The sequence below is a fragment of the Bidens hawaiensis genome, unplaced genomic scaffold, assembly GCF_021521415.1.
Source record: "Bidens hawaiensis isolate Kalapana, Puna unplaced genomic scaffold, B.hawaiensis_p1.1 tig00040610_1, whole genome shotgun sequence".
Classification (NCBI taxonomy): domain Eukaryota; kingdom Viridiplantae; phylum Streptophyta; class Magnoliopsida; order Asterales; family Asteraceae; genus Bidens; species Bidens hawaiensis.
Genome location: NW_027497173.1, coordinates 302 through 72,390, shown reverse-complemented (window position 1 = coordinate 72,390; position 72,089 = coordinate 302). Strand labels below are relative to the sequence as shown.

At 36.8% G+C, this 72,089-nt stretch overlaps 3 pseudogenes across 1 annotated transcript; all 3 read left to right on the top strand.

Moving 5' to 3' along the window:
• Window positions 1-9,145: 9,145 nt before the first annotated feature.
• Window positions 9,146-11,826, top strand: LOC143592217 (organic cation/carnitine transporter 4-like; annotated as a pseudogene). Its single transcript, XR_013145877.1, has 2 exons — window positions 9,146-9,761; window positions 10,655-11,826. The product of XR_013145877.1 is annotated as an organic cation/carnitine transporter 4-like (transcript).
• A 29,463-nt stretch (window positions 11,827-41,289) lies between these two features.
• LOC143592216 (organic cation/carnitine transporter 4-like) lies at window positions 41,290-44,719 on the top strand (annotated as a pseudogene).
• Window positions 44,720-48,751: 4,032 nt separating this feature from the next.
• Window positions 48,752-69,516, top strand: LOC143592219 (organic cation/carnitine transporter 4-like; annotated as a pseudogene).
• The last annotated feature ends 2,573 nt before the right edge of the window (window positions 69,517-72,089 follow it).

Here is a 72,089-nt window from a genome sequence, read left to right as displayed (position 1 = left end):
TAACGCACGTCACCGAAACCGATCGAATTTACATCGATTTAGTGGTTCAACGTTTGGGACCTGCAACGTTTAGGTTTTACCATTGTCTGATTTTACCAACCTGCCCAGCGCATTGCGCTGGGTAAAAATCTCGTTTGATATATTGTGTGTTTCCAATTTAATGCGCTGGGTAAAAATCTCGTTTGATATATTGTGTGTTTCCAATTCAATCGATGGAATCAAATTTCCATAAGATTCTTACATCATACACATACACATTTAAATAAAAATTAAAAACTAAGTTAATATAAATTAATATGTAACTCCCCATGAATTATTACATGCCATATATAAAACAAGGGTTGAGTTATAATAAGAATATTAGTTTTCCTAAGAAGGATATGAAATAATCTTGTCCATTCATTTTAAAATTGAATGGTTGAGATTAGATTAGAGAGATCATAAAGTGTAAAACAAGAGTAATGACATAATAGGGATAACACATTTGTTGACTTTCTCTCTCCACATGCAAGACACATGTCAAATACCCCCATCATTTTAAAATGCCCATAACTTTTTTATACGACATTTTTTTCAAAACAATTTCACCATAATAACGAGTGTTTTTTTTATCGTTTATATGAGTACCATATTGTTATATAAAAATAAAAAAAAAATTCGTGGGTTTTTTACATAATGTGTTTTACCAAAATTGTGTTTTACAAAATTGTGTTATATAAGTGTGTTTTATTTTTTCATAGTGTTTTTTGCATTGTATTTTTTACATTGTGTAATTTAATTGTGTTTTTGTCATTGTGTTTTTATTTTCATAGTGTTTATTCCATTGTGTCTTTTTCATTGTGTTTTATTTTCCGACGAAATTTTCGAAGACTTTTCCGGCAAGGTGGTGGCGGTGGGCGGTGGTGGTTGTAGGAGATAAGTGAAAATTTAAGTGGGTTTTAATTAAGTGGGTTTTTGAAATTAAATTATGTGGGGTTTCAATATAAAAGTATTAGACAAAAATACTCTCCTTCCTAGCCTTCTTAGGATAATCAAACTTCTTATTTGATTCTTTCTTTATAAAACAAATCATTTTTACTTGTATACCCTTATCTATATATAAACCAAAAATCAAAAGAAAATTTGTGATTGGTCCAATTGACTTCTCGCACTTCTCGCAATAAGAAACTATTCTGAAATGAACCAAATCCTATATATATATATATGTATATAGAAAAGGGTTAAAATAAAAAGACATAGTTTTATTATAACCCACTCATATATATATATATATATATATATATATGGGTGGGTTATAATAAAAAGAAATAGTTTTTTTGAAAGAGTAAGAATAAATCTAAGCCATTAGATCTATGATCTAGTGGTTGAGATTGATAGTTTTTAAAATACCAAATAGTTTTCTAGGATCAATGATTTAGCCTAAATAGTTTCCTAACTCTAAATTTAATGTTATTCATACTCTTTGTACAAAACTATGTCTTTTTATTTTAACGTTTTTCTATATATATATATATGCATATGTATGTATTTGTGTGTGAGAAATGGAGAGAGAGATAGAGGACCCACAAAAATTACCAAAGGCACCCGGCATTCTGACGATCCTTCATCACCACGCGCACTCCCCAACTGCGCCCCTTGGCGGTGTTCAGCGCCCTTGACGCCCCAAAAAAACCCTACACCGCGCCCATAGCATTGAGTCTAAGGGTGTATAATCCGCATTTCCACCCAAAAAAACCCAAAAGATTTTGTTATTATCCACATTTCCAAAAAAAAAAATATCCTTCTCTTCGCTTCGAGTTTGTCTGTAATCTTTACCGAATTACCAGCGCTTTATATAAAGAAAAGACATAAGTTTGTCTGTAACACTAGACCCCCAACTCAAAAACTTAATTGAATTACCATTACCAATTTTACTCTTTATTGAATTGCCACTATTAATGTTGGGCGTTTCTCCATATTTTCAATTAATTATTAAGTTCCAACTACCCGCGATACGTTTCGCATATGTGGTGGAATGGGCCATGATCTAACAGAATCTTTAGTAGTGTTTTGCTCATTTTTAATCTCGTCATCATTTTGTTCAAAGAACAATACTTGCATGAGACCACCAGCATTTTGTTATTATCAGCGTTTCCACTCAAAAAATCCCCAAAATATTTTGTTATTATCCACATTTTCAAAAAAAAAACTCTCTTTGCTTCTAGTTTGTCTGTAATCTTTACTGGCGCCAATGGCAAAGTATAGTTGGGGCCCGGGGTGGCCCCGGCCCCCCTGTTTTTTTACGCAGTAGTGAAAATTTACCCGTTTTCGGCTGAAAATTTTTAAACGTAGTGTAAGTTTAGTCTTTTTCAGCCGAAAATTTGAGCTCGCCCCCACCCCCCCCCCCCTCGTTTGTGAAATTTTGTATACATTTTGAGCCCGCCCCCGGTGCTTCAGTCCAAGCTTCGCCACTGACTGACTGACGCTTTATATAAAGAAAAGACATAAGTTGGTAAAGTTTCTAAAACTGACTTCAAAAGGGAAGATGACCCCTTGTTGATAAGGTAGACGACTTTCACACCGATACATGAGGGAAACGGATGATCAATTCAAAACCGACTCATGTTTGTATCCAGTCACCGTAAGACTAAGATAAGAAAAAAAAAGGGAATTTACGTACGTGCTTTGCACTCTAATTGTAAATTTATTGCCTCATATTTAAGATAATTGTAAACTTTTTACTGAATTTTGAAATAATGGACGAGATTTAACCGCGTGAAAGAATTATTAAACTTGAATGATGTGGAGAAGTCTGTGACTCTGATCCATCATATTTCCACGTGAGTTATGAGTTCCATAAGGATCAGCATGGGAAGCTCTAAATCATAAAAATAAATGGCAGAACAAGAACATTTTAGTCGGGGTCATAATAGAAATGTTTACATTTTCATTAAAGTAGATCAATCACTTTTTTACCAATCAATTTAGAAACAGATAACTGTAATCTGCGATGCCCCATAGTTTGAAACCGTTGTAAAACAGCTTTATTTTCAACACTTGAAAAACATCTTCTCAACATAACACAACAAACTGAAAAGGGAAAAAATCTTTCCAAATATATCACAACATCTTTCCCAAATTACAAAAAATTATAATCTATATGATAATCTAATTGAGTGTTGGATATACAATCGTAATCAAATCAAAACTAATATCATAATCAACTTGACAAAAAAAATTAAAATAAAATCTTTCCAGATATATCACATATTTCGCAAATTACATAAAATAACAATCTATATTATAATCTATAGTTGAGTGTTGGGTATATAATCGTAATCAAACTAATATCATAATATTTGTTTATTAATTAAAACAATAACTACTAGACCAGTAAAGGACAAAGGAAATTACTAAGTTTAGGTTGTGTTTGTTATGAATGAATGGAAGGGGGGAATAGAATGAATGATTTCAAAAGAAAAAAAAAACATGTTTGGTTAATATGGAGTAATGAAATGCTCTATTCCCTAAGACTAAAGGGTATGGAACACGATTTGCTATTGGAGGAGTACATGTGGTAAAATAGTGACAATTTCCTTGATATTGTGAAAGAGAGTAGAGTAGAATATGGTATGATGTGTCGCTGACGTTGCGTTGTAAAGCGGAGAGCAAAATGGCTTGATAGTCTAAGGAATGTAATCCTTTTCATTTTTAGGATTTTCATTCTTCGACTAAGAGCATTCACAACCTATTCTCCAAATTACGTGAGAGGGTTCTCTATTTTTTAAAGATGGTTAAAAGTGGTTGTGAGAGAATGAGAGAGAAAATTTTGCAGTTCATGGTTAAATTTGAAAAAATACAATGTTCACCTCTATAATATTTTAATATTTTGAAAGTGGTTGTGAGTGAAGGATAGAGAAAATGTAATGATAAAAGAATAAAAAAGTAATAGTATTTAATTGAAAATGATAAAGAAAAGATGATGTTTTTAATGTAATTAGATAGATGAAAAATAGAGAATAAAGGTTTTTTTTTCATTCCTTCGTATAATGGAAAAAAGTCAATGATAATATTAATATAATAAGGTTATAATTTTCAATATATTATGATTATTATTATATAGAGTACGTTCAGATTATTATTATATTATTATTAATAATATTATAACTATTTCATAACCACTATTATTATTTTTTTATAGTATAATTATCTTTAGATTATAAATATTAATATCATTAAAAATTGGAGTTAACACTTCACAACGTATACACATGATTCAACGTTTTTACGATTACTTTTATTCGGTTGAACAATCTCGCCACAACGTGGGAATTCTAAAACTAGTTAATAATAATAATAATAATAATAAATCATTCATTCCAAGGTAACCAAACATCACAATGAAATGAAATAGATCATTATCACTTCATTGTGATGTTTGGTTACCTCATTCATTCAAAATCTTTCTCATTCAAGTATCTCATACTAAACAGACTCTCTTATGGTCACAGTTGTGAAATTGACTCATCGAGAAACTTGTTGACTTTTGTTAAGGTTTTGGTAGAGACTTTTTCAAAAACGTGTCAGAGAGTTTTTTAAAAGTATTAAACGCGGCCCATTAAAATGTAGGTTTTTATATTAGAAAACTCTTTTTTATTATTGGGTCCTACTATAACAACTCCTTATATGCTATAGATCCGTTGCATATTAGGGAGTGATTTCTAAAAACAATGTAAGTAAACAATATATATAATAAACACACACAACCAATACAACGAGTTTGTACAAATACGAAAAAATGTAAAAATTGATTTAATTGACAATGTCATCGGCATTGTCGTCGCTGCTATCAAGCATGCGTCTAAAGCCTAGTGTTCTCGGCTCGTGGTCTGAACGTGGTGGTTTTTGGTGTTTTTATGGGTGCTGCTAAACGTACTTCCCTCCTATATATTTTTACTAAGCATACCCCTCCTTCAAGTTTTACATTAATACGATTTAGACATTTTTGTTGTTTCTTTTGTTATTTTATTATCTTTTATTGTCATTATTATTTTTATAAAAGCATTTATTTTCTATTTTTATTTAACATTTTTTTTCTATTTATATGTATATTTAAAGACCTTTAAAAAACATATTTGTTATTACTTAGAAAAGCGTTATTTTTTTCTTATCTAAAAAACGTTGTTTTTCTTGTTTTAAAAATATGTTTGTTTTTTCTATGCTTGTTTTAATCTTTTTGGAGAGTGTTCTTTTTTTTAAATTAAGAAATAGTTTACATTCCTTTTATAAAAAATCATATTATTTTTTTATAACTAAAAGGGTTAAATTACATATGTATAGCTTGATAAACAAATTTGGCTCTTTTCTCATAAAACTGTAATCTCATGTATCCAAACCTAAAAAAAAAAATCAAATAGTTTTTAATACATTCGATACAAAAAAAGAAAAACTAGCTAGAGAAAACATACAAAACTTTTTAATACATGTAAAAAAATTAACAAACTTATAATAAGATCTTAAAGAAATAAAATAATAAAATCAATAACAAAAATATATTAAAAAAACTGTCAAATAAAAATAAAAACTTCATAGTTTTTTATTTGATATTTTGAGAGAATTATAAAATAAAATAAGAGGGACTAACATCTCAATTACAAACGTTAAGAGGAAATGAAAGTTCAAGGGGGGGGGGGGGGTATGGTTAGTAGGGAGGGGGTACGTTTAGCCTAACCCGTTTTTATTGTGTTTTTTTATTGTTACGTAAATCCTAAGATTTAATCATTGTTTGTTAATACGCTGGTAACGCTGCCTTTTATATAGATTTCTACATTTTGTTATTATTTGTACAAACTTGGTGTAATGGTTGTGTGTGTGTGTGTGTATATATATATAGGGTTTGGATCAAATACAAATTAAATTAACATGCTAATGTGCAAATCAAGTAGTGTAATTATATATAAAACATAATGTAATTATAGTATAGTGTAATTGCATCATGTTTTAGTTACACTACGATGTAATTACAAAATTACATTACGATATAATTACATTACTTATATATGTATTTACATTGTTTCATTATAATTTTTAAATCGGGATGGTTGTTGATAACTTAGATCAATAAAAAAAATCTTTTCTTAATAAAATAACAAAGTAAAAACAATAATCAAATTAAATTAAATTAAATTAAAACTTAAATACTAAAAAAAGTCGTTTTTAGAAAACACATCCCTATATATCACGGATAGAGTTATCCGTGGCACATAGGGGTGTTTCCTAAACCTCCATCCGTGTATAGAAAAGCCCTTATTTTAACACACTAAGCCACTAAATATTAATTTATAACTGTTATACTCTCTGTCTTCTCCATTTTACACTACAGCTTCCTAAACCTCCATGTGCCGTCACTAGCCAACGCGAAAACCTTTCATCTATTTATTGCTTTTTAACTTCAATGTTTTTTGAGGAAAATCAATAAGGTCAGTTATATAAAATCTTTTTGGTAGTGTACTCCGGTAATCTTGGAATTTGGTCGGCCAGGGACGAACCTAGTTCACAACTAGGATTAACCTCCACATCATCCGCCAACTTTTCGTCGTCAGTGCAAAAAATTTTAGTTTTAGTCGGTTTACAAATTTCGCTACCGTTGAAAAAACATTACGTTACCTCTACTTGTTTAAAGCCAAAGAAAATAAAACCCATTAACTCTTTTTTTTTTTTTTTTACTTTTGTTTGTGAACGAGAAACATCAAACAGAAAAAGGCTTCACAATTGCTTTAGCAATATGTTCAAATGAAAGAGAAAAGAAAAATGATGATATCAATCCAACAACAAGTTCAAATATTCCAACTACAAGTTCAAATATTGTTGATGATATGCAAGAAAATAAAGATACCGGTTCACGTTCAAATATTGAGAATGATATGCAAGAAAATGATAATATTGGTATAAATATTCCTTCGGCTTCAAGCCCTTCAATACGAAATACAATCGATTTAAATAATCTTCTTTCAGATCACTTTGATAGACCATATATTGCTAGTTATCATCCTAATCAAATAGATGACATATGAAGAGTGTATCATGTTAAAAAAGCTTTTCAACCACGAGGTTATGCATTTAAATATACAAACTATTCTAGTTGCCAGATGCGTTTTAATGTAAAACAAGTTTTTTAACCCCGCACATTGCTGCGCGTGGTAACAATCACCGAGTAAAATTTCTATCATAACTCATAAGCTGTTTGAATAAAAAGCGAAATTGGTACACAAAAACAATTGATTGAAAAAAAGATTTTTGGTGCATACGAACATGCTAACACGTATCCTCATAAATCCAAATATTTCCAAACTGCACTTCATATAAGAGCAATTTTGGGATTGAGTTTGAAAAATAATTATTGGCGTTTTTAAAAAACCATTTTGAATTGTCAGGATTTAGGTAATTTGGAAAATTACTTCTTAACCCTTTCAAAAAGCCAAAATAAAAAAGATTTATATTAGCGCCAAACACGTTTTAACTTATAGACTTTTTAAAAACACCAATAAGCCAATAATCATCTTTCAAAATCAATCCCAAACAAATTTGCAAATTTCTTTTCTAACCGGCAATATAATTGTATCCATATAGCTTTGAATCTACGATTAAGTTGACTTTGCGAACATCCTTTTCAGTTTGACCTTTATACACTTTTGTTGTAAGTATCCGTCTCATAACTCGGTATATTCAACCTAAATGAATTTATTTACTTTTAGATTGTTACAATGTTAGTCCTTGACAAACTGCAATTGCCTATAAAAATTTAGAGTTCTAGAATTTGATCATAAAATCTTCACTTGATTTGTTTATATAAGTCTGCACTTTTTGAATACAATTTTTGTTCTTTCCAGCAAAGTTTCTAAAAACGTGAATAAACAATAGGGTTCATGTTTTTCCTATCCGGCCACACTGATAATAGTATTTGCGTTTTTGGGTTAAACGGGTTTTGTAATTTTGAGTGTGTTCGAGTTAGAGTCATGATTTTTGAATAAATATGTAGATAATGTTTGGGATTACCGATTGTCAGGTTGACAGGATTACCACCCCCAGTTTTTAGATCCCTCTCGTTCTATATTAAGACACATATTTATTCGAGATCAAGATCGACTTGTTAAAAGCTCGAATTAAGACGGGTATAATCGAGCTCGAACCCAAACTCAAGGCTAAAACGAGCTTGTTTATTATAATAGCCTGAGCCGGAGTTTCACTTATCGAGCTCGAGCAGGCTAACGAGATTAAGCAACCCGTTGTTTAACGTAATCGATACTGTCGTAATGCTCGGTTTTTTTACAAACATTCGGGTTTTACTCACTGAATAAGTACGTTAATTAATTAATTTATTTATTATTGTAATATGCTATACATGTGACATTACTTAATTTTCTTTAATTGGTTTTTTAATTTAAATATGTTAATATGATGTATCATTTTGTTAGGTTTAGTTTCGGTACCGTTACGCACGCCGTAAATACTAACTAAATTTGCGTTGATTAGCCACCACAATGCCCGGTTTTACTGCAATTTCACCGCACAACACGCTTGTAAATCACAAGTTCAATTTCTAACAGTGAACATGTTTAATAATGTCACTTTTTAAATCTGCCTTTTGATTTGAAAAAGCATTTTTGAAGAAACGCCTATCTAATAACCAACAGTTCATACAAGGATAGGCTAAACCTGCAAAACAGAAGCTCCGGCCTTTAGCCACGTTACTTAGGAATGGAGGCTTTTTGTAACCACCATTCGGTATGAGACTCATATGATAAGTTATAAAAGTTGTGAGTTATTAAGGCTTGGGGAAAAGGATGCATGATACCCAAGGAGGAGTTTTCCTTATATTTATAACCAAGCATGACAATGGATTGACGATTGGATGTGTGCCATGTGGAACATTTCTTCGGTCTTCACTCTCATGCAAACCATACGTTGTTATATGCATTCTCATGCCTGATATAACCGTTTATATGTTGTGGGCCCTCAAGTCTATTAATACATTTATAAATAGTTGATATAAAAGTTAACATTGTGTAAAAAATATATATTATGAAAAAAAGTAAAAATTCACTATAACAGTAAGTATTAAAATGTAGAATTGTTATTTGGGACCAAAGTTAAATGTGAACAAATATTAAATTACAAAAGTAGGGTATTGGGTGCTGGCTGGACACAAAACCTGTTCTCATTTACATTATTAAAGATGTGAACAAAATTTCTCTCTCTTTGTTTTTAAATAGGCCCCTTACCTGTCCTTTCGCCTATATAACTAACATAGCATTGAGTATTTTGCACCAACTCATTCTACACCAACTTCACAATGTCATCCGATAAAAACAATTCTGATGATCTCCAGTCACCTCTCCTCGCTCGTGTGGAAACACACACCACGACGGTTCATGGGAAGGTACCACTTGAGCTGCTCTCTGTCGACCAAATGTTAACTACATATTGGGGTGAGTTTGGGTTTTGGCAATTCTAGCATTTTGTTCTCACGTGTATGGCATGGGCACTTGATTCCATAAACACAATGGTTACGATTTTTGCTGATCGTGAACCTTGTTGGACATGTGAACCTGGTTCTGGATGTGTATGGGATTCGAACAAGGGCGTTTGTGGGCTTCAGCCAGGTTCCTGGCAATGGGACGATAGCGAAGGGTGGTCTACCGTGGCTGAGTGGGGACTGGTGTGTGGACAAAAGTACAAGGTTGGATTGGTTCAAGCTTTGTTCTTTTGTGGTGCCATGATAGGTAACAACCCTCGATCTATATCTTTAAGTTATGTTATTTTGTGGTTGCATGCAAAAGTTATAGACTTATGGTAATGTTAAAAGTTAAAACTTAGAGAGCTGGAGACTGGCCAACACTTACTCTGGCTCAATCTTAATAATACAAGTTGAGTCGAGTCAAGCCAGCTTGACTTTGTATTTAAGATAAAATATTATACAAGTTGAATTGAGGTGGAGAAGATTGAGTTCATATTGGACTCGTCAATTACTCGAGTTGAGGATCGATCGATCGAGTTGAGGTTTTAGTTTTTTTTAAAGCATAAAATATTACTCATTTGTTGGCAAATACATGGTTCGGCAAGTTGATTAAATTATTCTACTTAATTAAACCGTTCACTTTAATTTTTAATAACAAAGATTCATAACTACTATTTATAGATATATAGCGCATTTCACATGCTTTGGTAAATTTACTTTATTATTATTCTTCTTAATTAATTATTTCAATTTAGTTTTCAACAGGTAATTAGCTTCGTAACTTATCTTCAATTTATGATTTAATATATTATTTTGATATTTCAACTCAATACTTAGTTATTGTTTCATGATTATAACTTACTTCAAAACTTTTATACACTGAGTTTCAACTTGATATCTCAGTTGAGTTATTTTAATTCAAAACTTGTAATCAGGGCTTAATAGTTTGGAGCTTCACTTGCATTCAAGTAGGAACATCATTAGTTTGTCACTAGGTGTATATTTGGTATGAGAGCGAGGTTACCAATATTGTCATATTGTCATCCCTAACCAGGGTTGAGTTTTTATTACCTTAAACTATTATATTTATCTAATATCTTATTCAACATGCTCTTAAACATACGCTTATTGATTTAAATGTGTATTCTTATTTTGTAGGTAGCGGCATATTTGGTTACCTCTCTGATACCAAATTGGGAAGAAAAAGATCACTCACACTTGTATGCATCATGAGCATCAGTTTTTCTTTATTGACATCCATCTCTCCTAACTATTGGATATATGCTATCCCCAGTCTACTCACTGGCTTCTGCTCCGGTGGGTTTGGTGTTTGCGCCTTTGTCCTTGCCGTTGAACCCATAGGTCCCACCAAGCGTGGCTTGGCCGGCATGTCCACCTTCTATTTTTATTCAACTGGGATAGCTCTTCTCTCTGGAATAGCTTATATGTTTCAATCATGGCGTTTTTTGTATATTGCTTCTTCCATACCCTCCATCATCTTTCTTGTTTTCGTGCTCCCTTTCATCTCCGAATCCCCTCGTTGGTACCTCGTTCGAGGAAAACCCTATGAAGCCATGAAGATCATGCACAAGATTGCTAAAACCAATAGAAAAAATCTTCCTGAAAATGTGTACCTTGTCCTAGACAAGGAAGCCAAGAGTTGTGATCACAAGAGTATAGAAAATGAAGGAACCAAAGAAGTTGTCACTAGTTCAGTAATAGACGTGATCAAGTCACCATTAACAAGAAATCGTTTACTTCTTCTTATGGGAATCTACTTTGTAAGTGCGAGCGTGTACTACGGACTAAATTTAAATGCCACAAACCTAGAAACCAATACCTACATTAGTGTGCTGCTTAACTCCGCTTCAGAGATGCCAGCATATCTTCTGACCGGAATATTAATAAATAAGTTTGGAAGGAAGCCATTAGGAGTTGGAACACAGTGGTTCAGTGGGATATTTTGCCTTATAGGCAGCTTTATGGGAAGCCAAGGAAATTGGAAGATAATGAGAACAATGTGTGGAGTGTTGGGAATATTTGGAATGTCCGGGAGTTTTAACTTGTTATTTGTATACACGATGGAGTTGTTTCCGACAGTAGTGAGAACCGTGGCGCTTGGATCTGCAAGGCAAGTGGGACAAATAGGAGCCATTCTAATACCTTTCGTGGTAGTTATGGATGCTAGTATTTCGTTTATGGTGTTTGGGGCATGTGGAATTGTGGGTGGTATTCTTATATTTTTCTTGCCAGAAACATTAAACCAACCATTATATGACACAATGTATGGAGTGGAGGATGAAACAAACAAGTTGACAATGCTTGCATAAACAACATTGAAATGAAATACAACTATTGATTGATTATATACAGAAAGTTGTAGAATGAAAATTGAGTGTTCTATTTCATGGATAAAGAAGTAAAAGTTATATATATTGTGATCTTGATTACTACAAGCTTTGATTTTTCGTGTATAACCTTTTCATATTTTAACTTGTTGATATTTTATTTATCGTCATTGTCACTACTATGAAACGCAACACTAGTACAATTGAGATCAACATGTATCAACTTTAGCTCTTCAATCTTTTATATGTTAACCCAAAAAATCTTCTAAATGTTTGCACTTAAGCTATTTATTACCATTGACTTCACACAACTTCCTTCTCTGTTTTCTTCATTCTAGTTGAAGAGGTAGGTCCTAGCAGAGCCCAGTTATACCCGCAAGACTCACCTTGAAGAGGGACGTCTGCGCAAAGACCAACTGGTTCCGCAGGACCCACCATGCTCAGAGAGATGAAGACCTTACGCGCATACGCCAGCTGTTCCAGCAGGAAAAAGCCTCCCAATGGTGAAGTACCCCGCATGTTCCCGCAGCTGCGGATACAAGCCATCAGCGGAGGCTACCCGCACTAATAGTAAGGCTACACGCACAAGGCACTAACTCTCAATAATTCAGTAATGTCACCTGAAGAAGGAATGAGCAAGGCGGGAATACTCCCGCCCAAATGAGCCAGTCCGTACGCTTCTGGAGGATCTTTTGTACTATACCTGCCAATGTATGGACAAAATAGACAAGATCTGACCAAAGCAGCCCATGAACCAATCACAGGGTGACAGCTCACTGACAACAGTACGACGAGCAGCACGCTCTAGTACTTAATATCACTATCAGCCGCTGCCTACTCACCAACCCTTGTCGTGGCACGTACATAGCCTGCAGTTGGTGGAAAAGGAATAGTACACAGCCGGCCATGTCACTATCAGCCGCTGCCTACCCACCAACCACCAGCATGGCACGTGCGTAGCCCACAGTTGGTAGAAAAGGAATATTATACAGCTGGCTGTACCTGCTTGGAAACCTACCTTCGGCTATAAATACTCCAACACCTTGGAACGGTATGGATATCACATCTTATCATATACTATCTTATACCATCACATATCTTATCTGCTCTAGCTATTTCTCTTAATATACATTTATATTCAGAGCAATCTAGTCTGATTCTCACGCCGGAGGGTGGTCACAAGGAGGTACCCCCCCTTCTCAGTGACGAGCTCACGGTGTCTGTTTTGCAGGTCATCAGAAGAATAACCATCTTTTCCGGACCTAACCCTCGTGGGAAACATCTACTTGACCCTAAGATTATCCGTAATCTGCCGGGGTCACTTAGTGTTTCTTCATTGGCGCCATCCGTGCATAAAAGCTATAACTAATTCTTTTTCAGTTTTTTCCAAAACCTCTGGAAAGATGGTTAAGGTTACTCCGGTGCCAAAGCCAGCGAGTGACCAAGAAACCCCGGTAGCACATCCCCAGCTACTGGGGGGAACACCGGCGAGTACACAATTTTTACGAACACTACCCCGGTTACCCAAGCCGGGGCAAGTGCAGTAAACAATCCTTCACTGGGATTCACCGATACCCAGTTGGAGAGACAACAGACGAGGCTCCCCCGCCAAACACTTGATCAAGTTAAAGCGTGGGCGGAAGCAGGTCTGAAAGAGTTCCAAGCTGAGTTGGATGAACGTTTACGTTCACTCCAACAGGCTAATGACGAGTTCGGAAACACTCGACAACAGCTCAACATAAGCCATGAGTGCGAGTACTTGAATGATGATTGGGAGGAGTCCGACAGTGACGCAAACCCTCGCCATAGGGCGAAAGGGAAGCGCAAGGAAACGGACTTCCAACCAAGAAGGAATTTTGGAGAAATCTTCAAACAAAGGATCGCGGGGGGAAACCCACGTGACTTCTCCAAAACCTTTAGACCAACTGTTGCAAATGCGGGAACGTCCAAGTTTGCAAGGGACATTGCGGAAGCAATCTCCCCTAAGAGTGCCAAACAGATGTCCAACATCGGCACTTATGATGGTATATCCGACCCAGATGATCACTTGAACAGATTCATAGCGGGGGCAACCGTCAGCAACTGGACGGAACCCACGTGGTGTTATATGTTCCAGATGACGCTGGTTGGAGCGGCCAGGGCGTGGTTTGATCGTTTACCGGTCCACTACATCTATGATTGGGCGGACTTCCAACACAAGTTCAGCCAGCACTTCAGCCAACAGAGGAAATATACTGAAGAGCAGTGAACGATCCTCAACTGCGTTAGAGAAGAGGATGAATCTTTACTAGACTTCATCACTCGCTTCAACTCGAAAAAGCTGAGTCTGGGCACCATAAGCGAAGATCTTGTTCGCGCCGCTTTCATCCAGGGCGCCGAATACTCAGAGCCTATCCGCACGTTGACGGGTAAAGATGGCATGCCATCCACATGGGATGCCATCATGACGGCGGCCAAGTGCTTTGCCGAAACGGAGAAGCAACTGGGTAGGGATCTTCCCCAGAGTACAAACCTCTACACGCAGAGGACTAGAGAAAACAACGTCCGGACCGCCCGGCAAAACAAAAAGAGGAAGCTAGGTATTTGGCAGTCAAGGGTAAACTTTGACACCTCATCCAGCTCGCAGTAGGCGGAAGGGATAACACGCACCCATCAAGCCGAAACCCCTGGTGGACGCCACTCACCAAAAGCGTCACGGAGATATTTGCCACCGAAAAACTCCCATGGCCAAAAGCTCCAATGGTCCGGCAGCGACATAACGCGGATCAGAGCAAATCCTGTGACTTCCACGGGACAAAGGGTCACACCACTGAGGAGTGTATATCCTTGAGGGATATTGTTGAAACATTCGTCAAGGATGGAAAACTTACACACCTTGTGGCATCAATCAAGAATGGAGGGAAGAATGATAACCGATACAAAAGCAACGGACGAAAGCCCGTTGACATCAGCATCCACATGGTTCATAGTAACGTCAGAGGAAGAAAAAGACGAACGACGGAACCATGCGAGTGGAAGGAAGCTGAGGTGCGCTTCCCGCGAGTGCCAGGAGGACCCAGCAAAGAAGGCCCTATCGTCATCAAAAGCCAGCTGGGGCACTACATCACTTCCCGCACTCTTGCTGACAACGGCGCCTTGTCAACGGTTATGTACAGGCAGTTCTTCGACAAGCTAGACGACGAAGACAAGGAACGCCTGGAAACGGTCTACGCCTCGATGGAAGGGTTCGATGGCAGCACAAACACCCCCTGGGTATCCTATCTTTCCCCGTCATTCTCACAGACGGGAAACACTCCCGCACAGAAGACGTGGACTTTGTCGTAATAAGGAAGCCACACCACACATACGACATTCTCTTCGGGAGAGATGGGATGGCAAGATTCAATGCCGTGGTATCTTCAGTCCACGGCATGATGGGATGGCCAACAGCTGAGGGTGTAGCGATGATCACCGGTATTCCCCAGGTATACATCGCATCTGTCTCATCAAAACCCAAACCAAAGATGGCTAAACCAACCATCACCGAACTAGAAGAATGGGCCTTCAATGGCAAATACCCTGACCAGGCTGTTACCATTGGCCCAACAGTCACTGATCCTACGCGCACCTTACTCAAACGCTTACTATAGAAAAACGCTGACATCTTCGCCTGGACACCAGCTGACATGACTGATGTACCTCGAAGTAAGGCAAAGCATAAGCTCAAGTGTGACCCGACTTTTACGCCAGTCATACAAAAGTGCAGAGTATGGGGGCGGAACAAGCTAACGCGTGTAGAACCCAAGTCAAGGAACTCCTTGACGTGGGCATCGTACGCGTTAGCAGATATCAAACATGGGTTGCAAATCCCGTCATGGTACAGAAGTCTAACAAACAATGGCGCATGTGCATAGATTTCAAAGACTTAAACAAAGCATGCCCCAAAGATTGTTACCCGTTACCCGAAATTGATCTTAAGGTAGATTCGTTAGCACCGTTTCGCCTTAAATGCTTCCTTGATGCGTATAAGGGGTACCATCAAATCCACATGGCCGTTGAAGATCAGGACAAAACCGCATTTCGGACGCCCGATGGCACATTTTGTTATCAAATGATGCCATTCGGACTTAAGAATGCCGGGTCCACATACCAACGCCTGATGGACAAAGAGTTTCATGCCCAAATTGGGAGGAACTTGGAAGTCTACATGGATGACTTGGTCATCAAAAGCACTGACCCAGAAACGATGTTGAAAGACATCGAAGAAACTTTCAACACGCTCAGAAAGATAAACATGAAGCTCAACCCGAGCAAGTGTTCCTTTGGGATGGAAGAAGGGAAGTTCTTAGGAGTCATTGTTACTAAAGATGGCTTCAGAGCAAACCCTGAAAAGGTCGAAGCCATTATCAAAATGGAATCACCTACTACCATCAAGCAAGCTCAGACACTGAATGGACGCCTAGTCGCACTTAACCGCTTTTTGGCAAACCATGCGGATAGGTCGTTCCCATTCGTGTCCACATTGAGAAACTGTTTAAAGAAAACGCACTTCCGCTGGACACCAGAAGCGGAAGCAGCTTTTCAGGAAATTCGGTCACGCTTGATCGAACTCCCAACGCTCACAGCACCAGAAGCGGGGGAGGAATTAATCCTATACCTTTCCGCCACAGATAGAGCAACCGGGGCCGTCCTGCTACTAGAGCGAAAAGGCATCTAGATGCCAATCTACTATGTTAGCCTTGTCCTAACAGATGTAGAAACCCGGTACTCTACCCTGGAAAAATTAGTCTTAGCACTTGTACAGGCTTCACGCAGGCTAAGACGATATTTCCAAGGTCACCCAATCACCATTCTCACCAACTTCAAACTCGCAAACGTTCTAGGCAAACCCGAATTGTCAGGACGCCTAGCCAAATGGGCAATAGAATTGGGAGAATACGCGATAAAGTACAAGCCGAGGCCAGCCATAAAAGGCCAGGTCTTGGACGACTTTATTGCAGAAGTCCCCGCTTCGCGGGAGAAAGAGTGCCAGGAAGAGGCTCAACCCTCTCCAGCACAGGACATCGATGATGTCTGGCGACTCTACACTGATGGAGCAGCCAGCAACGAGGGCTCAAGTGCAGGGTTGAAACTAACCAACCCAGCAGGCCAAGAATACACTTACGTTATTCGACTGGATTTTCCAAGTACAAATAACGAAGCGGAGTATAAAGCATTCTTGGCCGGGCTGAGAATTGCGCGTAAGATGGGAGTAAAAAACTTGGAAGCCCACGTGGATTCCATGTTAGTAGCCAACCAAATAAACGGGACGTACACGGCGGTGAACGACACAATGGCCCTGTACCTCGCACAAGCAAAAACCCTTATGCGCGACTTTAACGATTGTAAGGTCATACACGTCAAGCGTAGCGAAAACAAATCTGCGGATGCGTTAAGCAAGCTTGCATCATTAGCCTTCACCCACTTGGGAAAGGACATCCGCATTGAACTCCTTGGAGCACCATCAGTCCCGCACAAGGAAATCTGTGTCATCCAAACCGGCACAGAAACGTGGATGACACCAATAATAAATTACCTTGCGACGGGTATACTACCAGAGTCAAACACACAGGCAAGAAAAATACGCTGTAAAGCACTGAACTATCAACTCATCGATGACATCCTTTACAGGCGTAATTTTCTTGGCCCACTCCTAAGATGCGTGGACAACCAAGATGCTGGCTACCTCCTAAGGGAAGTGCACGAGGGCATCTGTGGAGTACACGCAGGTCCACGCGCTGTCGTAGCTAAGCTAAATAACGCGGGATACTTTTGGCCGGGGATGCATACGGATGCACTGGCATACATCAGAAAGTGTAGGTCTTGCCAACTCTACGCACCCAACACGCATCGCCCAAAGAATGAACTTGTTCCAGTCACCTCTTCATGGCCATTTCAGAAGTGGGCCATCGATGTGACAGGCCCATTTCCCACAGCAGCAGGGAACGTTCAGTTTCTAGTGGTAGCCATCGACTACTTCACCAAGTGGATAGAAGCAAAACCCTTTGCCCAAACAACCGCAAAACATATCAAAAAATTTATTTGGGAATTTATTATTTGTCGTTTTGGACTTCCCCAGAATCTGGTGAGCGATAACGGCACCAACTTTGCTGACAAGAAGCTACAAAAGTGGCTGGAAGAACTTCAAATCACCCACACCTTTACCTCAGTGGCGCACCCGCAGGGTAATGGTGAGGTGGAAAGAGCAAATAAGAGCATCGTCGACGGCATAAAGAAAAGACTCTTGGAACACAGATCCGGCTGGGTGGACGAAGTTCCACACGTCCTTTGGGCAAACAGAACGCTGAAAAAGGCCAGTACGGGAGAAACCCCGTTCAGCCTCACTTATGGCACTGAAGCCATGGTCCCGGTCGAAATTGGTTTACCCTCACCAAGGGTCTTGATTCAGCCAGAAGACAATGATGCGGAAAGACGGTTAGACCTTATGCTAACCGAGGAACGCAGAGACTTAGCCGCAACGCGTGAAGAGAACTACAAGCGACAAATGCAAAAGTACTACAACACGCGGGTAAAACTCTGCAACTTCAATGTCGGAGACTACATACTGCGTAACAACGAGACTTCGAACCAAGAACGCCCAGGAAAGCTGGCCCCGGTCTGGGAAGGGCCATACATTATCAAAGAAGTTTTGGGAAAGGGCGCATACCGGCTCGAAAGGCTCGATAGCACCCCCATCCCAAGAACATGGAAGGGAGCTCAATTATGCAAATGTTACATGTAGATCAATTCCAAACTTATAAAGAAAAGGCCTAGAGCCACTTCTAATGGAAATGATTCTCCTTTATCACATTGTGTTGATAGTCTTACCTTTATACTTATTCAAAACACTGATATGCCGGTATTCACCGCATAAATAAGTGGGGAAGTAAGTCGTTGCGTGTGGACGGCGGCAAAACCCGCATAAACACAAGAAACGGCAAAAATTTCTAAGGAAAACATGAGGAAAACCTTCACGCAGGTCAGTTATAGGTGAAGTTTGGTCATCCCACTAAATGAAAGTGACGGTCCTACCCGCACAATCATGATAGAGGAAACTGAACATTAACCTATTGACAACCGCGCGTCGAAAGGTTTAACTTATTCAAAACACTTGGAAAATTGCTAAGTTAAACTAAAGTATGCATGAGCGAATCATATATTGTTTATGAGGCAAAACAAGTGCCAAATTAAACTATAATATGCATGAGCAAGTCATAACATTTATAAAGCAAATCAAAAAGATTCAAAAAGATTCAAAGATTCAAAAATAAGAGGGAATATACCCCCTTACCTTGGTAACCAAGAAACCGTAAGACAAGTGCGGGTACAGTGTCAAGGCGAAACCCTTCACATACTTAGCACTTGCAGGGAATTGAAGCCAATAATACCTTGGTAACCAAGAAACCGTAAGACAAGTGCGGGTACAGTGTCAAGGCAAAACCTTTCACATACTTAGCACCTGCAGGGAATTGAATCCAAGAATACCTTGGAAGTCAAGTAACTATAAGACGAGTGCGGGTACAGTGTCCAGGCGAAACCCTTCACATACTTAGTACTTGCAGGGAATTAAAACCAAGAAGGATCTTCTGGGCCATGCTTGTGGAAAGGGAAATAACATCCCCGCATAGCAGGAACGTTGAGAACTAGATTGTTTGAAGCTCCAAGATGGAATTGGTTGTTTAACATAATTGATCACTATGTCAAACTACCAAAACCTCGTGGAGAATCTACACAAGTGAAACTCAACGCTCCTGACTTACGAGGAAGTTACACACCTACCCGCATCATACCCAAATATCAAGCAGAAAAGTCGGGAATTTCTGCACGTGACATTAGGGAAACCGCGGGAAGAATCCCCACGGACAACCTTAAAACTAAAAACCCTTTTCAAAACCCCTTGCTTAAGTCCAAAAGTTCACCTCACTTATTAACAATTCATGAGAAGAACATTGGACTGGGGGACTTGAAGAGGTAGGTCCCAGCAGAGCCCAGTTGGACCCGCAAGACTCACCTTGAAGAGGGACGTCTGCGCAAAGACCAACTGGTTCCGCAGGACCCACCATGCTCAGAGAGATGAAGACCTTACGCGCATACGCCAGCTGTTCCCTCAGGAAAAGCCTCCCAATGGTGAAGTACCCCGCCTGTTCCCGCAGCTGCAGATACAAGCCATCAGCGGAGGCTACCCGCACTAATAGTAAGGCTACACGCACAAGGCACTAACTCTCAATAATTCAGTAATGTCACCTGAAGAAGGAATGAGCAAGGCGGGAATACTCCCGCCCAAATGAGCCAGTCCGTACGCTTCTGGAGGATCTTTTGTACTATACCTGCCAAGGTATGGACAAAGTAGACAAGATCTGACCAAAGCAGCCCATGAACCAATCACAGGGTGACAGCTCACTGACAACAGTACGACGAGCAGCACGCTCTAGTACTTAATGTCACTATCAGCCGCTGCCTACTCACCAACCCTTGTCGTGGCACGTACATAGCCTGCAGTTGGTGGAAAAGGAATAGTACACAGCCGGCCATGTCACTATCAGCCGCTGCCTACCCACCAACCACCAGCATGGCACGTGCGTAGCCCACAGTTGGTAGAAAAAGAATATTATACAGCTGGCTGTACCTGCTTGGAAACCTACCTTCGGCTATAAATACTTCAACACCTTGGAACGGTATGGATATCACATCTTATCATATACTATCTTATACCATCACATATCTTATCTGCTTTAGCTATTTCTCTTAATATACATTTATATTCAGAGCAATCTAGTCTGATTCTCACGCCGGAGGGTGGTCACAAGGAGGTACCCCCCCTTCTCAGTGACGAGCTCACGGAGTCTGTTTTGCAGGTCATCAGAAGAATAACCATCTTTGTCGGACCTAACCCTCGTGGGAAACATCTACTTGACCCTAAGATTATCCGTAATCTGCCGGGGTCACTTAGTGTTTCTTCACTAGTCGAATAAATATTTAAGCATCTTCTTGTACGGGTCTAAGTCCTTCCTCAAAAGTGAAAACGACTATTTTAATTATGTGTATATAAGTATTTTAAAAATAATTAATGTAAGGCCCAGTTACCGGTAGCCCTACTTTGGTGTTGGATTTACTCATAAACGCAGTTCTAAATATCAGAGTTAATTAAAACATTCGCGGAATATAAAAGCTTTCATAAAACATTTCATAACAAAACACATCTTGTCTTAAAACAACATATTGTCTTTCAAAATAAACAAAACATTAAACTTAAACGTCTTGAGTCTTCCGATGCCAGCCTCTTATTCAGTGCCACGTGTCTCCTCAAGCGAGCTGCCTCATCCTACTCACCTGCGTGCATACTAAAAGTCAGCTACGCTGAGTGAGTTCTAGTTAATCATACATTATACAATACACACAAACTTATATTCTTTCTTTCATACTTTCTTTTATACTAACTTACTTTCATATCTTACATTATAAAGAACATTACGCCCTACATTCCTCGAGTATTATTAGGGCTCGGTACCCTCCTTCCTCGAGTATTATTAGGGCTCGGTACCCTCCTTCCTCGAGTATTATTAGGGCTCGGTACCCTCTTTCCTCGACTATTAGTAGGCTTCGGTTCCCTAGTTCTCGAATATTAGTAGGGTTCGATTCCCTCTTCTTTACCATACGACCATACATCATACCTCGAGTATTATTAGGGCTCGGTACCCTTTTCGTAACCATACAACCATACAACCATACCTTTCATTCTTTTATTAACTTTATCACGTTCATGCACATAAGCATACATATCATACTTACCTTATATATAGCATTACAACCTGACAGTACGTGCAATATCCGAAGATCGTTCACGTACCATCAAGCAATCATTCATACATTTCACATCATTCACATAAGGCATACACTTATCTCTTAGGATAAGCGTATTAACAAAAATATTGAGTATGCACACAACCCCGAAAACATAACACGTAAATGTGGCTAGAACTCACCTGGATCCTGTTGCGTTCACCGTTAATCGTTATCCCTGAGCTGTGCACGACTAACTGTATAACAATTACATTTATTAATTAACTATCACTACCCATATCGTGTTTCTAGTCTATTGTAATCCCACTACGAACAAGGGTCCGGGGGCAGCGCCCCTGGCAGCGGGGTTCTAGGGGCGACAGCCCCTAGCAGGGTCCAAGGGGCAGAGCCCCTGGCTGGGGTCAGCTTGAAAAAATTTTATTTACATTAACTGTCTTAACACATTTTTCACTAGGATTTTAATTTATTTCTCAGCGAACTTAACTTTTTGCGAACTTAATATTAAGCGGATTTAACATTAACGAACTTGACGTCCAGCGAACTTAGCTCAGGCGAAGTTAGCATTGAACGAACTTATCACCAGGCGAAGTTATATCTTGGCGAACTTGCTCGGCGAAACATGGCTTAGCGAACTTGGCTTGGCGAACTTGGCTTGGCGAACTTGTACAACGGGCTTAGCTGCAGGCGAAGTTGCCCTGTCACAACCACTGTTCACTCTAATTCCGCCAATAATCATCTCCGTTTAACGCGTAATCCATAGATATGGTATTTAACTAACCCGCGATCATCCCTATGGTCGTTTTTGAATAATATTCGGCCCGAAAACGCGTAAAGGTTGGACCTTTAGATTAAAACGTTCAATACTAGGTTTAAGGGTTTATTTTTAAACGAGCCATAGCAGCCGTAAGTTCGTTAAGTTTGTCTCTAACATCAAGTTTACAACTTTACGTTCCATTTACACCCGATCTAATCTCGTTCTAAGTTTCAAGGTTAAACGTTAATAAAAACGTAAACTTTAAGGTAAAAGACATACCTTTAGAGCTCGTTTGGATCTCGTTTAACTTGGTGTAGTGTATGTGTGTGTTTTTGAGTGTGTAGGGATTAGGATGGAATGAAAGGAGGATTTAGGGTTTTAGGATGGTTTAGGGGATATTTATATCCCTTAAAGCCCATGGAACTAAGGCCCATTCCCCTTAATCCATCTTAATTAGTCCAAGTCCATGATCTTTTCTTTATCAGATGCTAGTTAACATTATTTAACACACGACAATTTAACACAACTTTCTTTATTTATTATTAGAATATTTCGGATGTTACAATTAAAATTTCCATAAAAAAATTAATAATACTCCTCTTAGTTTTCACTTTTCTCCCTAAAATTCAGATTTCCCTACCCAGTCAAATGCATCCTCACCAGATTGTAGATTTTTCCCACAAACCCCAAACAAATCCGCCAACTTCTCAAAACCTAAATTTACCTCACCTTGGTAAAGTTGGTCTTGTGGTAGAACATGTGGAAATGTTAAGACTTGGAATCTTAAGGTCTTAAGTTCAAAATATGACTGAAGGGGATTTTATCACATTGGTGGTTTTCCTCATTGATGATGTTTTAGGTGAGTCAGATCTGGAGGGTTAAAATTAGTATGAACGGTTCACATCCTGTTTAAGGAAGGCGCACTCGGGTATTGATGGTGGTTAATTCCAAACGCAATTAAAAAAGGGAAGTTGGATTTTAATGATCACACATTTGTGTGGTTGGCTAGTATTGATCACACCTGAGAATATTCCTACTAAAAGTCCCACCTATTAAACATTTTTGTTAAATTGGATCTCTGTTAAATAAAACCTTAATGACGTTAAGTTTTATCCGAATTTCTAACTTATGTTTTAGAGCCTTTGATTGGAATGAGTATACTAGTCGATTGATTTAAAATTTATCATGAAACGGTGCTCCAAACGACGAAACGATGCTTCAATTCTATTGTTTAAACTTCCAATTAGCATAAATCAAACCGTCTGTAGCACCGTTTTGAGATACGTTTTATATTATAGAATTCGTATGCTCCTTCTGATCAAAATCTCTGAACATCAGTTTGAAATTCGGATATAACTCAACAATATTAAGGGGTTTTTATCTTTAATAATTGTCCAATGAGACAAAAATGTTTAAAATTTGTGACTATCGGTAGGAATATTATCATAAATTCTTCTATGACAAGACACCTTCTATGGTCTTAACGAGGGTGCGAAGAACCCGACGCGAACACACACGGGCTTGGGTTAAATGCGATAGTCGCAATGTGGCGCTGATGACGCATTTTGCACTTCGCACACTCGCATCATCGCGAGCCGCTTGAGAGCCGCCTTATTATTTTTGGTGGTCGTGCTACGTGATGGATACATATAAAGCTCGTTGCGATGCGTGAAACCTTGTAATTATCATAAAATATATGTGGTCAGCGCGCTACACGACGGGTTTTTAGTTAAACCATCGCGATACAAGACATGCAGGTTGCGCAGCCATGACAAGTTGGTCAGGTCGCATGGCATAGCTAGTGCTGACTCGTCAAGCCTACGGGGCCATAGCACTACGTGACGACCCTTCTTTTAGGCTGTCACAATACGTGACAAACTTCACAATCAGTTATAAAATGGGAGTGATCAAGGCATTCATTCCTCGTTCAAAATCTTTCGTTCTCTCTCACTTTCTTATATATTAGAGTATTGGTATTATACCTTGAGTAGCCGCAACCTATCTAATTGATTGAGAATTTTGTACATGAATCCAAATCCCGGCCTGAAGAATGTGAGATTTTTTGTCATCGTGTAAATATTTCAGTCTCGTGACTATCGTCAAAGCCTTTCAGTTTATACTAATGCATACTGTATTGTATTAAATTAGGTTCTTAATACAGGGAGGCATGTAAATTGTAAACTTTCAAGGTTAGACATTCAAGTTTTTGTATAACTCACATTTGTGTGAGTTCAACACTATTATGTAACATCCGAATTTCGAAAATAATAAATAAAGAAAACTTTTATTATTTAATTGTGTGTTATTATTTATTCACGATTAAATAAAATAATAATAAATGAGTGTCGAGTTTTGTGTAAAGATGAACTTGGAGTTTATTTTGGACTTGGGGCACATGTATGGGCCTAAGGTCCATGGGCTTGGAGTATTTAAATTCCTCAAATCTACCTAAAACCATAAACCCCTCATTCCCAATTTGCCTCCACACATTCTAAACACACACAAACACTCCTCCTTTATTTTGGATTCAGATATGAACCGAAACCATACTCTTTTAGGGTTCGATTACCTCAAAAAAGCAATAAACATTGCAAGATCAAGCACCGATTCAAATCCGAATAAGAATTAGTTCGTTTAATTAATGTTTCTAGTTAGAAGGTTATGTAGTTGATTTCGGTTCTCTTTAGGAATTGGTAGGATAAATCGGACCCTAACAAGTAGTAAAAACTCAAACTTTGCTATAAATGAGTGTTCAGGTGTAAACGAGATTAACCGGGTAACATTCAAACTCGAGAAAGATGTGTATACGAAGTTCGTTTGACACGAAAGTTGATAGATCATGAATAGGGTTACCAGGAATCGAAGGATATTAAAAAGGGTTGAAAGAAACGATTGAAAAGGAGAAACGAGCCCAATTCAAGTCGCATAGGCTTGAATGTGATTGCGATTCTTGAGATGCGATTGTGATTCTGGTATAAGATGCGATTGCGACTCATCTAATATGTGATTGAGATTCAGTTGTAATTGTGATTGAGATTAAGTCGTAATTGTGATTGCGATTCCATGCGATTGCGAATCTGGACTTTCATGTGATTGCGATTATGAACTTCCATGCGATTGAGATTGTAGACTTCCATGAGATTACGATTCCATGCGGTTGCAATTCTACATTTCCATGTGATTGCGGTTGGGTTAAACTTGCAATTGTAATTAAGAAAACAATAACCCCCATTTAATAAGTTAGATTGGTTCACTAAGTTGGGTAGTGAGGCTAAAATAGAAAGGAAGTTAGTTAATACTTATGCTTGTTAAATAGTTAATCGTGCCCAGCTGAAGAGAGGTGTTACTATTGGCTCAGAGAGAAACGTGATTCAAGTGAGTTTCTAACCCCTTTTTCTCTCTTGTATGGTTTTGTGGTTATGAAGAGTGGCGGGCCCTTATAATATCTGTGAAAGTAGCGTGGCAGACCCAAATAATATTTGTGAAAGCAAGGTGGCAGACGTTAATAATATATGTGAAAGTATGGTGGTAGGCCCTAATAATATTTGAGAAAGTAGGGTAAAAGACGCTAATAATATATGTGAACGTAGGATGAAAGACCCTGATAATATCTATGAAAGTAGGGTAGTAGACCCTAATAATATTTATGAGGTTATATGGAGAAAGGATCTTTAAAACATGGAATGATTATGTATGTATTACGTAAGGTAAGTAAAGATAAGAATGTATGAAAGTAAAAAAGTATGTATGTACAGAAGGAATGTAAAAAGGTTAAGTAACGTATCTCCGGATACGTATGTGTAAGTATTTAAATGTATGGAATATTACCTATTAAAGTAGAACTCACTCAACGTAGCTGACTTTTCGTTTGCACGCTGGCATAGGACGAGGCAGCTGGCTTGAGGGAGACACACGACATGGGTTGAAGAGGCTGGCATCTATGATGGAAAATTTATGATGTTTTATGACGTTTGAACATAATGACATGTTAGAATGTTTGTTCAAACTTGATATTATGCAATATATGGTTGATGTTTAAGTATTCCGTGGAATGTTTAATTCACTATGATTTTATAATTGTGTTTATGAATAAATCCAATGTTAATGTAAGGCATTCGGGACCGGGGCCTTACAAATTGGTTTCATAGCATAAGTTCGAGAGAAATAAGAATCCTACATGCTTAGACTCAAATAGAGAATGGGACTAAGTGAAAGAAAGGATGGAAGATGTCAGTTCAAGAAAGCCACATGTCGCTCAAGCAAGCTCATTAATGGAAAAGTGTGTACTTGATGCATAATGTAGGCATGTGTAAGAAACTTATCTTAATTGCTAGAGATAGGAATATGTGATTATATATGTGATTATGTAAAGTTGAGATTGATTGCCTAACTGTTTAAAAGTAGAACCAAGCACAAATGAAGTCATAAATGGAAGTGTATAGGACACGAAGAGTAACATGATTGGTTAATCATAGCTGGCCACTGTTATTAACTATTTGCCTTACTATTCTTGTACAAAATGGTTCCTAGAGTGATGAAGTTTGTATTTTCTTATAGAATGCGAATGGCTGTTGTGAGAAAAGATTTTGGTTAGGGAGGTCACACGAGACGTAGTGGTAGGCAGCGTTTTAACCCGATACCCTCTAAAGAACCAAATACTAAAAAATGAGAGGAAGATGATGTGTCTGCGCGAGGCCCGAGTAACAATGAAGGGTATCACTCGGCCGTTCTATTCAATCTGCCATTGCTCGATCTGTGGCTAATACAGTGAAAGAAATACAACTTGAAAGGTCTGTTGGAATTAAGATTAAGAGTACAAAGAGTTCAAGCGAAGGTAACACCAAAGCTACCAATCAAAATGGGGAAGATACAGAGGAGGAAGATGAGAATGAAAAAACCGTCTCAAGTGAAGTCAAGTCTATGAAAGCTAGCAAGGGTAAAGGGGCAGCGGTGGGTGTACCTATAAGTTTTTCAAAGGTTGTGATCCACCAAAGATGACTAGCATAGGAGACCCCTAGCTACTCTCCAATGGAAAACTGTTATAGGCAAGGTTATTCGAATCAATGAATTTCGTCCTAATTAAAAAGTGGAGTTTGCTACTTAGTCTTTTGCTGATGAAGCTTTCTTCTGGTGGGAAACGGTAGAGCAGAGGAAGACCTCAAGGGAGATTAAGGCTATGAGGTGGGATGATTTGAAGGGGTTGGTGATTAAATGCTTCTGTGCTGATGCAGAGGTTGAAAATGCAAAACTGAAACACCTAAACCTTAAGGCAGGGAAGAAAACTCATTATGAGTACATAACGGAGTTCAGTTGTATGTCTTGGTTGGTGCCCAACATGGTAAATATTGAGGTAAAGAGAATCAAGTGTTACATAAGAGGGTTACCACAGAATATCCACACGTTGGTTAGGGCTAATAGACCAACAACCTTTGAATCATCCGTGGAACTAGCTGAGATGGTTTATGATGACATTGCCACTGAGGATGTTTATGTGGAGGAAAAGAAAGAGAAGAAATGGGTCACTCATGGTTAACGATCCGGTACTCAGTTGTGGAATTCTAAGGATAAGAAGCAAAAGAAGAAGTCCTGTAAGACATGTGGTAAGATGCACAGTGGTGAGTTCAAGTGGGGCATTGGTACAAATGCTTGTCACAAGTGTGGGAAGGTTCATGGTGGGAAATGCAGGCTTGGGTCTAATGTTTGTTATAAGTGTGGGAAGATGGGGCATTATGCTCATGAGTGTTATGCAAAACCCGTGTGTTATAAATGTGGGAAGACGTGTCATATGGCGAGGAAATGTACCAAAGTAGAAGATGGGGGAAGTGAGAAGAAGGATCTTGAAAAGCCTAGACCGAAGACCAGAGCCTATATGATGACTCAAGAACAATCCATGCAAATTTCTAAGATTTTGTCAGGGTCGTTTCTAGTTAATGGTGGTTCTGCTTCTGTGTTATTTAATTCGAGTGCGAATAGAAGTTTTATGGCAATGCCATTTTGTAAGATAGCAAAAATGAAATGGTGTAGTGTGCTTGAAACTTTTATGGTAGAAACCGCAAGTGAAACCTCTATTAAAATAATGAGAATGGTTAAGAATGCTAAGATAGAACTAGAAGGGTGTGAGTTCCCTGTTACCATATATATTATGACATTAGGAGGATTTGATATAGTTTTGGGAACGGATTGGTTGTCTGAGTTTGAGGCTCAGATAGTGTGTATGAGTAAGTTGATAAGGTTGAGATCAGTGGATGATGGTACAGTGCCGGTTTATGGTGATAAAGAAAGTTCATGGCTTAACGCCATTTTGATGATAAAAGAAGAAGGTTTGTTAAGGCGAGGTTGCAGTGCCTACCTGGCGTATGTTGTCAAAGCTACGGCTGAGACGAAAGAAGTGAAAGATGTTACTGTAGTGTATGACTATCTTGAAGTGTTCCCAGAGGACCTTCCGGGGTTACCACCAGAACGTGAGGTAGAATACTAGATAATTTAATACTAGGAACACAGCCCGTTGCAAAAGCACCTAATCTCCTGGCATCGTCGGAGATGAAAGAATTGATGTCCCAGCTGCAAGAACTCCTCCATAAAGGTTTTATATGGCCGAGTGTTTCCCCGTGGGGTGCGCCGATGTTGTTTGTCAAGAAGAAAGACATAAGTATAAGAATGTGTATAGACTACCACGAGTTGAATAAGCATATGATGAATAATCGATATTCGTTACCACGGATTGATGACTTGTTCTGTTAACTACAAGGTGCTATTGGTTCTCGCATATTTACCTCATATCGGGTTATCATCGGTTGAAGGTGAAAGAGGTGGACATTCCTAAGATAACATTCCGAACGCGCTATGGATACTACGAGTTTCTCATGATATCGTTTAGTTTGATAAATGCTCCGACAGCTTTTATGGATACGATCAATAGGGTATGTTTGTCGACTCTAGACAAATACTTTATCGTTTCATTGACGATATATGAATCTATTCGACGAGGGAGTCTGATCATGTTGAGCATTTAAGGATAGTGTTAGAGATTTTAAGAAAGAGAAACTGTATGCTATGTTTTCAAAGTTTGCATTTTGGTTGCGTGAGGTACAGTTTATAGGTCTCATAATCAATTCCGAAGGGATCACCGTGGATCCGCTAATATTGAAGCAATAATGATTTCGAAGACTCCGCAAAACCCAACTGAGATACACAGTTTCTTAGGGTTGGCTGGTTATTATAGGAGATTCATCCAAGACTTCTCTAAGGTAGCCACACCATTGACTGATATGACCCAAAAGGCTGTAGTATTCAATTGGGGTAAATATTAAGAAGATGATTTTTAAGAATTGAAGAAAAGACTCACACAAGCTCCAATCCTTGTTTTACCTTATGGTAATGACGATTTGGTGGTTTGTACTGATGCTTCGCATCGAGGGTTAGGTTGCGTGTTAATGCAACGAGGTAAGGTGATAGCTTATGCATCAAGACAGTTGAAAGTTCATGAAAGTACGTACCCAATGCATGACTTGGAGCTAGTAGTGGTAGTGCATGCTTTCAAGATTTGGAGAAATTACTTGTACGGTACTAAGTGTACCATCTATACAGATCATATGTGTTTGAAGTACTTCTTCGTGCATAAAGAGCTAAATATGAGACAGAGAAGGTGGTTAGAGCTAATAAAAGACTATGATTATGATATAAAGTATTATCTTTGTAAGGCGAATGTGGTCGCTGACGAACTAAGCCGCTAGACGAAGAAGTTATTGCAACGGTAAAGTCTTATAAGTTGATTATTAATTCAGATTTCTTTGGATAAATCAGTAAGGTGCATTCAGAAGTTCTTAAGGATGGAAGATTAATAAGGAAAGAAAGAATCTTCGGGCAACAAAATGAGTTGGCAGATAACACTCACGGTGTAAAGACTAGGTTTGGTAGTACGTGGATTCCACACCAGAGAGAACGTATGGGCCAAATCCTAGATGACGCTCATAAGTCTAGATACTCAATTCATCTGCAAACCACCAAGATGTATCAGGAGCTGAAACGGGACTACTGGTGGCCGGGTATGAAGAATGAGGTAGTGGAATATGATACAATCTCAGTGATTGTAGACCGTTTAACAAAAAGTGCTTACTTTATTCCTATATGAGAAGCAATCTCGTCAGAAATGTTTGCCAAGGTATTCATAAGTGAGGTTGGGCAAAGCATGGAGTACCATTGTCGATTGTGTCTGATAGAGATACTCTTTTTACTTCAAGATTTTGGAAGAAATTTCATGAAACAATGGGAACAAGACTGAACATAAGTACGACACATCATCCTCAAATAGACGAGAAGTCTGAAAGGACTATCCATACACTTGAGGTTATGCTACGTGCTTGTGTGCTAGATTTTGGAGGAAGTTGGGATGATCACTTATATTTAGCAGAATTTTCTTACTACAATAGCTACCATTCGAGCATTGGAATGCTTCCATTTGAGATTTTGTACGATAGTCAATGCAGAACCCCTGTATGTTGGGAAGAAATTCGAACCTGGAAGTTTAGAAGTTATGCTAGAAACCTTGTCAAGGTTTGATCAGATCAAGTCAAAAATGAACGTTGCTCAAGATCGTCAATAGTATTATGCTGTGGCGATGACCAATTGAGTTTAACATTAGTGATAGCATGATGCTTAAAGTCTCACCTTGGAAATGAATTATCCGCTTTAGAAAAAGAGGGAAGTTGAGTCCGAGGTACATTGGACTGTTTAAGATCATAGATCGTGTGGGTGAAGTGGCTTATAAGCTAGATTTACCTGCTGAATTGGAAGGAATTCACTCAATTTTTCCGTGTCTCTCATCTAAGAAAGTGTCTAACTGATGACACATCTCTCGTGTCATTAGAAGACATCAAAGTTGATGAGTAGCTGAACTACATCGCGTAACAAGGTTATTCCCTTAATTAAAGTGGCATGGAAGCATCGTAAGGGATCGGATGCCACATGGTAAGTCGTAGAGGAATTTCACTAGTTTTACCGAATTTGTTTAGTGATAGTTAGGTTTCGGGGACGAAACCTCTTTTATTATTTAAGTTATGTTTCTAGTTAAAAGGTTGTCAGTTGATGTCAATTCTCTTTAAAAATTGGTAGGATGATAAATCGGCTAATAAGTAGTAAAAACGCAAACTTTGCTATTAATGAGCGTTTGGGTGTAAATGATATTAACCGGGTAACGTTTGGACTCGAGAAAGATGTTTAAACGAAGTCGGTTTGGCACGAAACTTGATAGAATAACGAATCAAGTTACAAGGAACCAAAGGATAATAAATAGGTTGGAAGAAACGACTGAAACGGAGAAACAAGCCTAGTTCAAATCGCGTATGCTTGAATGCGATTGAGATTCGGTCATAAATTGTGATTGCGATTCCATGCGATTGCGACCGCATGTGATTGCGGTTTTAGACTTCCATGCGATTGCGATTCCATGCGGTTGCGATTCTAGATTTCCATGTGATTTCTGTTGGGTCAGACTTGTGAATGCGATTAGGAAAACAAGTATCCACCATTGACTAAGTCAAATTAGTTCACTAACTTAGGTATTGTGGTTTAAATAGAAAGGAATTTAAGTACTAATTATACTTGTTAAACAGTTAGTCATGCCCACCTGAAGATAGGTGCTACTATTAGCTTAGAGAAAAACAAGATCTAGGTGAGTTTCTAGCCCGTTTTCTCGGTTTATGTATTTGGGGACGTGTGTATACTCCTGTGTGATAAGACAATACACCTATCTTAAGTAGCAGGCCTCGTCAAATGATGCAGGAACGGGATGAATTCTACCAACAACAAACCCCTTTAGCCTTGGTACCCATTTCGGTGGTGCTGTTTTTTACCATACAAGTTGTGTGAAAAAAAAACAGCACCACCGAAATGGGTACCAAGGCTAAAAGGATTTGCTATTGGTAGAATTCATGACGTTCCTGCATCATTTGACGAGACCTACTACTTAAGAATACTTTTAAAAAAGGTTAAAGGACCAAAATGTTTCAAAGATATTCGAACAGTAGATGGTGTTGTTTGTGATTCTTTTAGAGATGCATGGTATAGAAGAGGTCTTTTAGATGATGATATGGAGTACATAGAAGCAATAGAGGAAGCAAGTCATACCGCAAACGGATATTATCTATGTAATTTGTTTGCAACTATGCTTATAACATTCTCCTCATCAAGACCATATTACGTTTGGGATAATACATGGCATTTCTTAGTCGACGGGATTCTTTATTATCAACAAAAGAAACATATGAATCAAGGTTAGTTTTGTATATATGTGAACTTGTGTTTTTGTAGTTTAGTTGAAGTTAAATGAATTATTTATTTTCAGGTTTGTCTCTTAGTGACGAGCAACTAAAGAACTTGGCATTACTTGAGATTGAAGAGTTTTGGGTATCAAACAATTCATCTCTACGTAGGTATTCACACATGCCGTTTAAAGATCAGGAATCTATATCTACCTCACTGAATCCTCTTATGATGGAAGAACTATCTTATGATACCGATGCTTCGACAAATGATTTTAAGCATTTGTACATATGTCTAACTTCTGAACAAAAAGGCGTTTACAACAAAATATTTAACTCATGGAAACATAAAAAGGTGGTGTTTTTTCGTTTATGGTTATGGCGGTACTGGCAAAACATATTTATGGAATACTTTATCGGCCTCAATTCGGTCCAAGAGAGAAATTGTTCTTAATGTTGCTTCAAGTGGAATAACATGTTTATTATTAGAAGGCGGTAGAACTGCTCATTCAAGATTCCTCATTCCAATCAATCTGACCGAGGACTCCCAATGTCAGGTAACTATTATAAAATTCATTAGGTAGTGATTATTTCACAGTTAAATTTAGGTTTTTTAATTATATTATTTAATATAATGTTTACATATTCAACATTTTCAGGTTAAGGGAAATACCGATATTTCTGACTTATTGAAGAAAACATCATTAATAATTTGGGATTAAGCTCCCATGATTCATAAACATGCATTTGAAGCGTTGGACTAAACCCTAGAAGATGTTATGAAAGGTGATTCGACCAACACTTCTGAATCATTGTTTGGAGGTAAGGTAGTTGTTCTTGGTGGTGATTTCAGACAGATTTTACCTGTTGTACAGAATGGAACAAGAAACGAGTGTGTGAATGCCACAATTAGTTCTTCTTACATATGGTCAAAGTGTAAGGTTTTGAAACTAACTAAGAACATGAGGTTGACTGTTGGTTCTCAAATGACAAACACTTTAGAGATTAAGCAATTCGCTGATTGGTTGTTGGATATTGATGAAGGTAATCTTGGTGGTCCGAATGATGGTGACGCAACTATCTCAATTCCAGATGATCTTCTAATAAAACATTACCTTGATCCTATGTCTGATTTAATAGACTTTGTTTATCTTTCTATGCTAGAAAGGTTTAACGATCTTACTTACTTTCAAGAACGGGCGTTGGTTGCTCCCTTAAATGAGGTGGTTCAAGAGATTAATGATTGTATGTTAGCATATTTTCCGGGTCAAGAAATGGAATACTTAAAGTTCATATAGTATCGACAAGGTTGAAAGTGTCTCAGAGGATTTTGATCCCACGTTGTACTCTCCTGATTTCATTAATGGTATAAAGATGTCTAGAATGCCAAACCATCGTTTGTTACTTAAGGTGGGATTTCCTATTATGTTACTAAAGAATATTAATCAGAAAAAAGGTTTGTTCAATGGAACTCGACTACAAGTTGTTAGTTTGGGTAAACGCGTCATTGAAGCTTATATCGGATTCCGTACTTTAATTAATATCGGATTTCGTACTTTAATTAGCCGAATAAGTCTTACACCGTCTGATAAGAAGCTTCCATTCAAGTTAAAGAGGAGACAGTTTCCTATATCTGTTTGTTTTGAAATGACTATAAATAAAAGTCAAGGACAATCGTTAGCGCGTGTTGAATTATATTTAAAAGACCCGGTTTTTACACATGGCTAGCTTTATGTTGCTCTGTCTAGAGTTAAGACTCTAGAAGGTATTAATATTGTTTTGTTAGATAAGTAATCCAAGCTGATTAACGAAACAAAAAACGTTGTGTATTAGGAAATATTTGGAAACCTTCTATGAGTTTTTTACATTTCATTTTCGTGTCTGTCTGAATGTTTAATTTACCTTTTAACTTTTTTTAATAAAAGGATTGTATTATTTTATTTTGTCTAACTATAGGTATATATTTGTATATTAATTATCCATTAATTAGTGTTTTTTTATGTTTCGTTTATATCTTGTATCTTTTACAAATTTAAATTTCAAAACATTTATTTATAGCAGAAATTATTATACTTTATGTCTATAGCCTAATATATTTGATATACATTATATAACTTATCAATGTACCAGATTTAAAAAAATATAAACAAAAATAGGTATAATGTTCAAAAACAATATGAAATTATAGGGTTAATAATGAGTTTTCTTGATTCAATAAATTATCATTACTAATTTAGATTAATTTATACAGTTTGGAAGATGAACATACACACCATAACTTCTTCAATCAAATACAATTATTTTTTCATTTTCTTCCAACATGGCCACCATTGTTAACAGGAAATTTTCCACCGATTACAAGATATGAGTTTGTTTTTAGCGATCTCTCGGTAATCCACAAGGATAACATCCAGTTTGTTATGTCTTTTAGTATTATGAACAAGTACCAAATACACATTGTCAGGAATCGCAAAGAAGTTGTAACCGATGAAGAGAAGGCACTGATGAATGTTATACATGAAAATATTGAACAACATGATCAAGAAGTTCTTCTGGTTGTCAATGTTAGTGAGTGGTTTTCTTATCCTTTCCAGAATAATGTGGTTATAAAGTATGTGAATGGGCAACAGAAGACTGTTAAGCCTAAATCAATATTGCAATCTAATGATCTTTATCTTTTAAGAGTAATGGGCGACAGAAGACTGTTAAGCCTAAATCAATATTGCAATCCAATGATCTTTATCTTTTAAGAGATTTGGATGAGTTGAAGCTTTCGAATGTGAAAAAAGAAAGGGCACATTTTGATTTGGAGAAGAAGGTTGGTGAGAAGGTTAAATGGTTGTTAGATTGTCAAAACTATGAATCTGATTTTGATGATCTTGAAAGCTCTTTGGTTCTGATGCTGAAGTTTAAGGAACAGTTACTCAATAAGTTATTTATTTAATTACTTGATAAGTCTACATTTTTAGTTTATTGTTTGCTTCGTTTTGTTTTTTTATGTAATTAGATTAATTTATAAATACAAACTTTCAAAAATGTACAATAAACTGGTAAAATCGTTTATTTTGTTTGTCAAGTTGTGATGGCAGTTAGGTTTTTTGGTGGATTGCGGATGAATGTGATTGTTGGTAAATTTACTTCCACATGTTTACATTTTCTTTTGGAATCTCCATTTTATGTTAGTATTAAGCTTCTATTAAACGAATCTGAATTTTTAATTTTTTGTTTTAGAGGTTATGTTTAATATGTTTGTTTCAATAATATAATAGTTTTAATATTCTTTGATTTTTTATAACCGGTTTTATGCATTTGTGTTCTTTCTGGCTATAAAGTTGTGTTACATTTTCACATTTTGTGTTTATTTCAACAAAAGTATTTAGATATTTATGTTCACATAAAGTCATTTTGATATACGTTAACATTTTTGTTTAATAGTTAATTGAGTTCCATGGTTTGTTTGTTTTTTTCAGGCTTTAAGGCCGGATGATTTTGTTTGAGGACAGAAATTTTGAAGATCATGTTGGTATAAGACTGTTAATATCTAATATTTTCATGACTTTTGTTATAAACTTATGTTTGTGTAATTTTGAACCGAATTTTCATCTAGATTAACAGCATGTCAAACAAAAAAAAACAAAAAAATAAAAAACTTCAAACAAATATAAAACAATAATTTTTATAGGTATAAAACATAACCGGAAAAATTACCGGCAAAACTTACCGGAAAAACGTAAATACGTCGAAATAATATAGACATCGCAGTTTTTGATTTACAACCTAAACTGATTTTAATAAAATCAGTTAACAATGAAAATAAACATAAAAAGATTAGAGGAAACAATTACCGGAATAACATATAATGTTGCCGGAAATACATATATCAACAATCGGAAGTTTAATATATAATAGAAACTTACCGAAAAACAATTAATAAATATCTAGATTTGGATTAGCCGGAATATGGTAGTGGATGAAAGGAAATACGGCTAATAGAGAATAATAGAGAAAGAGAGAAAAAATATTTAGTGTAAAAAATGGTGAAATGTTAAGGTTTAAATATAGAATAGTTGATGAGTTGGCATTAGTATGAAAGGCAATTGGTGACATGGCATTGACGTGGCATTGATGTGGAGGGGCTCGAATGTTGACATGTGGAAACTCCATCTTGCTTTAATAGAATGTATAGATAATAATGTAGGTTCCCGAACGTGTAATTCGAGTTTACGGTTTATTATGTTTAACGCTACTTCGCTTTAAGGTAAGGATTCCGTGTCCGCCTTCTTTTAGCATAATATTGTTTTTATTGATCTCATAGTGTACGGATTTTGGATCCGTCACTCGTGGCGAAATTTTTATGTGTTTATTGGTTAATTATGACATCGTGGTCGTCTTATTCGTACTTGATTTATTGGTCATCAACATCCCGTGAAATATTTTTACAAGTATCGTATTCAGTCACTGTTACGCATGTGATAGGCTAATTCTTTATGCTTATTATCGCATGTTCATATGATTGTCATTGATCAAGTATAGTTTATTTTTATTGTTGGCGTATTGCCGATTATATAATTAAGTATATTGTTTCATTGACCTCAATACCCAATCACATCCCCCTATGGGGATATAGGGCGTCAATTAAGGCACCATTGGCGTGCTCTATCTGTGGCGGGAGAGATTTGCCCACTGCGTCTCTATATTCTTATTGTGTGCTATAGTGGCACTTATTGGATATTGATTATTGTTATAGAGGCCTATGGATCGATCCTAGGAACATTGTTATTGCATTGTTATTGGTGTGAGTGCCCACATCACCTCTACATATTGGCGCATTAGTCTGCAGCTATTGTACACATTGTTATTAGATTATTGTTATTGGCTCAAATGGGTATTTCCAAATTTAAAAACGTTATTGTACAGTTTAATCATTGTCGTTCAGTGTATGTATTGTTTTATTGTTACATAGTTAGTGCATGGTACTGTCCTATCGTCAGTTAGTGATTCGTTATTGATCGTTCAACGTATGGTGTCGCGGTATCAATCACAGTTATTGATTCGGCATTGGTCGTTCACTGTATGGTATCGTCTTATCGTTAGTTAGTTACTGATTATTCAGCGTATGAAATCGTTCTTATTGTTATATTGTTGATGTCGTTATTGTTATTGTTCTTCCGTTATTGAGCAAATTTTTTGGCTCACCCGTATTTCTTTTTAGTGTTTTTTCTTATTGTTTTAAGCAAGGTACTCATGGGAACCGGGGAAAATGTGTGATGGGAGATAATAAAAGTTTAGATTATGGAGAACATGGAGTAAAAGTCATTTGAGAATTAAATATTTTTAGACCGTTGTAAAGCTTAATTACAGTTTAGGGTTTTGAGACTCTAAATAAATCGTCTTTAATGAATATGATTGACCGTATTATGTGACACGTCCGCCCTATCCGGGCAGGGGTGTTACATTGGTAGTCGCTAATTTGGTAATGTCGGAGCTTGTAGGATCGTAAGATAGACGTCTACGATGATATATACTCTCAAATGGTATGTGCGAAATCCATAACAACGTGAAAAACACAAAGAAATATATTTACCTTCTTCATTATATTTATCAATAGTAGTAAAGTACAAAGGAGTATTTAAAAATATCAGTACATGTACTTTATGGACCCCAAAGGTATGAATGCATATGTCAAACACCTATTTTGAGGCATGACTTAACAGCTTATACGCCTTGTTAGCTTATACGGTGCATATGTTATGCTCCGTGTAAGTTACACGCCGTATAACACCTTATGCGTTCAAAACATTACAAACACTGCTATCGAGACCTACAAGACCTAAGAAATTGACATTATGCACTTACTGGTAACTCCATTGGGAACCGTTTGGGGCGTGAAAAATGCCATGATTATTCCATCATTGAAAAGATAACTTATTTTTGTTGGTCACCTGGATCAACTAGCCATGGAAGTAAATTTCGATAAAGGTAAATGAAAGGTAACTAAAGTTAGTCTGGTCATTGCTCATAAACACAACTGTTGATTGTTATACATGGTGGAAGTACCCACTAAGGGAAATATGACTGTCCCTCAAAACAAATTCAGGTTCGTAGAATTAAAGGGGAAAAATGGTTAAATTTGCAAGATTGGAACCTGGTGTCAAAGTGATTTAAGTTGAGCGGGGTTGGAGATCTGAAACAAGTAAGGGTTTGGTGACAGTGGGTGTGTGGGTTGTGTTCCGGGAACAGTTACAAAACAACGTTGGGTTTTAAAGACCATTATTCTGATTGATAACATATCTCCTGTAGAATTCTTGCTAAATGAGGAGAGTGTTATTAATGGTTCTTGGGTTATCTCTTGAGCTGGTTGATCAATCGTATCGGTTTAGATAAAGGACAGATTAGTTTTAGTTGATGTTGAGGGGTTGCTACAACTAGGGGATAAGTCTTAGCTTGTTTATGAGAACTAGAAGCTTGAAAGATTTGTTATTGAAGATTGCTGATATTACTAATATTTTAGGTTGCTTTGTGCTTGAATGGCGGATTTGAGTTTATCGCAACGCCTTCAAGTAGAGATTGTTAGGACTAGTGAAGGCTTTTGCACGAGTTTGTTGGTTGACAATTAGAAGACATATGTGATGGCCCGTTTAATTATGGAGGATGACTTGTTTGAAGTTTTATTGGGCCCTAAAGCGTTTAACCTAATTATCATAGTCATGCATTGCAATCTTCGGTACTGTGCTAATTAATAAAGAATACACTAGTTGCAGCCCGTGGATGTATGCCCATTGACTGAACCACGTAAAAGCTCGTGTGTTGTTTATTGCTTAATTATTTTCGGTTTTATTTCTACGTGTTAATTTGTTTGTGCGATTGTGTTGGTTCCGCTTGGCCATCGCCACTTGATTCCTAACAAAATGACCAAGAGTGAGGCTTTAACTGATAGTTGTGGTTTATAAGGGGTTAATGGCCAAAAATTGGCCTGGTTGGTCGAATATGAAGGTCTAGTCAAGGATTAAATGGCTGAAAAACAATATAAAGGATTATGGGTGGTTATATGACCCGTGTGCCATCACACGGCTCTTGTAGTTTTAACTTTGTGTGTATAATCTTAGGTTTAAACCATGGGCGTAAAATTTGTTGGTTTGGGTTATTAGATAAAGTAGCCAACACTTGTCAACCGCCCGTTTGATTACCACATGACCGTAATAAGTTACTCCCCCCGTCCCATTATAAGTGTTATAGTTTGACTTTTTAAGTTTTTCTTTTGCAACATTGACCGTAAATATTTTTGTTTGTGGCATATAATACTTCATGAAAATTATATCAATGTAAAATACATTTAAAACCCAATCCATTCATATATTTTACATCAAGTATTATATAACACAAACAAAAATATTATCGGTCAAAGTTAAACAAGAAAGACTTCAAAAATCAAACTAAGACACTCATAATGGGACGGAAGGAGTATTTGGTTAGACAGACAGAACCTTAGACTTTATGTCTACTATTAAAAGGTGAGAAAATAAATGAAATAAATGTAACAATGGACGGAATTTGACCACCTGAAATTCTTATTAAATAAATCTAGCTGTACGATGCGATCGAAAAAGTCCATGACTCTCAAGTCTCATCCATCAACGGTCCACGTGAGTCATGACTTCCATAAAAATAATATGGCTACCACCTTTCAGGTAAGATCCTTAAAATCTTTCCAGCAAAGTTTCTATGAAACAGAATTAATTAAGTATCGGCATTTTGCACAAAATGCTTTTAAATGGTGTGAATAACATAACAAAATAAAGGGGTTTAATGTTTTTTTCTTTTTCAGCGGTTCTCGCTCCGACCACACCGATAAACGAGGAAAACAAAACATGTTCTTGCTTTATTATTATTAATATTATTATTATTATTATCAAAAGAAATGTCAAAACCTTCATATTGTCATAGATGACTTCATTCCTATAAATATTGTAAATATAGTGTGAGAAGATCACGAACCGAAAATGCAAAATTGAGATGGGCTTTACACCAAGAACTTACAGAGTGCCAAATACGGGTTGCAATCGGACACAAGGTAAACAAATGAATCGCGTTTTCAGAAGAATCGTAACAAAAAAATGGCAATTGACACAATTATATGCACTTTCTTCGTGACTCAATTATTCAACTTCATTACAAATGGAACATGGAGTATGGAGGACATATATGTTAACTATTCCTAGCTGCAGTGAATCTGTTTACTATTATTAAATATTAAATCTAATTTTAAAAAAGTTATCATGAATCACATGACAGAAAAAGAAAAACATATTCTTATAAAAGTTACTATATATTATGCTGAACATATTAGGAAAATAAATAAATACATAGAAATTTAGTAAAACATTTAAGTATTAAAACGTGAAAACTTTACTATTTAGAAAATTACCTATGGTAAATTTATAACTCAAATGTTGGAATCCAACCCAAGATAAATTTGGTACCAAAGTTAAATATGAACAAATTTTAATTTACATAATTGGGTATTGGGTGCTGGTTGGACCAAGACTTTTTTTCATTTACATAATTACATGTGAACAATGCTTCTATATTCTTTGTTTTCATAATAGACCACTTACCTATCCTAATTTCGCCTATATAACAAAAACTGCATTTAGTATTTTGTACCAACGTACCAACTTCACAATGTCATCCCATAACAAGAACTCTCATGATGATCTCCGGTCACCTCTCCTGCCTGATCCTGTGGAAACACACGCCACGACAGTTTACTCGGACCAACACTCGAGCCGCTGTCCATCGACGAAATGTTAACCACATACTGTGGTGAGTTTGGGTTTTGGCAATTCAAGCATTTCTTTCTCACGTGTATGGCGTGGACGCTTAGTGCCATAAACACAATGGTTACTATTTTTGCTGACCGTGAACCCAGTTGGGAGTGCACACCTAATTCTGGATGTGTATGGGATTCGGCCAAGAGCGTTTGTGAACTTCAGCCAGGTTCATGGCGATGGGACGGTAGCGAAGGGTGGTCAACCGTGGCTGAGTGGGGACTGGTGTGTGGACAAAAGTACAAGGTTGGGTTGGCTCAGGCTTTGTTCTTTTGTGGTAGCATGATAGGTAACATCCCTCGATCTATATATATAACTTATGTTATTTTGTGGTTGCATGCATTAGTAAAAGAAGGGGAGGCTCGGAGGGTGTACGAGCCGCACCATTATCCGGGGCACATAAGTTACGGGGGCACAAACGTTTTTATGCATATTACATATATATGTTTCAGGTGTTAAAAATAAGGTTATTTGCAATGGTTTATAAGATAATTACATTATCAGAATGGTTTCTGCTTATAATAAATTGGTCGATAAAAGTTTTATCCATGTATATTATCGAATAAAAAATTTTCGTTAAGACCTACGGGCCTTTTTATTTTGACCCGATCAAGGTATTTAAATTCTTGAAGACAGACCTGGGTAAAAGACTAATGATAAAACTTAACTTAGTAGGAGACAGGCCAACGTACACTTACTCTGGCTCAGTCGTGTTCAACTTGTCTCTTACTCTAGCTGAGATAAATCGATTCTTATCTTTTATTTATTATTTTTTCGGATTCGATTATCTGTAGGTTTAGTTTAAATAAAGCATTAAATAACCCTTAACAGCAATCCCGTATTGATATAATTATATATTATATCTAAAATAATACACTCATCAAGCATCAGTTGGGCAAATCAATCAAAAGCAAATCGTTGATGACTTACATATATTGTGCTTTTCACATGGTTGTCAAGTAGACTTTGTTACTCTACTTAATTAATACTTTCAATTAAAAGTTTGAATAAGAAAGATTTATAACTAATATTTTATAGATAGCGCTTTTCACATTGTTTGGAAAATTTACATTATTGCTCTAAAATAATTACTTCAATTTCGTTTTCAATAAGCAAGCTACACAACTTATCTTCAATTTATGAATTATTATATTTAAGGTAGATATATTGGTGATTAACAAGTCCTTTGGTATATATTTAAGATACTTGTGACATTATATATTGTGATTACGTATGAGGTTCAGTTAAAAAGAGCATGTTGTAATTCATAATTATTCTATCTATATATGATCGGTAACAAATTATATAAAGGAAAATTGGATTTAATTAATCCAAGCTATTGACATTGGCCAAAATAGTCCCAACTAACGAATTGACTGATAACGGTCTCATCTTTTAACATATTTGGTTCCAATGACCCCTGACTAACGGAAGCTTAACTCGGTTAGTCTGTTGATGTCGTGGCATGACTTGTCGTCAAAATCTTCCTCATGTGACAAAATACGTGGCACCTAATGTACAACCTAACCAAATATGTCAACCAAGGAACGGGAATGGTATTGCAATAAGGTCTTGTTATTGCGTTTGGTTTGAAGCTTTACTTGCTTTTAAGTAGGAAAATATATATAAACATCGTTAGATTTGCCACGAGGGGTATTTGGTGGATCCCCAAGGGTTTTAAGTTTCAAATGGCACACGGTTTTACTAGTAGGTATAAGAGTGAGGTTACCAATATTGTCTTACTCTCATCATTAACAAGGGTCGAGTTTTTATTATTTGAAACCATTAATTATTTATCTCATATTTTATTTCAAAAGAGTTCTTGAATGTGCTATTATTGATTCAAATGCTTGATCTTGTTTTGTAGGTAGTGGCATATTTGGTTACCTTTCTGATACCATATTGGGAAGAAAAGGATCACTCACAATTGTATGCATTATGAGCTTTATTTTTTCCTATTGACATCCATCTCCCCTAATTATTGGATTTATGCTATCCTCCGTCTACTCACCGGCTTCAGCACCGGTGGGATTGGTGTTTGTGCCTTTGTCCTCGCTGTTGAATCCATAGGTCCCACAAAGCGTGGTATGGCCGGCATGTCCACCTTTTATTTTTACTCAACCGGGATAGCTCTTCTGTCAGGAATAGCTTATATGTTTCAATCATGGCGTTTTTTGTATATTGCTTCTTCCATACCGTCCATCATATTTCTTTTATTCATGCTTCCTTTCATCTCCGAATCCCCTCGTTGGTACCTTGTACGAGGAAAAACTAATGAAGCCATGAAGATCATGCACAAGATTGCTAAAACCAATAGAAGACACCTTCCTGAAAATGTGTACCTTGTCCTAGACAAGGAAGCCAAGAGTTGTGATCACAAGAGAGTAGAAAATGTTGAAACCAAAGAAGTTGTCAGTAGTTCAGTAATAGACATGATCAAGTCACCATTAACGAGAAATCGTTTGCTTCTTCTAATGGGAATCAACTTTGCAAGCTCGAGCGTGTACTACGGACTAAATTTAAATGCCACAAACCTTGAAACCAATATCTACCTCAGCATGCTACTCAACTCCGCTGCAGAGATGCCAGCATATCTTTCGACTGCAATATTGATTGATAAGTTTGGGAGGAAGCCATTAGGAATTGGAACACATTGGTTTAGTGGAATATTTTGCCTTATAGGCAGCTTGGTGGAAAACCAAGGGAACGGGGAGATAATGAGAACAATGTGTGGAGTTTTGGAAATATTTGGGATTGCTGGGACATATAATTTGTTATACGTATACGCGATGGAGTTGTTTCCAACAGTAGTAAGAAGCGTCGCGCTTGGATCTGCAAAGCAAGTGGGGCAAATAGGAGCCATACTAGTACCATTCGTGGTAGCTATGGATGCTAGTCTTTCGTTTATGGTGTTCGGGGCATGTGGAATTGTGGGTGGTATTCTTATATTTTTCTTACCCGAAACATTAAACAAGCCATTATATGATACAATGAATGAATTGGAGGATGAAACAAACAAGTTGTCGGTGCTTGCATAAAATGAAGCTGGAATAAAGTAAAACTAGTGATTACTGATATATAAAAAGTTGTAGAATGAAAATTGAGTGTTCTGTTCAACGTTTTTGGCCAACGAATTAATGCGTTTTAAGTGTTGTAATATATATTGTGATCTTGATTACTAGAAGCTTTATGTTATATTGTATTGGATAAATAGCTTGTGGAGTTCTGTGAATAAATTATTTCATATTGTTACTTGATACTTTATCTTATCGTCATGTCACTATTATAAAATGCAATACTAGTACAATTAATATCAAGATATACTAATGTGCGAAAAGCTATACGTAGATATTAATAACTAATTCTCGAAATTCAACACTAAATCTTAAATTTATAAAACCAAACAATCTTAACTAAACTTCACACAAACGGCAAGTGTACCGGTCGCGTAGCAGCACAGTCTAATGGAAGTCCGGATGTCGAACACAAAGACACGTGAGAACGGCTCAGATAATTAACCCTAATCTAAGTCCTGCCTAAATAATATATTTATTTATCTTAATTATTTAAAACTAACTTAACTAACTTAACTTAACTAACTGTGAAACTTAACGGAACTAACGATAATAAGAAAACAAATCACTTAGGTAGGATGACTTAACGGTCGTAAAATGACACGGGTGCTAACATGTGGTTGAAACCAGAGTTCTAAAGATGAGCTAACATAGGTGAGGTCGAGGAAACCGGGTCCCTACGGTCAGTTTTACCAGAAAACCCTAACGACGTCTAGATAGCTTTTAATTCATGGTTGTTAATCTACGTACCCTAATAACTCATCACTTGGTCCATGTCTAAGTTACATATCTCACTAAGGGTCGAGCTAATTACAAACCTACGAGAAGAGGGGTAATTCAATACTAAAGACAAAATAACTCAACTTACAAACTTAACCTAGCCGACAATGGGAAAACCGCACGTGGTCTCGCAACGACTAACCCGATCAACTAACTAGCAAGATAAGCCGACACCTAAGGTTTTGGTCCAACTCAAAGGTGGTGAACCTACTGACTTTAATGATCCAAGAAACACAAACCCTAATGGTATGCCTACCACAATCAATCAACACACAAAGTATTAACTGAAACATGCAATTAACGCCTACACGAAACTAATTCATGCAATAATCAACCAAACGGGGCGCATGCAACCTGAGATACATTTATGGCAGCGGGTATACATGGAATAATATCATAAAACATGAACTTTACAATAGAAAAACAATCAACCACTTGTTAAGCACCCTAAACTAGTTAATTTTAAAACCTAGGTGATTCAAACAAGTTTAGCCAATCATTATGAACAAACAGCAGATAATAATCATAATTAAGCTCAAGGTATCCATTACAAACTGATTGGAACTTGTTTCAAAGTCTAAAACTCAAAAACGAACTCACAAACGTTAAACAAGCAAAACCGACAATCGGTTGATGAAACTCCGATCCGGAAGCTCCTCCTCCTTATTATTTCGACTTTAGCAGATCTTGGAAGGCTGAATGATGATTTCCAATAGTTTTTAGGGTTTAGGGTTATTAAATATATCATTAAATATGATAAACAAGCCAAACTAGGTCCAAACAAGCCCATATAAGCCCATATAAGACAAAATAGTCATGTTGATGCATTTGGGCAGCCATGGAACACCCCTAGGGCCCCAATCTACGTGACCATGAAGGGTCAGGTGGCCGCTCGGCGTGGCCATGCCCTTTGGGTCTTCGTTTATCGACTGCTGACTCGTTTAAACTTCGTTTGTGCGTACCGGCTTCATCCGAGCTCCGTTTTAGCTGATTCTTTATTCATCTGACTCGTTTTCTCTCTCTCTCTCTCTCTCTCTCTCTCTCTTCAACATGGGACCTATAACATACACAAACATGTAATTTCATGCAAGAATAACAAAATAATTGTTAACGTTTAAGCACAAAATAACATAAAAAACTATTAGGAAAACATGTGTGTTTTACACCACATCATCTACCAACTTTAGCTCTTCAATATTTTACATGTTAAAACCCAAAATCCTCTAATTGTTTGCACTTTAGCTACTTATAACCATTGACTTCACAACTTCCTTCTCTATACTCCCTCCTCATGCATCAAGAAGAGCAACATGTCGATTGTCATATTAACACGAAGGGGTTAATTGTCACAATTCCATTTGCCAACCTTTGAGGCCCAAAGTACCTTTGCTAGTTAGGCGTGTAAGTGGTCCAGTAGGAGGTTCAGAGATGTCATGTTCGTTTTTTAACTTTTGTAGTGCTAAGCGGTTGGACTTTCAGTCAGTTGGCAAAACCTGGGGCGTTGCAAATATGAAGAGCCTATGGAGAGGTGGTCTTTTAACGATCGTTCAAGGTACAATACAGAATACATATAACTAGTGTTTTACCTGGGGCGTTGCACCGGGCAAGTTGGTAAAACCCGGGTGATGATAAACTCAAACGCCGTCTGTCATGGGTGTTAGGCGATAAGTCGATGCTAATTTGGCTGGTTTTGGTTAAGTGTGTTATGAAACTGGAACTAAAAACCAAAAATAAAATTAAAAAATATATAAAATTTGAGATAGATCAATTGAGTGGCGTAAGTCCGTAAAACTCGGGCATTGGGAAGATCCAAGTATTGTCAATCCCGAAAGTTAAGGCAGTGAGTCTAAGCAAATTCGGCTAATTTTCATCACATTGGTTGCGGCACTGGAACTAAACAAAAACAAAATTGGAATTCCAGTAAGTTTTCGTTACGTTCTCTAAGGAATCAAAATTAAAACAAATACAGTGAGTCTACGCTAATTTGGTTAGTTTCCGTCACGTTCGTGACGATATCGGAACTAAAAAAAATTGGCATACAGTCGATTTTCAATATAGTACAAGAATTAAAAAAAAAGGAAAGATGATGTGAAACCCCAAAGTTTAAACCTGGATGTTGGTAAAATCCGAGCGTTATGATGGTGGGACGACGCGAATTCGAAAATTGTCGATTACGCCGATAACAATACAGAAACCGTCGGTAAAGCTTAAATGTTAAAATCAAAAAATAAATTCATCAAATTAACAAATAAAAAGATTAGCATATAAAGTTAAAAAATATTCGACATTTCTTTGTTTTGGTAAACCAAGGTGACTTTGAAGCGGTAACTCGACATGAGTTTCAGCTACTTTTGTTACGATACGTGAGCTAAAAATGGAAAAAAGATATATGTATTAAAGATGAGTTGGACTAATGGGATGGCGTTGGCTGGTAAAATCGGGCATTTGTAAAACCCGAGCGTTGTTGGTCCGATCGTTGAGGTTTTGTTAGACTTAGTTCTATCGTTAAATTGTTCCAATCGTATTAGCTTTCTTAGACTTAGTTCTATCGTTAAACTGTTTCTCAGATTTACCAAAGTTATTCTTATAGTGCTTTGTTAACTCCACTTGAGCTTCCATTATTATTCTTCACTATCTCACAAACATAAATCTTCACTCCTTTACATGAGCCCTCAGCGTGAACAAATATCATCCCGGCGAAGTTGATCGGCACCATTATCTCACTAAGTTGAGCTTCCTAATTGGGCTCACCTGACTGTGTTAGCATAGCCCTTCCACCCGTAATTGAGCTACCTTGATTTATTTTCTTTGTTCCCGATTTCTTGCCAACCTTTTCATCAGTAACATCAACAATCTTCAACTCAATCACCGGCTTTGTCACAGCTGCATTCGTACACTCTCTGAAAAAATGCTCGGGCTCGTTGCAGTTGTAGCACTGAAGCTTCTCCATGTTGAACCCGATTTTGTTGCTTCTGCCAGTTCTTTGAAAGGTGTTTTTCTCATACTTCTTGATGAAATTTGTTGCCTTGTGAACTGCCATATATGGCCATATGATACTTGATGTCCATCTCTTCAAGATCTTGTTGATTGATTTTGGGAAGATCACCTTGAGTGAAATTCAAAGGCATGAGATTCCCTTAAACAGTTATTGATGGCAGACCATGAAGGCATGAAATAGAGTGATGTGGCAATCATAAACAGGAGGACTATGTGAGTTGGCGGAGTTGCTAAACCATGAACTTTTAAAGCTTGATTCACCATGTTCATTCTGAGTGAATGAATCATTCAATCTAGCTGATGAAACAAATGCCTTATTTTCCCAACTTGAATATCCGACTGAATTCCCTTATTGTGTCATTAGCAATGTGAATACTTGGTTGAGCTTGTGACAAGATGGCAGTTCCTACTTTGGTCCCGGTTGACACTCCAGCTGGATTGAGTGAACTCACATGGTTGGCCATACGTAGCTTATCATCCATTTCAAATGATCAGATGATAGAAATCAAGTCTGCGAGTGAAGTCTCATGCATGTTCCTGTTCTCTTAGTGGTACTTACATTTTCGTTCCAAGTATAGACTAGTGAATTAAGTAATTTCTTGTTTATTTTACCCACTTCACGAATGATTCCGACACTTCTCATCTTGGTATTCAAAACCTCAAACCTATCCATGATGGACTAAATGTCGTCTCCTTTAATGTGGTTAAACATATTAAATTCAACGTTTAGCATCTCTTTTTTAGTCTCCCTCACTTCAAGGCTGCTTTCAAATTTCTCAATCAAAGCATCCCAAAGATCCTTGGCCGAATTACATTCCCTTAAACTATGAGTGATTTTATTGTCTAAACAAATGGTTAAGTAACCGAGGGCCTTTTGATCAACCACAATTAACTCGAAGTCCTCGGGAACAAAGGCACTAAGAGGCTTTTCAACTTCTACATCAGCAGAATTTGTAATTATCGGACGATGAAGCCCCTTTCAATGGAGTTCAAAATTCTTACGTCTTGGGTTCTTGCAAAGTTATTAAACCGGCGCTTCCATACATTAAATACTTCAAATCTTATGAATTTATGGGGCTTGTGGTTTAATCCGGACTCATTGTCCCTTAACAGGTAGTGTTTCAACAACATTTCAGCTTTGGAGGCCATTCTCAAGTCACTAGTTGAAAGTTTAGAAATTATGAAAAGTTTTAAGTCCCTAAATTCGCAATTCGCAAATTAGATATTGCGAGTTGCGAATTACTGGTTCTTGAGTTGTGAGTCACTGATTCTTGCAAGTTCCGAAGTTACTGGTTCTGCGAGTTGCGAGTTACATGTTTTTGCGAATTGGAGTTGATGAACTTGGACTTTTAAAACACTCTCATGATCACAAAAAATTTCAGATCTTGCCTATTTTTCTCTAAAACCAGTGTCTGAATAGCACTAAACTTGCTCTAACACCAAAACACATTTAAAATTTTAAATCAACTACACACTTGATCAAAATCCGAAGTGGAAAAACCGAAACCCCCAAAAAGTTGAGTCGAAGCTCTGATACCAATTGTAGGTTCCCGATATGTATCTAACAACTTGTTTAGGATCAATCTGTGACACTAGTGAGCGGAAATCACTAGAATCACTTGGATATCGAATAAAAAGTAGAAAAAATGTAAAGAGAGTAATGGAGGTAGAGAGAAATTCAAGAGTGCCAATAAGAAATGGGTGAATAATTCCCCTTTTATAGATTTTCCATATATGGACGTTAATGGCTTGTTACAAAACAAATTGCCTATGACCGAGTGCATGGAGTTAAACAAGAAGCTAAATGAATATTATATTATTGAACCATCTAATACATAAGCCTATAAAGGTAAATAAACAAAACAAGGTCCAACATCAACATTCTGCAAATTTGACAGACTATTCTCCTAGGATCATGACATCATCCTCGTATAAAAGATGTGAAACAGTCGGACCTCTTCTTGGTGTTGACCCATAAAAACACAATCCTCCACGGCATTGCTAATCATGTGTGGAATCATTTCCATCAAAATAAGGAACTAAAAAAGGGATAGGGGATCCCCTTGTCTAATTCCTATTTGGCATTCGAACTCAAAGGTAGGAGATCCATTCACAAGAACCAAACCCAGCCGAGGAGAGATTTCCAAAATACACCTGCACCGAACTTCGGGAAACCCCATTTGCACCATAATCAAAATTAAGAACTCTAATGGACATTATCATAAGCCTTTTCAAAATCAATTTCCAAAATGAAAGTTTTATACTTAAACTTGTTTGTTGAAACAGAATCGGCCACCAACCCCATTATCTTTCTAATTAAATACATATAATCAATGCACAAACAAACCTAACATTTTTAAACTTGATGCATTGTAGCTCATGGTAGACGTAACGCAATACCAGAATAAACTATTCTAATAATAAAACGAGCAATCTAATAACATTTCATGTACAATCAAATGAATATTCTAACTAGGCATTAGAGGGAGTTCAAGTAGCACTTCATGTTAAAATAAAAATAAAAAAACATTGTTAGTTTTGCCGTGAGTGGTACTTGGTCACAAAGGGTTGTAAGGCTTGAATGGACACAATTTTATAATTAGGTATGAGAACGAGGTTATCAATGCATGTTCTATTGTCATCCTAAGTTAATTAGACCTGAGTTTTATAATTTGAAACTATTAGTATTATACATCTCTTATCTTATTCAGAGAGAAATTTTTAAACCTGCGCTTATTGATTCAAATGCTTGATCTTATTTTACAGTTAGTGGAATATTTGGTTACCTCTTGGATTCCAAATTGGGAAGAAAATGATTAGTCACAATTGTATGCACTATGAACATCATTTTTTTCCTATTGATATCCATTTCCCCCAAACTATTGGATATATCATATATGCCATCCTTCGTCTACTCACCGGCTTCAGCGTTGGCGGGATTGGTGTTTGTACCTTTGCCCTCGCCGTTGAACCCGTTGGACCGACCAAGCGCGGTTTTGTCGGCATGTCCACCTTCTATTTTAAATCAACTGGGATAGCTCTTCTCTCAGGCATAGCTTACATGTTTTAGTCATGGCGTTTTTTGTACATTACTTCTACCATGCCTTCAATCATCTTTCTTGTTTTCATGCTCCCTTTCATCCCCGAGTCCCCTTGTTGGTACCTCGTTCGAGGATAAAACGATGAAGCCATGAAGATCAAGCTCAAGACTGCTAAAACCAATAGAAAACACCTTTTTGAAAATGTGCACCTTGTCCTTGACCAGGATCCCATGAGTTGTGATCATAAGAGTACAGAAAATGAAGGAACCAAAGAAATTATCACTAGTTCAGTTATAGACGTGATCAAGTCACCATTAACAATAAATTGTTTGTTTCTTCTTATGGGAATCAACTTTGCAAGCGCCATCGTGTACTATGGACTAAACTTAAATGCCACAAACCTTAAAACCAATACCTACCTCAGCGTGCTACTCAGCTATAGAGATGCCAGCAGAAGCGCAGCGCTTGGATCTGCACAACAAGTGGGACAAGTAGGAGCTATACTAGTACCTTTCGTGGTAGTTGCAGATGCTGGTATTTCTTTTATGGTGTTTGGGGCATGTGGAATTGTAGGTGGTATTCTTATCTTTTTTGTGCCAGAAACATTAAATAGTCCATTATACGACACCATAAATGGAATGGAGGATGAAACTTACGATACTTGCATAAATGATGTTGTTATGAAGAAATTAAAACTATTGATTATTGGTATGCGTTTCAAATGTTATGTTGTAATATTAATTCCTAGAAGCTTTATCTTCTGTTGTACTATGCAAAATAGCTAGTGGGTCATTTCTTGGTTGAGTTCTTATGCATAAACTATTTCATAATGTTACTTGCTTATATTTTATCTTATCCTCATTGTCATTTTATGAAACGAAACACTAGTTGTGAGATCAAGATGCACCAACTTTAGTTCTTCAATCCTTTACATGTTAGTACCAACAATCCTTTAATTGTTTGCTCTTTCGCTACTTATCACCATTGATTTCACACCTTCCTTCTTTGTTTTCTTCCTCATTCTGGTAATTTACGCAATCTTCCAAATGAATTATTTTTCTAGATTTGTAGACAACTTATTGAATAGTGGATATACTTTTAACTACAAAATGAACAAGCAAAGATGCTAAGATAGTATAAGTATTTGGGATATTGGTGGAGTTGTAAATCTTTGATAATTGTTCTAAACTTGTGAGCAGTTGTAAGTCCCTTTACAAGGCTAGCTCCTGAATCGGTGACTAATACTTTGGAACAAATAAAGAGGAAAAACTTTGGGGTGTGACAGTGGTAAAATGGAAAAAGTAAATTGGATTCATTGCGGGATGTTGTTACGAGTCCTAAAGTGTTAAAATTTAATCTTTATATTCAACTAGTTTTTATCCCCCATATTACGGGGGGTTGTTTTATATTATTTGTTCAAATATTTATTTATTTTTTGAATTTATATTTGAGAGGTATAACTCGATTTAAAAGCTATATGGTTTTGATGAGACCCTTATGGGGGTTGTTTTATATTGTTTGTTCTAATATATATTTATTTTTTGAATTTATATTTTTTTATTGTATGAACGTTAATAATATACTTATGGTTTGATGATAAATTGTTTCACAAATAAATGAGATGTTATAACCCGGTTTAAAAGCTATATGGTTTTGATGAGACCCAAGACCCGTTTATTTTTTTAATTATAAAATTGGTTTTTAATTATTAATAATATTTATGAAAATTAATAATATACTTATGGTTTAATGAAACCCAAGACCCATTTATAGTTTTACTATCAAATTGGTTTTTTTAATTTAAATAATATATATATATATATATATATATATATATATATATTTTAAAATAAATACGATGTTAATTTTTAGTATATCCTATTTTATAAGATTTTTACATCAATAATTTGGTGAGAATAAATTTTTTATTTAATGAGATGTTATAACCCGTTTAAGGAATATCTGGGTTTGGTAAGAACCATACCCATGAATTCGGGTCAAATGCATGAGAAGCCTCCTTTTAAAAATCAAGCAAATCTGGTGACTCTAAAAAAAGGGGGAGCGATCACATCGCGACACATAAGATTTTTGTGTCTTCATTTATATTATAGATAGATAGATAGATAGATAGATAGATAGATAGATTTAATATCAAACCCTTAATTTTTCTAATGTGTTCTTTTTGTTTATTTTCATGTGATGGGCTGCTTGGATCTTCAAGAGTTTTTCACTTTTTCTCAGGTTTGGTGGGCTATTTAAAGACGTGTAAACACATGAAAGCCTAGGCCTGTTTATCGGGAACAAAGTCTTGGCCCATAGTTCAGCCCACAACTGGCTTGTCTTCATGCTTTAATGGCCGGCTTCAATCCCAACTGGCTAATTGATTCTGACTGATGCAGTGTTCTTGGTTGCGCTATAAAGGGCAACCATGTCTTGTTGAATAGAAACAAAAAAAACAATGCAGTTTCAAATCATTGTTCGATAACAATCATAGCTTTCAGTTTCTGATAAAAAGTCCTTAATTAGTAAGGTATTCATCTTCGCATGAAGGGTAGAAAGGGGTAGAATACTAACATCAGATGCCCTTGTAAAAAAGAAACTATCTTTTGAATGCTTACGGTGTCCATTATGCAACGATGCGGAGGAATTCATTGAACACATTTTTGTTTCGTGTGGTTCGCAACAAGGGTTTTGTGACACATTTCACAATGGTGCAAGATCCCACCAATATTTGCTTTCTCTATAAGAGATCTTCTCACCTTTCATAATAACTTGCAGCATGCAGTGTTACCAAAGAGGAGGGAGCCCACTCTTTAATATTGCAACATGCTGGTGCATTTGGAAAACACGAAACGAATCAATCTTTACTCTCAAAAAAACATCATTCAGACGCATTGTAAAACAAGTTAAAAACCTACCTCTCTATGCATCATATATATGGCAAAAATTGATCCTTACGGTGGGAAAAATGGTGCATGTTTAGAGTATAGTTGGCTTCCATATATTGATTGTTTTTATGTGCTTTTTTTTTTCATCTCTAATGTACTGGATAAAAGGAACGAGATGTGTGAAGTTTTTAAAACAGAAAAAGGCAGATAAGAGGAACGAGATGTGTGAAGTTTTTAAAACACTAGCCGAGTGCCCGCACGATGTAGCGGGAAATAACATTTTAGGGTTGTTAGCGAGCCAAGGCTAACTCGACTTGAACTTTACACCAACCCGACTCAGCTCAACTCCAAATTAAAGCTGAAATCTTAAAGTCGAGTTCGTCTTGATTATTTTGATATTTACATAATTCGAATACTATTAATCGTATTTTTGTAAATCATATAAAATGAAAAAAAGAAGTTGAGTAATATTTGGATATACACGATGGCTCCAAGTTTTACATTAAATAATATATTGATAAGTATGTAATTATATGACATCGTGGTAAACTTTTTTAATTGTGACAAGTTTATTATGTTTTTTTTTATCAAATATATAAACGGTTAGATATGTAACTAACGGGAACATCGAATTGTAAACATTTATCATTTAAAAAACTTGTATGTTCATGCAGTATTAATTTGTACATTTCAAACCGTCCATCTGATATAAAAAAAATTTATATCGAAACGTTGACAAAAATAAGCCCGTTTAAATGGGTATGCTCGAATTTTTTTAATCATATTTTTGTAAAACATATAAGATTAAAATAAAAAAGGATAAAGTTGAGTTAAAAGTAGGTAAACATGTAGGGTCAAAGTTGTAACTATTTATTAAATCAACATAATTTGAGTAAAGTTGAGGTACCATAATTGTAATTGTATTTGTTGAAATCAAATGAACGTGTGTGGATTGTGTTTAAAATACCACTTTGCCTTTTATACACATGTACCTTATACACTAGAAATTGTAAATCCCATAAAACAAACGTCTTAATTTACTCTATAGTTAAATATTATATATAGTATAGATGTATAAAATTTAGAAATTATTTTATGAAATGATACATTTAACTAAATTATATATCAGCTCCACCACTACTATCCATTGCCCTCTCACCACCGCCACTACAACCCATTGCCCTCTCCCCACCAACACCACCCACCACTGTCTTCGCTTACCGCCACCACTGCATCCGCCGCATGCCACCACCATTCACTACAACATTCGCTTTACCGGGGTGGTAGCGAATTTCGCAATCGTAATCACTAAGTAATTCGGCCCATCGACGTTTTCTCATGTTGAGATCTTTTTGGACAAAGATGTGTTGAAGACTTTTATGATCTGTGAATACAACACATTTTGTGCCATAAAGATAATGTCTCAAGATTTTGAGAGTGAAAATGACGGCATCAAGTTCGAGATCATGAGTCATGTAATTCTTTTCGTGAACCTTAAGTTGCCTTGGCGCATATGCGAAAAATTGACCTCGTTGCATGAGAACACAACCGATACCTTGGTTGGATGCATCGCAAAATACCACAAAGTCGTCTTTTTCATCGGGAAGGGTCAAGACGGGGGCATTGCAAAGCATATGCTTTAGAGTTTGGAAAGCTTCTTCTTGTTTCAGTCCCCATTCATAAGGTTTTCCTTTATGAGTTAGTGCGGTTGTAGCATCCCGTTATCTAGTTTCGGTTAATAAAATGAAAACATGAGTTATTACGAGTTGGGCTAGTGTTGAGTTAAATGGGTATGGGATTATGGACTTGGACTAGGAAGGAAAGAAGGAAAAACCATGAGCTTGAGCCCATGATCCATAAATAGATAAACCATAATCACCACTTAATTCCTCATTTACACATATTCCATACACCATCCAAAACACACACTTAAGCCTTCTCTCTAATCCTCTCCTTATCTTAGCCGAAATCAAGAAGGAATCCGAACATCGACCCAAGGTAATGATAGTAGGATATCGTATGAACTTAAACCCGTTAGATATGGTCATGAAACGACGAGCCGACACCGTTAAACCGTTTAAGTCATGAGATCCGGGGGAAACGGGTATAAACCGAACATAAGATGAGCTTAGGGATCACCCTAGCTCAAATCTGAATCGAACAGAGCGAAAAACGGTGAAAAAACGAGTCAAAACTCGTTTTTCCGGCGACGATGCCGGAAATGGTACGAGGTTAAGAGGAATGTCAGAGAATGTTCTGACATTTTCTGACCTAACCCTAATTCGTTAACGGAGAATTAAAGAACTAGGGGTGGTTCGCTAGTTGATTCGTCTAAGAGAGCATAACGAACTAGCTTTAGTTCGTATCCAATTCATTAAGGGAAAAAGATAATGAATTACCATTGAATCGTTATAGTCATTCGTTAGAAGAGATAACGAATTAGATGAACTGATTCGTTACATGGACTAGTTCGCTATGGAATGATTCGTTAAGGGTCCAGTTCGTTAGAGGGTTCAAGAACCAGTTCGTTATGTTAGGCCAATTCGTTAAAAAGCCAAGTAACAAACTGAAAGTTTAATAAAATGACACAACAGTCCCTGGACTTAGAAAAGAATGAATTAATTACAAAGAAGCCCTCGAACTTTTAAGTTAGCAAATTATAATGATTTAAAATTCTAATGGAAAATGTGTTAAGACGGTTAATGGAAATAAAAATTTTCCAAACTGACCTGACAGCTCTACCCCAGCCAGGGGTTCTGCCCCTTGGACCCTGCTAGGGGCTGTCGCCCCTAGACCCCGCTGCCAGGGGCGCTGCCCCCGGACCCCGTTCGTTGTGGGTAATAATTAAACTTGAATCATGATATGGGTAGTGATAGTTAAATTGATACGTGTAATTGTTATACAATTAGTCATGCACAACTCAAGAAGGGAATAACTATTAACGGTGAACATAACCGAGTTCAGGTGTGTTTCTAGCCCCATTCCTTGTTATGTTTTTCGGGGCTGTGTGCATACTCGATGTGATTAGTTAATACACTTATCCTAAGTGATAAGTGTATGCCATATGTGAAATGTATGAATGATTTCTTGTCGGTATGTGAATGAGCTTCGGATATTGCATGTACTGTCAGGTAATGGTTGATGATATATATATATATATATATATATATATATGTATATATATATATATATGTTGTAGAGGAAGAATGAATGATGTATGTACGTATGTAACTTACAATTATGTATATAGAAAAGGATGGTACAGAGGTATGGAAGGAAGGGTGACCGGAACCTAATAATATCCGAGGATGGAGGGTACCGGACCATAATAATATCCGAGGATGGAGGGTACCGGACCCTACTAATATCCGAGGATGAAGGGAGACCAGACTCTTATAATATCCGAGAATGGAGGGTACCGGACCCTAATAATATCCAAGGTATGTTGGGTGAAATGCCCTTTATAAGGTAAGATTTGCTATGAATATGTATGGATGAATGATGAACAGGTTATGTATGTAAAGCGTATCTTTGGGCACGTATATGTGTATGTAGAGTAAGTTATGTGATTAACTAGAACTCACTCAGCGTAGCTGACTTTTAGTATGCACGCAAGTTAACAGATTGAGCAGCTGGTTTGAAATGGACACATGGCAGGATTGAAGAGGCTGGCATCTGAAGATTGTCATGATGTTTTGAATGTTATAATTTATGCTATGTTTTAAAAAACAAATTGTGGATATTTGTAACAAATGGTTGATGTTTTATATTATTCCGCGAAAGTTTTAATTAACTCTGATATTTAGAACTGCGTTTATGAGTAAATCCAACGTTCAATGTAGGGCACTGGTAACGGGGCCTTACAACAGTGAGGGGTAACGTGATTTTGAAGAGGTTTAAAATGAATCGCCGATAATACCCGGCCAAACCAAGGAAAGATCGGACTTTCGTGGGTGTGGATGGAGTTTTCCAATCTTTTACGGCCTCCATTTTGGCGGGATCCACATGAATACCTTTATCGTTGACGACGTGACCTAAAAATTGAACTTCTTTTAACCAAAATTCACATTTTGAGAACTTTGCATAAAGTTGTTCTTTTCTTAGGAGGTCGAGAATGGAACATAAATGATGCTCATGTTCGGCTTGTGTCTTGTAGAAGATGAGGATGACATCGATAAAGACAATTACGAATTTGTTCAAGAATGGTTTGCAAATGCGGTTTATCAGGTCCATGAATATCGCGGGTGCATTGGTTAATCCAAATGGCATAACCATGACCTCGTAATGTCCATACTGAGTACGACAAGTGGTTTTAGGAATGTCGTCTTCATGAACACGTAACTTATGATAACCCGACCGAATATTGATTTTGGAAAAACAAGTTGCGCCTTGGAGTTGTTCGAAGAGGTTGTCGATTCGAAGCAAAGGGTAACGATTTTTAATGGTGAGTTTATTGAGTTCACAGTAATCGATACAAATGCGAAACGAGCCATCTTTCTTTTTCACGAAGAGAACAGGAGTGCCCAACGGGAAGTGCTTGGACGAATAACCGAGTTCTTGAAGTTGGTTTGATAATTCTTGTAATTTTGAAGGAGCTAAACGGTAGGGATCCTTGTCTACGGGAGTCGAGCCGGGCACAAGGTCGATTCAGACCACAGACGTCTTCGAGAAAAACGCCGGGAAAGTCACAAACAACGGGGATATCTTGAATTTTCTTTTCTTTGAGGTCCTTTACCACCGCTCATGCTAGGAATGGAACGTACTTTTGGAGCAAGAAATTTTGAGATGGAGAGCACGGCATGAGGTTGAGTTTCTTGGGAGTCGTTTTACCAAATACTTTGAGGGTTTTGCCATTGACGAGCGGGATTCAAATGAACTTGTCATAACAAACGACTTCGGCAAAGCTAACCAATCCATGCCTACTATGATATCGAAGCTTCCCATTTGCATCGGGATGAGGTCGATTGAGAATTCGCACTTGCAAAGAGTGAGAATACAGTTTCGAATGACCGAATCGATGATAATGGAACTACCATTGGCGACTTCGACAGAAAAAGGGAGAGAAAATTTAGTTCGAGGTACGACAAGGATGGATTCAAATTTAAAAGAAACGAAACTCCCATCAGCTCCGGTACAAAATAAAATTGAAGCTAAATGCTCATTTACTAAAAATGTACCGTTCATCACGTCGTTGGCAACTTGAGCCTGGTTGGCGTTCATCATAAAAGCACACCCTTGGTTGTCGTGGTTGACTTGTTGAGCTGGAGAAGGAGGGAGAGCTTGCATTGCTTGTGGGTGTGACGGAGGAGGAAGGGCTTGCATTGCTTGGAGCGGTTGAGCCGGAGGAGCCAAAAGTTGCGGGATTTAAGGTTGACGGATTTAAACTTGGTAGGCTTTGGTTTGGTAGTAGGGTGTGGGCATGATTTGAGCTTGGTTAACAAATGCAAGTCAAGGACAAGCATTGCAGAAATGATTCGGATCTCCACAATTGAAACAGGCTATAGGTTGATGAGGAGTTTGAGCAAAAGGTGCAGGAAGATTTCGTTTAGATGGAGCAAATCTTGGTGGAGCGGGTTGCCCACGAGAGGCTTCCCAAAACACGTTGCTAAGGTGACCATAGCGGTTACACTTAGTGCATTGGCGGCAAGATGAGTAAGCAGGATGGTGGCGTTGGCAAGTGTTACACAAGGGATGAGAGCCGGAATACGGTTTAGGTTTTGGGGTGCTTGGGATTGTTAATGAGGTTGAGATGGGTGAGTAACGGCATAGTTTCGGTGGTTGGGTTTGCTTTTCTTCTTGGAGTGGTGGGATGAGTTGAAGTACTTTATGGATTGAGGTTGTGGGTCAACTTTGGTGAGGGTTAATGGTTCGGGTGTACTTTTCTCATTGGGTTTCTTAGAGCTTTTGATGGTGAAGGTACCGGCTTTGACATGGTTTTCGGAAAGAGCACCGGCTAAGGTAATTGCATCATGGAGTGTTTGCGGCTTACTACTCATCACCGAGTCTCGGATTTGCAAAGGCAAACCGGCGACATACTTGTCAATCGATCGTTCGAGGGGAATGACCAAGTGAGGAACCAAGAGACTAAGCTCATGAAAGCGGTTGGAGTAGGCGGAGTTGTCACCACTCTCTTGCTTAAGTTTCCAAAATTCATATTAGAGTTTTTGGATTTCATGTTTTGGGCAAAATTTCTTCATCATGACTTCCTTGAGCTTGGTCCATGAGTTAGCATAGCTACTTCCGTCCCATTGGCAAACATTTCGCCATTCCACCAAGTGTGAGCGCTTCCCTCGAACATGCTTGAGGCGTACGTGGTTTTCTTGAGTTCGGGCATTCACAAAGATTAAAAACGCTTTCCATCTTTTCAAACCATTGCAACAAGGTAGTGGCCCAGTTCTTGCCATGAAACTGAGATGGGTCGGCACCGGTGAAATTTTTCAAGGGGAAGGTGCAGGGTCATATGTGGTTTAAGTAACGGTAGGTTGAGTGGCTTGAATTTAAGTTATTAGTGCGGGAATCACAGCGGCGATTTCTTTAGCAACCATAGAGGTCATCTGACGGCCGGAGTTCGGCTTGCGAGTGTGGCGTCGAATGGGAGGCATTCTAAAATGATAAAAGAGAAATGATATCAGTTTGGGGTGATTGATACAATTATGAGGGTGATATGTAAACATTGAGTGTTGATGATGGTAAGTCCTAGAGTTATGAGGATGAGGATGTTAGAAAAAATATTTTCTTTTTGTTAGTAAATCAAGTAATAGATAAAATGTTAAATAGTTTAAATAGTTGAAGTTTGAAAACAATGTGTTAGGGTTTAAAAGCGGGAAAAACTTGCATGAACCACCATGACTTGTTGTCCCAATGTTAAACCTTAAAAATCGTGGTAAAGTGGGGAGTCGAACATGTGCACGTATCACCTTGTTTTACACGTTTTGTCCCAAATATCGTAATAATAACAATAAAAGTAAACAACGAGGAAGTTGAGATGCCGAAAACACAAGTCCACCTATCACCGTGGCTTTTATGCTTCCAACAAAAATATAAGGAGGCAACCGGAACACTTGCATTCGACAACTTAAAGTGTTGACATATATAACCCGGTTTGTTGGACTAGAGGAAGAACACTACAATTCAATCATCTCAAGTAAGTAAATCACCTTTGATCCTTGGAATTTTTTTGTCAAATGATCGTTTCATAGTGTTTCGCCCTCTATGATGGCTACAAACCCGATATAAATTCAACTTTTAAGGGATCTTAAATAACGGGATCCAAATTAAGTTTGTGATCCATAAAAACCTACTTTTTGCAGTAAGGTAAGGATACCTTGGAATACTATGAAAGTGAGTGCATGTGTATATTTTAGGGGTTAAATGAAATAAATAAGTAAATAAATATATAAGTGAAATGAACAATCAAGTAGGGCAAACACGTGTAAGGACCCTAAAGCATAAACTATACTTAGTTGTTACGTCTAACCGTCTATCCTATAGTCATGGCTATGATACAAAACTGTCACACCCCGACCAAAGGCAGCGGAACATAGGGATGAGCTTTTTTTCCTAAATACCCGTACCCGTACCTTTACCTGTGCGTGTCTATTGGGTACGGGTATGGATACGCAAATTTACTGATTATAGGCAAGGGTACTTTCGGGTGCAGGTACGAGTACAAGTACAGATATTACGGGTACTGGTACCCGTTTAGAATATGTAGGGGCTCTTATTAGGTTTCCAACACTTATTACTTAACTTTAAAGCGGGATTTTCAAAACATAATATATATTAGTTGAATAAGTTCATTCTCAATTTATATGTGTATATTCATATATTGTGTATTCGTATATTTTTATTTCATTAAAACGTGTATGTGTAATTGTGTATATAATTAAATAACATCTATTAACTTTCACTCTAATTTTTGTATAGAATTTGAGGAAGCAATAAACTAAGAAAAGAAAAAGGGAATGGATTTTATATTAAGGTTGATTTGTTTCATTTTGTGTTTTGGTTGCGGTATTACGTTTTTTGTATTATAGATAATTGCCTATCGGTATCGTACCGTTACCGATCCCTAGTTTAGTGGAGATTTAAAAAAAAGAACAAACAGGTACAAAAGCGAGTACCGTACCCAAAGTACATGTACTCGTACCTATACTGGTACCCGTACTCGCACCCCTATAATTCGGGTACGGGTATGGGTACCAAGATTTACTGATTTACGGGTACGGTCCCGATCTCATCCCTAGCGGAATATGCCGGGGTGCAACGGATTGCCCAATAACACAAGACACTATTAAAGTGACAAATATTTAAACAACTCATTAATTCCATTCAATCACCAAAAGTAACACGTCTTGTTCATACAAATAACACCAAATTTAAGAATTTAATTGTTCATTTTTCTAACAACCTAAACGGTCTCAAATAAGATAGCATTATTCAAACTCCAATCAACCAATAATCAAACTTGTAACAATGCATAAAATAATATTTGTCAACACGTATGTTGGTGAGCAATTTCATGGTTTTGCTTATATATAATATGAGGCAAAATCCACAAACGTATATGAGACTAATAATAAAAGCATCAATTGCGGTATATAAATCATAAGTAAATGATGATCCTTTCTAATCGGTAACAACCAACATACTCAGATAATGAGGCCCTATTCTACTAGCACACGGCTAAAATAGTTAGAGGTGCGTATGATCATACTTACTGAGGCTTAACAACATAAAAATAAACACTCATGCACGTAAAGCATATGAAACATATATCACACAATAGAGCAAGTATTCTAAGTATCATTCACCCTAGAGTTTGTGGTTTGAGTATAGAGTATTATAAATCATTCTTGTTTTGAATAAGTATGCAAGTTACCCCCAAAGTATAAAAGTGAAAAAAACGGGGGATGAAATGTACTCACATGAAATAAGTAACTTGAAGGATTAGTTTGTGTTAAAACGGGGAAGGGTAAGTTCAACGAGCAAGGCCTAGATTAAAAAGGGTCTTTAGTTAGTAGATGGTTTTAAAATCTTTAAAGTAAAATAACTTGACAAGTAAAAGAAATAATTAAAGTTTGAAGGTTAAAATGTAAATACATAAGGAGTTAAAGTAATGGTTTTTGAAAAGTAAGTTTACTCGAAGTCGGGTCTCGGTATTATATTAATTAGTTTTTACTTAACATTTGTTAAGTAAATATTTGGGTATAATTGTAATACTGCAAACACTACGTGAATATCGACTTTTAGCCACACATGTGGTCTGGGCGATTTGCCACACTTCGGCTTAAATGTGTGGCTAAAAGGTCTTTGACCATGTTTGAAAACCTTCCAAAATGTTTTGGCCACACATGTTATTCTTCATGTGACCATTCTATACCTACTCAGGTACTTTTCGCCACACTTTGAAAAAAACTGTGACAAAATCTAGCCACATTATAAAAACGTGTGGCGAAATGTGACCTACAGTCATAGTTTGTTTGATATTTGATAAATATGACCAAAAACACATGCATTAGCCACAAACTCTGACATTTAACTAGCCACATGTTTTAATAGTGTGGCCAAATGTGACGAACGGCTACTGTATTGATAAGAGATGTGTCTAAAAGGTAAAAGATAGCCACTTATATTACGTTGTTTGGTGTAATGTCACATTTGTTAGCCACATTTTTAATAATGTGGCGAAATATGACGAACAACCATTGTATTTATTAGTAATGTGGCTAAAACGCTTAAAATATATGGCCACTTATATGAGGTTGTGTGACCAAAGAGTAGTTTAGTTTTATATGGCTAAAACGCTTTATTTTTCCTAAGTACCATCACCTTCACCTCCTCCCAATTACAAACCTAATCTATAAACATCGATTGAAGCTCATTAATCTTCTTCATCACTTTGATTCTTGCTCCAAACTTCATCAACCATCCTGCGATCAAATCTAACGGGGGTTTTCAACATGATTAATTAGAACCCTAGAGATGTCAAAAAATGTTAGGGTTTGAGTTTTGTTGAGATCAGTTGGTTGACAGATTCGTTCTCGTTTATTGATTGGTCTGTAACTTGATGTTAAACAACGATTATGTAACATCCCAAATTTCAAGATTTTTATAAATATAGATTTTAAACCAAAGAGGGGTCAAAGAGGAAATAAAACAAAAGGGTAGGTGATGTATATTTTTGGATGTTCTGGATGTGTGTGTGGACAGAAGAAGAAAGCAAGCAAGAAGAAGAGAACGAGCAAGAAGGAGAACAGATGATTTCACTTCTCAAATCGATTATCATATCGAGCATTAGAAAATACATAATCATCGTCTAGTAGATCGATTATTGGGTAAGTGTTTCTAACCCTAAAGTTGGGGCTTTGTTATCTACACTTCATGCATGATGATCTAGTACGTGTTTTATGTGATTATTGATGAACTGATAGTGATAATATTGATTATGTGATCTATTACTAGTTATAATTGTTGATTCTCTCATAGTAGTGTCAAACTGTGTTCAAGAGTATACCATATTTGATGAACACGGTTGATAAATTAGAGATCTTTTATGGATGTGGTTATATGATTATAATCTGTACACATAAGTTGATTGTTGTAATGCATCAAACATAAGAGGTCATTGTTAAAATGTGTGAGCAAATAGGCATTTCAGATCGTGTGTAGAGATTTAAAGTAATGATTTCAATTGAAATGAACACAAGGTGTTTGTGAAAATGTCTCAACCAACAAGGAATTAAAAGAGTTGTTAAGATGTGAAATTCATATTACTTCTGTCAATAAAATTCGTATAAAATCATAGAAAAATCGGGTGACTGTGTATTATACATACCTGAAAACCTCTTTTGATGTACTACGTTTCATCTTTGAACACGATAAACTAATTCAGACTTAAAACGGATCAAAACAGTAGATTAAAATGATGACAGCATGCTGTTTGAAGTTAAATTATGTTGCTGTCCTGTTCTTTGAATAATCATATAAAATAGTATAAAAATCCGAGAAATATGTATTTTATATTCTTGAAAAGCTCCTTGAGTCTACTACATTTTATATGTGAACATGAAAAGCTGTTTCGGATGAAATATTGTTCAAAACAGTTAGTTTCAGAACAATACAGCAGATTCAGCATACTGTTTTGACAGAAAATAGGTTGCTGGCCAGTTTTGCTAAAAATCACATATAATAAACCGTAGCTCCGACAAAGGTGAACTTTATATGCTTGGAAACCTCTGTGAGTTTAATACATTTTACTTTTGATCATATTAAGTTAGTTCTGACTTTTAACTGGTCAAAAGTTGAGGTGAATAGGTGCTGCACAAAAGGTGCAGTACTGAAAATAGTTTTTTTTTTCATAATAATAAATGGTGTGCGCACTTGTTTAGAAGAGATTATGACATAACTGCTTTAATGTAAATTAATGTCATAATGTATGAAGTTGCTAAGTTGAGCCTAGTCGTATATGTACTGAGTTAACCGTTAAAACGGGGGAAGTGGATAAATGAATTGAAAATGTTTAACTGATAACTTGATGAACACATTGATGATTCTTGGCTTGTTAATTATTTAGTATGAATGAGATTGGTATGAAAATATAAAGAATACTAATGCCGAGTGTCCACATTATGTATTCTAACTTGTTGAAAGTTGACTTTAACAAGCTAGGTATGTTGAAGCTTGGAAGCCAACGAGTCAAATGGACGAAGTGTAATCAAGCTCCTACGAACAAAGGTAAGTTTATCTTACATCTATTTTAAGAAGTTACAAGTCTTATTAGTATGTTTTGATTTATTATGAATATCAAATGGATACGGGCCGCCTTGACCCATTAATTGCAAGTTGATTTATTATGAATATCAATTGCATAACGGTAGCCGGCATAGACTACGCTGGACCTGGTTTGGCTTAATATTTTGACTAATGTTACTCCGGGTTTAATATCTTATTTATATATAATATTTAAATATTGGCAATAACTAATATTTGGTATTGGATTGCTTTAGGCGAAGCCCACAAATGGAAGCGGAAAGCCGAAGATCAAGTGCTCGGATGTGAACACCAATACACATCAAAGTGCAAGTTTCTAATATTGATAATGAATTATGAATAAGTTTTAAAATATGTACTATCTTTGATTAAAAGAGAAGTTCCTACGGATATTATACGTGATATTCGGATATTATACGTGATGTGTGGATAAATGTTAGGACTTTTGGTACTGTTGACATTACTTATTATCACCAACAATTTTTTTTAATTGAGTCGTCCCTGACCTGTTTCGACCCTGACCCGTTCCGACCCATAACCCATTTCGACCCAACCCAACCCATTTGCCACCCCTATGTTTAATGTATATTGACGGGTTAGGCTAGTTGTACCTCTTAAGACACAATTTAAAAAATATTCAAAAATAATAATAAAATAATCATAAGTCAAATTATAAATAACAATGGAAAAAGTAAAAAAACAAAAACATTTCCTCCGTTGTCCTTGTTCAAAAAAAAATCGACCCGAAACCCGTTTTGACCCGTTCCGACCTTGACCCATTTTGACCCGGACCCGTTATAACCCGAACCTTTTAACCCTGATCTATTCAGACCCGAACCATAACAACCCCTTTTTTTGATTGACCCGTTTCGACCCATAACCCGTTTCGACCCAACCCAACCCATTTGCCACCCTTATGTTTAATGTATATAGATGGGTTATGCGAGTTGTACCTCTTAAGACACAATTTAAAATTATATGCATAATGGGCCATTAGAGATTTCAAGGCCCAATATGATCCATTAGGACATGTATGAGTTGTTTTTGTGTATTATGGTCTAATATGACTCCCTATAACATGATATAACCCTTAAATATCTAATGTTACATATCACATGCCATAATAGACCACTAAGAGATTTCAAGCCCTAATATGACCCATTAGAACGACTATGACATGAAAAAGGCTATAATGGGCCACTAACACCAACAAGGCCCAATAAGAACTATGATGAAAGTATCACATGTTATCGGCCATTAACATCTAACTATGACTAACATCTAACTATGACTAATGGCATTCCTATACAACCTTCTTAGAGCAACTATAATGTGATAAAGGCTATAATGGGCCACAAACACCAGTTAAGGTCCAATAAGGCCCATTGATGAAAGTAAGACATTTTGTTGGGCGTTAACCAAACTATGACTCACTATACTCATATTCAACCCTTTTAGAGCAACTATGATATGATAGAGACTACAATGGGTCACTAACAACAATCAAGGCCCAAGACGGCCCATTAATGCAAAGTATGACGACCAACTATGCCTATGGCTCACTACACTCATATACAACCCTCTTGTAGCAATGGGGACATGATAGATGCTATAATGGCCACTAGTACCATTCAACGCCCATTGATGAATGTATGACATGTTTTGGGCGTTAACATCTAAGTATGACTAAAGATAGTCATATACAAACTTCTTAAAGCAACTATGACGTAACCAAGGGACACTAATATCTAACTATGAGTCTATGACTAATGATAGCCAAATAAGGCCTATTGACGAATATATGATGTGTTTCGGGCGTTAACACTTAACCATGACTAATGACACTCGTATACAACTCTTTTAGAGCAACTGTGACATGATAGATGCTATAATGAGACACTAATACCGATAAAGAACTAGTATGACCCACTAGTAAGCGTATGGTTTATTATTGAGCGTTAACACTGATTACTACACTCTTATACAACTCTTTTATATCAACTATAAATATCACTTGTATTTATTTTATATATTTTTATATTTAAAATACAATTTTTATATTTTTATATTATTTAAGGTTTAATTAGTTGTTATACACACACACACACACACACACACTAACAACTCTTTATTTTAATTAAAAATAAAAATATTTAATTCTATTTATTTCCTATTAATTTTACTTCTCTCAAAATTTCAAATTAAATTCACCCCCTCTTTTCTTTAAAAAATTTTGAATTACCCTCTCATTCTTAAATCTAATTTCAAATTAACCTACTTTTTTTTCTATCTCTTCATTACTTCTTACTCTTCTTCTTCTTCTTCATCTTTCTACACCCACCATCTTTCATCTTTAATTTCTCTAACTCACTCAATTTTTAACCAAATCCTTTGATTCCGGTCTCTAATCTTATTATTTTTGCGAGAGGAATTCACGTATGGTGTCGATTTCCATTAATTCTATCTCGATTTTTGCCAGATTCGTGTTGAGTGTGAAGAACCCTAAGAACCAAGTTTGGGGATTTTCAATTTTAAGTGTTATTTCTTGTAATTGAAGCTTAGTACATCTTCTTTCATTACTGCAGATTCGTTTTTGTTTATTTATTGGTATGTAACTTGATTTTAAACGATGATTATTGAACGATTGTTGATTCTAGGATATAGTACTATGAGTCTAGTTTCCAGAAAGGTAAAGTTTGTATTTTTTGGACGAGTTTTGAATAGTTTTTATAATTTTACAAAAACACTGGTCAAAGCTGATTTGGGGAGTTATATTCTGGTCTGTCTTTCCGACACCATAACTCCCTAATAACAAAACCAAACGGGTTGGTTCCATTTCTGAAAATTAGTAGTATGAGCTTTGAAGACAACCCAATTGGTCTTGCATAATTTGGATTAATGAGTTGATAGAACCATTAAAAAAGTGTTTGTTGTGCAATCTGCTGAATTGTTGGTACATATCTTTAATACTTGAATTATTGTGAGTTTTGTATGCATGAGAAAAATATAATAAAAATTGTTTGAGAAACCTAATTCAAATATTCTACTGTGGTAAATTTTGTAGAATTTATACTTCATCTTTTCTTAGTGAATAAAATCAGTTTGTACACGTTATAATCTGTCTCGTGAACTAAGTGATCATAAGTTAAGTTGTATGATAAATGTTTGGTTGATTTGCCATGATACGATGTGTGAATACATGTTAGGACTTTTTAGTAAAATTGTCTAATGTGATTGTGCGTGAAGGTCGTTGTGCTATGCGTCGATTCAAGTTTTTATTTTTATAGTTTTCTCTATATGTGTATCATATATTTTTCTCTCTTTGTAGGGTTGGAACACAGAAAAATGGCTAAAAAAGTCCGCAACCGGGAGAGACAACCGCACGAAAGAGGGTAATGATGACAGTATATCTCAGCATACGGGCGGTTCAATAGGGTTTGATGAGCACCGTATCCGCTTGGTAAGCTAGTTTTATTTGTAAATTCAATCTTAAAAAATTAGGTCAAAAATTATAATTGTTTGTGCTTTAACGTTTATTACATTACTTTTTATTAGGAAAAAGAACATGGTCGAAAAGTTAAGTGGATTGAAGTATTCTTAGATACCCACCTCAGCAAAGAAAGCAAGAAAAAGTATTGTGTGGGCGAGCTCAACATTAATAACCTTGTTGGATTTGATTTTTGTACAGAAAAGTCAGAACACACATTTGTAAGTTATCTTTATCATTTTTCTTTTTGTTATATAATTAGGTATAACATATCAACCAGGGGCGAGCAAATAAAATAGACCATTTCATATTTCATATACATGTGGTAACATAAAAACTGCTAACACTATAATTTAATATACATGTGGTATACTCATAAACGGGTTGGTTCGGTTTATAACAAAAAATTTAAATGAAAATTACATACTGATTTTGTGGGTGTAATATATAAACGGGTTGGTTCGGGTTCAGGTCCATGAAACCAAACTGGAACCAAACCGTTAGTAACGGTTTGGTTTGGTTCGGTTTAAAAGTTATACGGTTTGGTTTTGGTTTACATAAATTAAAACCGTTACCAACGGTTTGGTTTATAGTTTGACGAAAAAACGTGAAAACTGGACCGTCCTACTTGGCTTTGAGGTTTCGCCTTACATTAACTCTTTATTAGTTATGATGCTAATATTTTTAATAATTTTAGGTTCAAAAAGTTAGAGCCGAAATGGAAAAAGAACTAGAAAATGAAAGGAAGTCAAGAAACGAGTTGGAAGAACGAGCAACGAATGGAACAAATGGAAAAAGAACGTAAGGAAAATGAAGAAATGAGGCAAAAACAATCTGATGAGCTTATGAGAAAGTTTGGTAATGTAAACCTGTTTTGAATTTATGTTGTTGGGTTTGTTAAACTTACGAAAAAAACATGTTTTTAATTTATGCTAATGTGTTTAGTTACATTTTTAGCCACATTGACAATAACCTCCAGTGTCTATATGATATGATTGGCCACACAATACATCACTATGTGTGACGAAAAGTTTGACATTAGCCACACTTTAAATTAGGGAAAGCATTATGTGTGACAAACGGTAAGACAATAGCCACACCACAAACTACAAAAGAGTGTTTGACTGGCAAGTTCACATTTTTAGCCACATTGACAATAAACTCCAGTGTCTATAAGATATGATTAGCCACACCGGTACCTCACTATGTGTGACGAAAAGTTTGACAATAGCCACACTTTAAATTACGAATAGCATTATGTGTGACAAACGGTAAGAAAATGGCCACACCACAAACTACAAAAGAGTTTTTGACTAGCAAGTTCACATTTTTAGCCACATTGACAATAACCTCCAGTGTCTATAAGATATGATTAGCCACACAGTACCTCACTATGTGTGACAAAAAGTTTGACAATAGCCACACTTTAAATTAATAAAAGCATTATGTGTGCAAACGGTAAGACAATAGCCACACTATAATCTACAAATGAGTGTTTGAGTGGCAAGTAAACATATTTAACCACTTTTAGTGTAATATCCATTGTCTATATCATATAACTAGCCACTTTATTATTAAATTTAAGTGGTCATTTCTTTGCTATATCCACACGGTATAGGTCACAATGCAAGCTTAACACAACCCTATTGGCCACATTATTATAAAATTCATGTGGCTGAAACATTAATTCATGTGGCTCTATACGTGCAATGGTCACTCATAGTAAATAGTCATGTGGCCATTTTCTGCCGTTTAGCCACACTTATTGGAGAGGCTTCTTGATGACCAGCAACTAATGCCTGTACCCTTTAGCCACACTTATTACCACATAAGGCCACCAAAAACTGTGTGTAGCCATATCATACCCACGGTGTCGCGACCTTTGGCCACATATGACCTGAACCAAATGTGTGTGGCTAAAGGCCTACGGCCACACTTTTTTCGTGTGGTCGAAGGTCAATTTTCACGTAGTGAAAGTTAAATAGATACCAAAACGAGATTTTACGAGTGTTCGGATTTGTCGATTCGAGTCTTGATAGTTGGTCAAGCTCGAAGCCGAGATTCCAAAGTATTAAATGTTATGAGATAACTCAATGAAATCAAAAGAACCTTAACCAAGTGTGTAGTTCTATTAAGAAGAACCTCGACGTCCATTAAGCGAGTGTTTGGTTATGTCGGTCTAAACTTGTTATAAGATCAAGTTAGATCCAACATAGCAAATGTTTTGAGAAAACAATTAAAATTAGTTTATAATATAGTTTTACAGAAAATGTGAGATTCAGTGGCTCAAAACACAACTAGTGTGTCTTAAGCGAATGAACTCTGTTTAGTTCGGTATTAGTTCGGTCCTTGACTCGGAATAAGACCGAGGATAGTTACCACATACCCAATACCATAGAACTTATTAAAATGAACTTAGAATTTATAATATACAAATCTTACATGTAACATATCATTTTAAATATAAAGCATCTAAACGAGAGTTCGTCTTGGTTCAGTCCTTGACTCGGAGTAAGACCGAGGATGGTTACCACATAGCCAATACC